This window comes from Cajanus cajan, chromosome 6 (genome assembly GCF_000230855.2).
Source record: "Cajanus cajan strain Asha chromosome 6, NIPB_CcT2T_4, whole genome shotgun sequence".
Taxonomy (NCBI): Eukaryota; Viridiplantae; Streptophyta; class Magnoliopsida; order Fabales; family Fabaceae; genus Cajanus; species Cajanus cajan.
This window is the reverse complement of record NC_138522.1, coordinates 48,450,024-48,515,345: the sequence shown is the minus strand read 5'-3', so window position 1 is coordinate 48,515,345 and position 65,322 is coordinate 48,450,024. Positions and strand designations below refer to the sequence as shown.

The 65,322-nt window shown below is 28.3% G+C and overlaps 3 protein-coding genes across 38 annotated transcripts in view; all 3 read right to left on the bottom strand.

The window, feature by feature from the left end:
• Positions 1-5,245: 5,245 nt before the first annotated feature.
• Positions 5,246-15,914, bottom strand: LOC109788680 (uncharacterized). Its single transcript, XM_083077443.1, has 15 exons — positions 15,843-15,914; positions 15,600-15,663; positions 15,437-15,482; positions 14,766-14,825; positions 14,586-14,666; positions 14,453-14,503; positions 11,490-11,559; positions 11,160-11,313; positions 9,350-9,445; positions 8,668-8,819; positions 8,495-8,570; positions 7,175-7,243; positions 6,101-6,254; positions 5,901-6,011; positions 5,246-5,559 (listed from the first exon to the last, which is right to left on the bottom strand). Coding segments are annotated over exons 1-8 (420 nt in total). The 5' UTR covers positions 15,845-15,914; the 3' UTR covers positions 5,246-5,559; positions 5,901-6,011; positions 6,101-6,254; positions 7,175-7,243; positions 8,495-8,570; positions 8,668-8,819; positions 9,350-9,445; positions 11,160-11,267.
• An 8,763-nt stretch (positions 15,915-24,677) lies between these two features.
• On the bottom strand, positions 24,678-46,529 carry LOC109788678 (uncharacterized). Of its 3 annotated transcripts, XM_083077444.1 has the most exons (17): positions 46,379-46,529; positions 46,193-46,243; positions 45,996-46,077; positions 45,844-45,890; positions 45,038-45,234; positions 44,834-44,933; positions 44,229-44,338; positions 43,607-43,776; positions 42,689-42,884; positions 42,403-42,583; positions 40,338-41,210; positions 40,109-40,202; positions 39,720-39,745; positions 39,556-39,611; positions 36,985-37,053; positions 35,936-36,050; positions 24,678-35,855 (listed from the first exon to the last, which is right to left on the bottom strand). In XM_083077444.1, exons 6-9 carry the CDS (start codon positions 44,905-44,907, stop codon positions 42,846-42,848), a joined length of 393 nt encoding a protein of 130 aa, XP_082933570.1. In that variant the 5' UTR covers positions 44,908-44,933; positions 45,038-45,234; positions 45,844-45,890; positions 45,996-46,077; positions 46,193-46,243; positions 46,379-46,529; the 3' UTR covers positions 24,678-35,855; positions 35,936-36,050; positions 36,985-37,053; positions 39,556-39,611; positions 39,720-39,745; positions 40,109-40,202; positions 40,338-41,210; positions 42,403-42,583; positions 42,689-42,845. The 3 variants fall into 3 exon arrangements, with proteins under 3 accessions (XP_082933570.1, XP_082933572.1, XP_082933571.1); XM_083077445.1 differs by lacking the exons at positions 24,678-35,855; positions 35,936-36,050; positions 36,985-37,053 and adding an exon at positions 37,086-39,427; XM_083077446.1 differs by lacking the exons at positions 24,678-35,855; positions 35,936-36,050; positions 36,985-37,053; positions 39,720-39,745 and adding an exon at positions 37,085-39,427.
• A 6,253-nt stretch (positions 46,530-52,782) lies between these two features.
• LOC109788676 (Tetratricopeptide repeat (TPR)-like superfamily protein) overlaps positions 52,783-65,322 on the bottom strand; it is a 25,764-nt gene continuing 13,224 nt past the window's right edge. For 5 of the 34 annotated variants that reach the window (XM_083077421.1, XM_083077415.1, XM_083077418.1 and 2 more), the window contains 8 exons: positions 62,191-64,517; positions 59,810-59,926; positions 59,638-59,706; positions 57,098-57,191; positions 55,112-55,305; positions 54,253-54,387; positions 53,671-54,147; positions 52,783-53,236 (listed from right to left, as the gene is read on the bottom strand). The gene's annotated coding sequence lies outside the window, so the exon portion shown is untranslated. The other 29 variants (XM_083077420.1, XM_083077436.1, XM_083077438.1 and 26 more) reach the window with 29 other exon arrangements.

Here is a 65,322-nt window from a genome sequence, read left to right as displayed (position 1 = left end):
TGCTATCTCTGAATTTTGATATATGTTGCACATGCAGCAAAATGTAATACCTTGATTCCATTTTATCCATGATAGAGACAAATTAATTGAAGGTGTTGAATAAACACAATGGCTGTATTAAAAAGAAATTATCCAATAGAAATAAATTTTCACATAAATAGTTTTTGGAAAAGGGTGACTTACATTTTAGAGTTCATCAAAGGTTGGATGTAACTGTTTCATCATAAACACAACCTTCTATGTAATGTCATCCCTCGGTCAAATATAATATTCTTTTTCTCAATTCCTGGTTTCTTTCTTCATCATTATAATGGCTTAAGTGGAAATAGTCATTTAAACTACCTATGCAATTATTCCTCTAATAAGGTTATTGCTCAATTAGATGCCTCAACTAATTCAAGCATATAGGCCAAAACAGTATAATTATCTTCAAACAAAAATATGATTCAGGAAATGGAGTGAATAACTTACAAGTTCATAAGGAGGTGTCTTCAAGCCATAAAATGCAGCAATTTTTGAGGACCTAGGTGAACCATCAAACCTCTTTTTCTGCTTAAAATACAATGAGGGAAACATGTCAGCACAAATAAGAAAAGAAATTGTCTTAGGGAAGAAATCTCCTGTGAGAAATCAGGATTCAGCAATGATACAAAATCAATTCTAATCTATAAAAAGGTTAAAAAAAATTTAATTATTTTTTTAAAGATCCATGGCTAATAGTGAAATTTATTTAGCTTGCTCAAATGCTTTAGAAACAAATTAAAAGCAGTTCTGAGGGTTTCACTACTGAAAACTTTTTAGTAAAGAAGCTCAAGGTTGTCAATATCGAGAGTTTACGCGATTTCATGAAAACTCCGTAAACTCGTAAAAGATTACTCAATATACAAAATTATAAAATAATTAAAAATTACATAATAATTAAATATTTTAACTCTATATTAAAGAGTAAAATAACAAATTATATTAATAATAAAATAATTTATTAAATATAGCAGAATTACACATAGCAAGATTACACTATTCTAATTTGTTTTTATATATATATAAATATTAAATAATTTATAATACAAATAATTAATAATATACATATAAAAATAGAAACATAACTTAATTTATACATTAAATATTTTTAATAATAAAAATTTATAATAGTTAAACAAAATAAAAAATTAAGAAAACAAAATATTTAAGGTCTTAGGGTTTACTTAAGAAAAATTTTGTATTACTTAAAATATTATCTAAATTATAATAATAATTAATAATTAATAATAAAGAGAAGTTACTTTCTAAAAAAATATAATGAAGTAAAAACCCCCTTAACCAAATCAAAACAAAAAATAAAACTTGGCCCATTTGGCCCATATTCCAACCCTAATTACACAAAATAAAACTTGGCCCATTTGGCCCATATTCCAATCCTAATTATTTTTCCTGCAACCCTTCCTCAAGTCGTCGCCGTTACCTTCCCTCTTAGAAGAAGATAGATCTGTAGATGCTGGAGAAGACAGAGCCACTGTCAAAGAGGACAGATCGACGGAGATCCGCCGGAGAAGACAAATCGGCGAAGATCTGCCGGAAAAAGCAGAGAAGATTTGTCGCCCACCCGTGATCGCGCTGCCACGCTCAGCCGCTTTTGCGTCCGCTCCACAACAGAGCTGTTGTGCTCTGACGCGCTGCAATTGCAGCCGTGACAACTACTATTAATTACTATGTTTCAGCCCTAACCCAAAATGAACGTTTTGTGGAGAACAAAAAAAAAATGTGATCTCTTAAACTCGGGACCGATCTCACGATATTACACGAGATTACACGAGATCACCGAGATTACTTCGAGATTACTCAAAAACGAGTTTACTCCCGAGTTATACAGGTAAGCTGTCCTAATCTCGTAAACTCGTCTCGTACGAGTTTACGAGTTATCACTAGAGATTTGACAACCATGGAGAAGCTTACAAAAACTCTTCTAAGCTTGTATCCAAACATCCTCAAATAAAGATAGAGAGAAAGAAAGAAAAACTTGTCAATTTATTTTAGTGTTTTAAAACTTCCTTAAATAACAATTCCAAGCTATTATGGATTTTAGTTTAAAGTTACTTTATATTATGCTTAAAGTATATTCCTATCTAAATTCAAATAAACTTTAGATGTATTAACCAATTCTCAATCAAAACATTACTAAAATATGATAAAGGTTTCTTATTATTCTAAGGACTCTTTCTAAAAACCATTTGTCTTTCCTATACAATTGCAACTTTATGAATAACTTTAAATTAATACTCATCTCATGTAACCAATTCTTAAAGAAAACCATTTTTTGCATAAAAATATTTTATCACCTCACCCTCTTAATAATGCTTTTGGTGCTATGTTTTCTAGACTCAATACTTATCCTGAACCACAAAAGGAAGTCGCGGTATGCAACCAAAAGACATAAACAAGAATTAGATTGACTAAGAAAATTTGGAGTCTAGCTCTTTACAATAAATGTAAAATCCTAAAAAGAAAACTGTAGAACAAAAAACATGCACATAGATACAGCAGGTATGCAGAACCCTCATCCAAACCTCTCCTTAAACCTCAATTGTCACTCTTTCCCTCCTCTCGCTCCATCACTTTATCTTTCCTCTTCCTTGCATATTGGTGTTATACAAGAACTCTATTCTTTTTTTCACTCCAAGTATACCAGCTAGCCTGGTTTTTATTCACAAATTTCTCTCAACATATTCTACCCCTTATTACTCCTTTGGCTTTCATACACTTGCAGCCTAGTAAGCCCACTCCTCTTCCAAGCATAATATATGTTTATATATATATATGTGTGTATATGTATATATGTAACAATGATTGACCACTGTGAAATAGGATACCACTCAAAAGTCAAAAAATATTTCAGCCACAACCTTAAACCTTATACCTTCAACCATACATCCATCATCATTGACTTAGCTTGTCAAATACATGCTTCAACAAATATACATTTCTTGCAATCATTTTTGGATTTCTATTTGTAGCCACAGGCTATTTCAACTCATACTATATATTTTTATGATCATTCTTTTCACATCACAAGTTTCACAAATGCCGAAACAATATAATTATAATAGAAGTTTTAAGCATAAATAGACTGCAAGATTTAAATTAACTCAGGGCTGGATTAGCCTCACCCTTCATGCGTTCCATCTCATCTCCCTTCACAGCTCTATCAATTATTGTTTGGTTCAAATTTTTGGCGGACCAAATTCCTATCCTTTAAAAAGCAAGAAAAAACTAGTAGATGGCTATTAATATCTAAGAAATAATATTGATAAAAAAAAATTAAGAAGGAAATCTGGTGGTAACTCACTCCCAAAAAGCCAACTCAAGGGAAGATGATTGACAAATTGCGATAAGGAGTAGTCTAGCCATATTCCTGGCCAATGTAGGGCATTTTAACAAACACATCTTCCACCTAGAACTACACATCTAGTATACGCTATTTGTAGGAGTGAACATTTTCAAGTGATCCAATACTAGCTTGAGGGAAGAGGATTGTCCAAGTCTTCAAAGGAATGTTCTAGACATATTCTTAGCTTGAGTGGGACATCTTAATTCAGAGAGAATAGGCAGAGAAATCCCAGTAAGTAGATGCATGTGCAATTCTCCATTGAAATACAAAACAAGATTTCAAACAAAACTCATATATTTGATTTCAGGTCGATAAATTGATTTTGAGTTGAAGGAACTTTAGGTAGCTTTTGTTTTCGATAAAAATATTATACTAAATTTTCCTACTAACTTCCTTTTAAATAAAAGGTCAAAAAAATAAATCACATTCCTTTAAATTTAATTTTGAATAAAATCAATTTTGCAAAGACTTGCTATTACATTTTACCAAGAGATAAGCTGCATTCAAGCACTCAATTTGTTTTACCTTTTACTAAAGAACAAACTCTTTTTATCAAGCCCTAACTCTTGAAGAAGCATATCAACACAAGGTATTTGAACAATCAGCCAAGCCTGGTAGTTTTAAGAATTTTGTACAATACAAACCTAATTTTATACAATAGAAATTTGTCTCAACTCAAGATAGAACTTCAAGCTCTCCAACAAAAAATCTATAGAATGGAAAGAAAGGAAAATTGAAAACAGACTTGAGGAAAACATTTCTAAACAGAGTTAAGACACTATATGGCATAGCAAACAACTTCAAAACAGAAAATGAGTGAAAATTGACAACAAACTTGAGGAAAACATTTCTAAACAGAGTTAAGACACACTATATGGCATAGCAAACAACTGCAAAACAGAAAATGAGTTTACTTTTACCGTCATTTGTTTTTATAGAGGCACATATTAATTGTTTTTCTTGTGACCCTTTCTTGCAACCAGTTAACTGATTTCCTTTACATTTTTCTTTGCTTCAATTTATAGCTACCTAACTAGTTAACTACTTAAAAAAATTTCCTTTTAAGGCCTAAATAATGACGGTTAGATCACTTGATTACTTGGGTGACTATCCCCTATGAAATAATGTTCTACATCTAACCTTCAGGCTTAGTTTTGGACCAAGCCTGGATATATTAGCCCTCCTTTCATTGTGGTTGATCTTTCATGCTTGTGGGCTCCCTATTTCTCTCTCACAACTATGTTCCTTAAAAGGCATAAACATAATTTTTCCACTCTTCCAAAAAATTGCAAACAAGGCTTTCATTTTTGCATCACCCTCTCAAGTTGTCTGCTAAAGAACTATTTAGCTAATACTTTAACCATGGAAAAAATAATATTATAAATTTTATAAAGCGCCTAATCATCTGTGTGACAAAACAACTTCCTTAGACAAAAGAATGTATGATAGAATTCTCAAACTCAAACAATAAAATATTTTTTTTAAAATAAAATATTTTTCGAGTCCTGGAAACAGCCTCTCCGCTTGCGGGGGTAAGGCTGCGTACATCTACCCTCCCCAGACCCCACTAGGTGGGAGCCTCGTGCACTGGGCCGCCCTAATGAAACTAATAAAAAACTTGGAACTTATTCTTCAGCAAGAGAAGTTAAAAAAGGTGCTCTGAAGGCTAAAGCTGTAGAACTGAAAAGAAATTGAAAAACCTTGCCTCAAAACTCAAGAAGCCCTGCCTTTTTGTCACACACGAAACCGGAATTAACAACACAACCAAAACATGCCAATAGCCAAACATCAAATCACAAATTCACAATCACTTGCGGTACTAAACCAAATCAAAAAAAAAAAAAAAAGTGTAGTTATTACCGTGCTTCCTCATTGATCCTTGGCATCAACTTCGGCATCTTTCTGGAGCAAAAACTCAAGGACCTTAGTGAATCCCTCACACACGGAAACATGAAGAGCAGTGCGATAATCAATACCCCTGAAATTGACACTAACCCTAGACTCCAACACCTCGCGAATACCTTCCATCGCCTTCGAACGCCGAATACATCAACCTCACGCTCTGGTCAACGACATCTCCCTCATTCTGAAGCTCCGCTTCCTCGTTGCGGCGTTTCGGTGCCAATGACGACTGCTTCCGCAATGTAAACCTCCCAGGGTTTTTCAACTCCATGCTGAGAACAAGAGAGAGATGCGTGATTTCAGAGATCGATTGGGTAGCCAATAAACCACAATTCTCTATTGCTTCAACAACACACTAAACCGTTAACACAGCGCCTCAGTCTTCTTGTTTTCAAAACTCCAACCGATCAAAAATTTCGAAATCGCGTTTCGCATAAACACAAAAAGAAAAATAGCACAACCAAAACAGATACAAGTAACAAACAAGAAAAATGAAATTAAGAAAAAAAATGGTTCATGAAAAGGCCTGTGTCCAAACTAGAGAGTAAAGAAAATAAAGTTCCAAAATTGTGAAAAAGAAAGTAAAAGAGAAAAACGAAAAGATTACGCCTACCAGAAACTATGGGATTGGAAAAGGATCAACAAGAAAGAAGCTCCATCGAGGCACGATATCTTAGGTTAGGGTTTCGGATCGAAGTGCAGTTTCGTGCTCCATTGAAATCACCTGTAGAAGGAGCAAGTTCTTCAATGTTGACATCAAGGTGAACATTCATCCTTCCTAATATCAAAGTGAAAGCAGTAAATGTTTTGTACCAAAAATATGTCAGCAGATAAATTTTGAAGACTCTAAACCGGTAGAATCTGAGCCCTTCGTCAATTGGGTGCAGAAACTTAATTTACGATCCAATGGCCCAGAAAGCATAAGGGCAGGGTTAAGAATATCTGCACAGCTTGTTGCTGTTATAACCTGCAATTGACAAGAATAAATGAAAATGACTCTTTAAAAACATAGTCTAAATGAACAAAATCATGTAAGTTTGGTGGCAACCGTTAAATCTAGTTTATTGATATTGGGGATACTAACATCTAAAAGAAATGTGTTAAAATAAAATGTCATAAAAAAAGAGTAAAATTATGGGGCCAACCCTAAACATGAGATTTGAGAATATAAATTATTATGCTTTAGTACCACAAACAACATAATTCTTTGAAGCTTATTTATATCACATCAATCAAGAAAAAACATAGACAATAACAAATAAAGACAAGCCTTAATTCTGTCATCACTACTGAAATCATCAAGCTAATTGAGCAATTTCAACATTGTTCATTCTAATCAGTAAAATAATTTGTTTGGATTTTCAAAATCATGTTTAAAATTGGTTTTTAAACCAGTTTATGATTAGAAATCCAGTTGGTTCAAAGCTAGTTTAAAATCATAAATCAGTTTTTTAAACTAATTTTAACAAAATAAATAATATTAAAATTTATCTTAAATGCAGATTTGTTTATTATTTTTCAATCTGTTTAAAATTCTTGTGAAACCAATTGGGCTTTAAAATCAATTTTAAAATCAATCTAGTTTTAATATATATTTCAAATCATAAACTTATAGAAAACTATAATCAATTTTAAGACTAAATTTTAATTATAATTGCTTTAAAAAACCAGTTTGAAAAGATAACCAACTTTAAAACAGATTTAAAATGTAGACACTTTATCCCTGTCTTTATCCTGTTAACATTAAATGTAAGTATGTTGAAATGGTTATACACATAGATAATAAATTCAGGATATATAATATAAAATCATTATCATTATATAAAAATATAATATATATATCAGAAATGACAGAAATTGGAATAAAAACATTTATATGAACAAAACCTTAGGAAGTCTTGAAAGAGGCATAAGGGCGGGGTAAAGAATATCTGCACAGTTTGTTACTGCTATAACCTGCAATTGACAAGAATAAATGAGTATGACTATTGAATAAAATAGTCTAAATGAACAAAATCCAGTAAGTTTGGTGCCAACTGTTAAATCTAGTATATTGATATTCGAGATGTTAACATGATATAAAAGAAATGTGTTAAAATAAAATGTCATAAAAATAAAAAAGTAAAATTACGGGACCAGCCCCTAAACATGAGACTTACCACAGACAGTGAAATTTTTTGAAACTTATTTATATCACATCAATCAAGAAAAAACATATAGAAAATAACAAATAAAAACAAGCCTTACTTCTGTCATTACTACTGAAACCATCAAGCTAATTGAGCAATTCCAACATTGTTCATTCTAATCGGGAAAATAATTTGTTTGGATGTTCAAAATCAGGTTTAAAATTGGTTTTCAAACTAGTTTATGATTAGAAATCTGGTTGGGTTTCAAAGCTAGGTTAAAATCATAATTCAGTTTTTTAAATTAATTTTAACAAAATAAATGATATTCAAATTTATCTTAAATGCAGACTTGTTTATTATTTTTAAATCTGTTTAAAATTAATTGATGGTAAAAATTCTTGTGAAACCAATTTGGCTTAAAAATCAATTTTAAAATCAGTCTAGTTTTAATATATATTTCAAATCATAAACTAGTTGAAAACTATAATAAATTCTAAAACCAATTTGAAATGATAATCAACTTTAAACGGATTTAAATTATTGACACTTGATCCTCTCTTTTTCCCTTGTTAACATCAAACGTAAGTATGCTGATGCGGTTATACCCACATATAACAAATTCACGAAACATATTATAAAATCATTTTCATTATATATAAATATAAGATATATATATATATATAAGAAATCAAAGAAATTGGAATAAAAACATTTATATGAACAAAACCTTAGGAAATAAACAAAAAGATTGAAAATAGAATGTACCAAATACATCACAGGCTAGAAATAATGTATTTTATAAATATGGTTAAAAACAAGCAACCAAAAAAAAAAAGAATAAAATACACATTCAAGAATTTCAACAAGAATGGTATTCTTGAGTTTCGATGGGTAAAAAATTACAACTTTTTCGAAAATGAAGAGCTTTTCAATTTAAATCAAGAAAGGATGCAACATTGAATTGTTCAAGAATGTTGAAGAACTTTGATTATTTTAGACCAAATCTGATAACCTAGAGCCGGAAAATAACGGAAAGCGACAAGTAGTTAGTCATACATATGTGTAGAAAGTAATTCACCTCAAGGTCAAAGATCATCCCCAGAAATTAGCACTCCAGTCATTTTGTAGAAAAAATAGTACAGATCAAATTAAACCTACAGAAAAACAAAAATGTCATCCGTACTCATATAATTAAGTAACTTTTAATCATGAACTTTGCAAATTAAATTTAATTTCAAATTACTCACATACCATGTGACAGAAAACAATTCTTGAATTCACCAAAGAAAAAACAACACACTTCTTGTCGAGATGCAAGATTACACACTAGCCTAGCCAGCAACCCCAAGTGCCAACACCTGGAATACAACGGAAAGGGGCTGGGGAAAGCTTGAACCCAATTCCTACAGTGATGAATATAAGTGCAATTAAAATGACTGTGGAGTTATTCATTTGTGTATTGATCATCATTGAAATTTACATACAGCGGATTAGAATCCACTGTCATTATTCTTGTTCTTGCATGCATTCAAAATCATGACCATTCAAGTTTGCATATGGCAGATTTGTATCCTCTGTCATCATTATTGTTCTTGCATGCAATCAAAATCAATAAAAAAAGAAAATACTGGTTTTGAAAACAAGAAAACGCAAGTTCAAGAAAGAACCAAACACAGAAAGAGGAATCAAAAACAGCAATAAGGACAGCAAAGGATCCAGTCTCTCATAGCACTCCAAACAGAAGAAAACAAAAACAGAGACAATCAGAAAACATAGAAACAAGAATAGTTCACTTCAAAATCAAAGAAGGAAAAGCAATCACAAGGTAAAGAAGAGAAAAGCAATATCAAAGAAGGAAAAGTAATCACAAGGTAAAGAAGAGAAAAGAGAGAGATGGAAGAGGTACAATCCATTTATGAAAGGTTCTACTTACTCTTTTCTGTGTTCTCTGGCTTCTTTGCATCGTCAGACTCTTATTTCTCTGTGGCCATTTGAACTTCGAAGGGAGAAGAACCCAAACGAATGATGACTGAAACAGAGTCACACAATGGTTATAAACTGAGAGAGAGCGGGGGGCTAGAGACAGCGAGTGAGAAATAAATATTATGTCAGAACAATTTCTCGCATTTATTAGTAAGTTAACAATTTCAAATATTTTGTTAAAAAAATTGGTAACAAAAATTATAATTTAATGAAACAATCCCTTTAAATTTTAAATATTAAATTCTTTTTATTGTTCTAATTTTGTTTATTTTAATATAAATAATAATATTTATTTTATGTAATTCAAATTTATAAATAATAAATATTTTTCTATAAAAAGTATATTTTAAATTTATTATAAATAATTTATATTGTTATATAAAACTCTTTTAATCATTGAATTTTTTTTAAATATCTATTAAATTAAATTTAACAAATAACAATTGATAAATAAAAAAATAAGTGATTAAAGAAACCCTTAAAAAACATTTTCATTAAAAAAAGACTTCCTCATCTCGTTTAATATAATTATCTAATTTATATATAAATAATTTTTAAAATCCTTAATATATAATTATTTTTTACAGAAAATATAATATAAAAATTATCTTATTCTACTTTTTTTTTTCTTTCCATTTCTTTTCATACACCCCTTTAGTGGTCTCATTTTAAAAAATAAAAACAAAAAAGGATTTGATTTCAAAAATTAAATTAATATAAAGTTATTGAGTTTTTCTAAAGTTAAAATTAAGCCATCCACTTAATTTTCATAAATTTACCAATAAAAATTACAATAATAATTTTAAAGTTCAAACTCCATATCTTACATATATAATTTAATCCCTCACCATTAACTAGACTCTAGTAATTTAGGAGCTCTCTTATTTTATTATTCTTTATGCTATAAGTTGATTCGAGAACCATTTATTTAAAGTTTTAAAAAAATGATTATAAAATTATTTATTTCTTAAAAGATTGAAAGTTGCATATTTTTAAAATAATCAACTTAGACAAACATATAGAAAAATATTTGTTTTATTAATAAAAATTAAATAAAATAAATGGATCATTAATATATATATAGAGAAAAAAATTATTTTGGGCCAGTTTATGATACATATTAAAAGAATATAATAAACTTTATATTGTAGGCTTATAATAATTTCGAAAAACAGAAAGAAAAAAAAAGGCATGATCTTTTCTATAAGTTTTTCATTTTAAAAATTAATTTATTCCGGTGAATGATTATATTGGATTAAACATGTCAATTTAATTCAAATTCAGAATTTAAAATTTAAATCTATATGTAACCAAACAAGTTTAAACGACCCACCCACAAACTAGCTCAACCAAAATATCTACATGCTATACTCTATTACAAATAAAAGAAGAAAAAAGGAATAGCACAGTAAAATTAAAAAAAATTAACTAATTCTTTGTCTCACACTAGGTTAATTACACACATGAATACATTTCTAAGAATTATCAAATAATCTTTTCATAGATCTTACAGATAAAAAATAATTAGAGACATGTAATTTTCCATTATGTGATTTGAAGATAGATATTTTTATTTAGTGATGTAGTTTTATTTGCTATATCCTCTAATATTTAAATTAAAAAAATTTATTTAAATAAAGATATTTATAATAATAATTATTTAATAATAATATGAAAAGAATAAAAGTTTAAAGTTATAAAGGAAAGAAAAATAAAAATTTTATTGCAATCAAAAAGCTTAAAATTAAAGGAAAGGTTACCTTGTAGATATCATCGGTATCTACAATGGTGTAACGGTTTTTATCTTCCCACTCAGTTCTCTTCAAAGACCTTAATGGGAACTCTCTAACATTGCTCGACCACAAACATCAAGGGTGTTCCACCTCCCATAATGCATATCTGGGACCATTAAGGCTTTGGGATACATTTGTACAAATTAAAAAGGTATCAACTATTTTATGATAAAACACCTATCCATGAGACTAGTTAGAGATTAAAATGAATATAACAAATGCAAATAAAAAGAAAAAAAAAAAGGGGCATTATATAAGCATCAAAAAGCACTTGCTGTCTCAAGCTGTCGCTTCTACCTGCTCATTAGATCAACAGCATCTTCTTTTAGATAGTCTTTGTGGTGGACCATTAATGCACTAGTGACAGCTGCATGAAAGGGGGTTCATAAGAAAAGCTACAAAATGAAGGCTAACATGCATTAATAAATGACTCAAACATAATAACTCACTACCAGTAAAAAGAGCCACGTTGCCACAAGATAATCCCTTAAATACGCTAATGCAATAATCAAAATAGGTAACTCAGTACAAGCTATTCTATTTTAAAATATCTTTTAACTCAATAGATGCTGAAACATACTATTTGTGAATTAAGGAGGTAAACGCACAAAATCTTTAACTACTAAGAGGGTGCCCAGAACGTGTCGCATGTGAAGGATGGAAAGTAATTCTCCCATCACTCTCATATCTTAATACTCACTCTCATATCTTAATACATTTTACTTGATCAAAATTTCTTCTTTTCCTTTCTCTATTTTCGGAAAGCTTATATATTTAACATTCTCCATTCTTTGTCCTAAGATCTTTGATTATTTATTTATTATAAAAGAAGAAAATCATTCAAAAGCAAAAAAAAAAAAAATATATATATATATATATATTCTCCTACCAAAACGACATAAGCCCCAAAAAAATCAAGTAAAGTTTGTCAATCTATGTGTATACCTCAAATAAATGCCTAAAAAATGGCCATCAGCACAAAAAAGAAAAATAACTAAGATGAGTACACTTTGTCCCATATAACACAACAATAAATTAACCTTAAAATTATTTGATCCTTTATTTAAATCACGGTTATCTGACTACCCAGTTCCAACATACAAGGCAAACACAACTTCAAAAGGGGGTAACTTAACCTCCCCCTATCCAGCATAACCCCAAAACAAAGAAAAAAGCAGAGAAAAGACAACACAGAGAAAACAGTAAAGCATACTACTACGTAGTTCTTTTAGAGTTAAAAGTATATATAATCAAGATTAGATAACCTTTTCCCAGCTACGCTTATTCCCGAAAATTTCAATGAAACACTCCAAAATAGAAATTCTGATTAGTTATTTACAAAATAACACCAATTAATACCAAACGAAAGAAATTGAAAAGAAGTACAAGATTGAGTTTGACTTGTAGAGAAAGAAGAAAAGGAAAAGAAGAGTGATGAAAATGAATCAAAGAAAAATTTATCAACACTATAAACACTTGAATTTCTTCTTATATGACCCTATTTACATGACTTTTTTATTTTATTGTAAATTATAAAAATAAAAAACTAATAAATTGAAAAGTATCATTATCATTTGAATACTTTCTTTGTTTAGTTTTCTGAAAAGTATAAGTATTAATAAAATACATTATGGTATAAAATACTAGTTTGATACTTCTATAACACAAACATTAAAATAATATAAAAATAACGATATTTACATAAATGTTTACAGTTGAGTCAATTAGATATTTTCTTCTGTATTATTACAGTTAAATTATATGAAAATTTGTTATTCAATTACTCTATAAATTTGAATAAAAAATAAATTGTATATTCAATTTAATATACAAATTATTAAAATTATATTGATTAAAATTATCTTAATATAAATACATATTTTTAATAAGAATTTCTTGAGAAACATTTGTATTTCGAAAAGAAAATTATGTTAGATATTGCCTAAAATAATTATGGAGAGATTTGTTAATTTAAATTTGCTAAATATTGAAAAAAATAGAGGAAGGTTTTTTATGTGATTGTGATAAGAATTCATTTCAGTCATTGAAATAAATTAAATGGTCTAAAATAAAATATTACAAATAAATTTATCTGATACCTTCATCACCATATCATTTTTGTTACTAAGGGAGTTTTCCAAGCAAATAGGTTGGTGTAACAGTAGTGCAAAACACATAACCTTTCTAAGAGAGTTTTCCAAGCACATCGGTTGAGGAAATGAAAATCTATGAAACAGTTTTTTGTCGTTTTCTGTTTTCCTTCCACATATAGTAAGGAAGACTCTTATCCTCCAAACTCATTAAAAATCATAATGAATTTCTTCGTTTGCAAAATTAAATAAATAAATTACAAGAAAAAATTAGTAGTAGAGCTCGAAATAGTACATAGTATAGACTACAATAAAATTAGGTTCAAATCAAATAAATTACTGAACGACAATTTGTTACACATCAGGACAAAAAACAATTTAGACAATTGAGACTTTGAAGTTAGATGCCTCGTAACATATTAAACTAAGATGTTTGATGATAGATATATCTATGTTTCAATAAACAATTGATATACTTATACTCGAATGTTGGATTGAAAATAAAGCACTTGATACTCTTGTTCACATAAGTTTTGCCTTAAACACACATGGTGCACTTGACATATTTATCAAACATGGTCTTTTAGAAAGGATTGTTATGCCTGAACGCTTTAATTTAAAGGCCTACTTTTACAATGCCACCTTTAATCAATCCAAAAGCCATATTAAAATAGTCTAACGAGTAGCATTAGTAGTGGTAATACATATTATATAATGAATTATTTAATTAAATAAACCAACCCAACCAGCCTAAATGGCCTTTTAAGATAACAAGGATTTTAAAAAAGTCAGCCAAATTTTTTAAAATGGCAAGGTAATCAAGCATTAAAGGAGTCAAGCAATGGGTCCTTACAAACCGACTAGCCTGTTCCACCTGCACTCTAATGTACCCTTACCAAAATATAATCAAGCAAAATCATATAGAGAGAGAAGTCTTTCCAATTTCTTTTTTCAAGAATTCATTTATTACGAAAAAAGAAGAAGTTATTATCAAGGGATTTACATTTACTTAAACAGTCAAGTTATCCCAAATTGACAAGCTAGAATTATTGATTTGTCAACAAGGATAACATCTGATATTACTAATAATAATAAGAACAAAAGTCACCTACAATACCTCTCCAGCTCGTGGATCTGTAGACAGAATTCAAAGAAATCACAAAAAATTACCTAAATTGCAAACACGTGAGCATATGTAGTACGTTTTCACGCTTGCTAGACCTAATCACACAAGTGAAGTGATTGCTAGGTGGAAAAATTCAATAGTTCTATTCACATTATAAAAGATGTGCAGCAGGAATACCTGGAAGAATAGCTTGATCAACGCGCACTTGATTGCTTAGCATCTCAATCATCCTCTTATCAGAGGGAACTTTACGCCTCACTATTTAATTAACAACCAGAACAGAGTTAACTTTCAGCTTTCCAGCTTTAAATAATCAACTAAACCAGTTTGTTTTAAGGCACTGCATAATCAACTGACCAGAAACTTCCACAATATTCCCAGGAACAAGGTCAGTTGCAGGAAGTATGGAAAAAAAACCTGCAAAAAATAGACTTTGCCTAATTCAAAATTTGTACTAGAACTTCAAGATGACAGTCTTTACAATTCAACAAATATCCCCATTGTATCATCAGAATGGACAGAAGAAAGTAATCGCACAAAATCTTTAATTACTAAGAGGGTGCCCAGAATGTGCCACATGTGAAGGACGGAAAGTAATTCTCCAGTCACTCTTTCATATCTTAATGCATTTTATTTTATCAAAATTTGTTGTTTTCCTTTTTCTATTTTCAAAAAACATATATTTAACATTCTCCATTCTTTGTCCTAAGATCTTTGATTATTTATTTATTATAAAAGAAGAAAATCGTTCAAATGCAAAAAAAAAAAAAAATATTCTCCAACCAAAAAAACATAAGCCCCGAAAAAATCAAGTAAAGTTTGTCAATCTATTTGTATATCTTAAATAAATGCCTCAAAAACAGCCATAAGCACAACAAAAAAAATAACTAAGAAAAGCACTTTGTCCGATTTAAGACAACAATATTAAAGAGAAAAACCCTCACCAGTAACAAAGGCAAAATAGAATCAGAAAGAAATGAAACAAGAAATTGAAAAGTAGAGAAGCAAAAGCAATACATAATTTCTACCTTCCATACCAGTGCGAAGAACCCTAATATTCATATCCAACGGTTGCTGCACCACAAGAAAAGAACAAGAATCAAAGACAAACAAGAATTATAAAAAAAATAAAACAACAAATTCAAAAACAGAGAAGCAGATGCAGAGCATAACATCACCTTCAATTTCTACCTTCCATCGCCACAAGGTCATTAGAGCGAGGAACTCAAATATCCATATCGACCGTTTGCCGCACCTAGCAAAAAATGAACAAGATTGAAAGAAGAGTGTTGAACAGAAAAATCCTACTGAGTAACGAAGACAACAACAATTAGCAAAAAATGAAACTACATCTTTAAACCAAAACGAATGACAACTAAAACAGAGTCACACACAATAGTTATAAATTGTGAGAGAGAGAGAGGGGCTAGAGACATGAAAGAGGAATAAAATCGAGCGGTGGAATCGACAGTGAATTCATTTAGTGGAGGAGAGAAACCTATAAATAGACCTAGACCTGTTTTGTCAAACAATTTCTCGTATTTATTAGTAAGTTAACATTATTAAATATTTTTTTAAAAAAACTGGTAAAAAAAATTGCAACTTAACGAAACAATCCCTTTAAGTTTTAAATATTAAGATTGTTTTTATTGTTATAAATTTATTCTAATATGAATTGTTTGATAAAAAATTATTAAAAAATGCTTTATTTATTTGAATTTTAATTCTCAAACTTTCTTAAAATTAATTATTGTTCAATAACATGAAAAAATAAGATATTTTTATGATGCTACTTATAATTTAATTTTTTTTAAATAAAATATAAATTTAATTTGATTTTGAATTTCTTATTTTATTATTGAATTTTTTATCCTCTAAACTTTAGAAATAAAATTTTGTTATTACAAATTTAAAAAATTTCACTTTATTTTATTAGGGTGATTTTGTTATGTCTCAATTTAATATTCTAATTTCGATTCATAATTTAATACAATATATAGTCTTTTATAATAATTTGCTTTTAAAAATTAAATCTTAAAAAAACAATTAAAAGAGATAAAAAGTTACTCTTACTTCTTGTACATTATCACTAAACAAAAATAAATAGATAAATAAATAAAAACATGTTTTAAGTAAAAAAATAGTATAAAATTAAATTTAAGATTATTTTTAATTTATAAATAGAAGAATACTTACTTTATTTTACATGAACAAAATACAATACATAACAATATGAGGAAAAAAACCAAAAATAAAAGAATGTGAAGATATTACAAATGCAAATATACATATGATATTATGTAACATAATTGATATATATATATATAATATAATATAATAATAATAATAAATTGTGACTAAATAGATGACTTGAGAAGATTAAAATCTTTGATAAATTAAATATAAGTTATATATTAAGTTTCATGCATTATTAGTGTTCTTTTGTATTTATTTTATATATCCATTTGAAGATTATAATATATTAATATAAAAACAATTCATATTTACAAAGTGGATATATTTATTCTATTTAAACTATTAATTTTGGTATTTTAAAAATACTTTTATATATATTTAAAACAATGTTGCACAAAAATTTTTCAAATGAGAAAAAAGTCAAACTTATTTTAATTGTCCAACATAAAATCATATTAATTTAGTAATAGTAAATAACAATTAAAATAAAGATATAAAGTAAAATTTTAAATAATATACATAAAATAATGTTGCACAAATTTTTTTTAAATGAGACAAAAGACAAGAAGTTACTTTAAATGTCCAACATAAAATCATATTAATTTTGCAATATATAAGTATTAATTACGTAACTAAAGAGTAATTTTAAAAATATATAAAAGGATAAATTTAATTTTATCAACTAAATTCACTACTTTGTTTTTAATCTTTAATGAATTAGATAATGATAACCTATATATACCTTCTAAGATACAATTTAGTAATACACATTTATTCCAAACAAATTTATGTGTTTATTTATAATCTAGATTAGACAAATACTAAGGAGCGAAATTTTAAAAAATATTAATTTATTTACAAACATAGTAACATTTTAAGAAAATAAAAAGCATAAAAAAACGTGTTAAAATATAATGATTAATGTGTTAAAAATATTAATAATATATGATATGATTAAATATGTTTTTAATATGTAAATAATTAAAGAAAATTATTTTTAATTTGTAAATAATTAAAAAAACTATTATATTATTTATCAGAAGAAGAATGTTTTCAATTACAATTAAATTATTTATATATAATTCTAAATATGTTTAATTTAACAAAAGTCATAAATCCTCTTACATCTTAAAGTTTTTCATTTTCAATAAATTTCAATATATAATAAAGAGTACTAGAAAGAAATTGTCAAAACACTCACCTTATGAAAAAATGTAAAAGTTTTATTTCAAAAATATAATAAAAATATCCTTTAAGATTGTCCCACTCAAGAGGAGGAAATCATTGCCTAGATTTCTTAATTAGAAAGAGTCCGAACTCAATTCATATTGTTTGTTCTTTCGTTATTTTTAGATTAATACATTAATTATAAATTTTTAAAGAGCATAAACTCTAATTGATTAGAAAAAAGTCAATATTAATTAAGAGAAAACTATTATACACATAGACTCTAATTGATTAGAAGATATATAAGTATTAATTAAGTAACTAAAGAGTAATTTTAAAAAATATATATAGGGATAAATTTATTTTTATCAACTAAATTCACTACTTTGTTTTTAATGTTGATGAATTAGATAATCTAGATTTAGTAATAGACATTTATTCCAAACAAATTTATATGTTTATTTATAATCTAGATTAGATAAATACTAAAGAGTGAATTTTGACATTAATGTAGCAAGATTTTCAGCTCAGATTCTCATATACATTTATATTGTGCAAATAATAAGCATTAAAAATAAGTATCACATGTGCTTGATAAAATAAACAACAAAAAAAAGCATACCACTGGAGTTGTCTAATCAGGCTCATTCATAATGCATACATCAAACCTCACATTGATAACAAGACTACAAACAAGTATCCATGACAACTTTGATCATTTTAGACCAAATCTTGGAGTCTACAACCATAAGATAATGAAAAAGAAAAAAAGGAGAATAGTTTTTTCATCCTATAATAGGAATCATGTATTTGCGACATTAGAGTCCTAGAAAATCATTTAATGTTCTTAATATACATACATAATTGACAATGCGGAACACCCACATATAATGCACTTATACACAGATAATAGATATCAAAATCAATGACAAACATTAAACATGAACACACATGATAGACATAGCCACACATAGTGAGTGAGAGATACAAAAACAAACACACATAGAAACACAAAAACAAACACATCCAAAAATAGAACAAATAAAGACAAACACAAAGACATGCCATGCTCGTAGAGACACATATCACACACAGAGACACATAAAGCAGCCATACAAACATAAATACAAGGAAAGAACAATTTAAGTAAATAATCCATATTTTTCCAATCAAACATGTTTTCATTTAGATCCATGGACAATGGAGAATAGATCATAGAGGACAACTTAAAATAAATAACATGCACATACATTATATTCCAGCAACATGGGGAGTAATATTTAATGATATGACATACAAAAAGACATTATACCATGTTGACATAGATATATGTGCTTTTAGTTTGATAACTAAATTACCAAAGGAGAATACGTATAGTTGGTTAGCAAAATGGATGTTCCTCTAAAGGCTTCCAAAGCATAGACCAATGTGGACATTTTCCTTGTTCCAGGCATCCACAACATAGACCACTTATAACTGCATTATATTTTGCCACAAGTAAATGAAAATTAATAACAAAGTAGTGTCACAAAAAAATCATTTTTTTTTATAGCAACTGGCATGATAAATTTAGAAAAGAAATTCAAGAAATTGCAACTTCAAGAAATCAAAGAGATTCTTGAAGTTAAGGACGCTAAACAATAGTTGTTGCCACCATCCATCTTTAATTAGAACCTACCACAATGAACAAATGGAAAAACAAGGGTAACAGAGCATTAACATTGAATTAAAGAATGTGAGAAACTTAAAGGTTGTTTTGACGGTGCAAGTTAAAAACCTTAAAAATGAGTTTGTTAAAAAACACTTATAACTGCCACTCATGCAATTCCTCCCTAACTTCCTTCAACCCCTTTAATGCGCTTAGGCCAAAACTCAGTTTTCTAACACAATGAGTTAGTAAGGCTATACAACAATCCATAGATATCATGCAAGTAGGGATTTCACAAGCCCTCTTCTAACTTCCAATACATTGGAATATAACCTTCTGGACTAGTTCTTTGGGTATTCAACTCCCACACGCTACAGGTTCTTGAGCTCTTTAATTTTAATTGGTCTACATCAATATAGAATCCAAAAAGTAAATGAATCCATGTAGGTTAACTTAATAGAGTTGAATATTCTAATGCAAGGTTATATGATATGTGTTCTAAATTTTATAAACTTACACACCATATGCAGGATTTCAAAGAAAGGAGAAAGTGAAAAACTCTGCAGTTGGGTCAAATCAAAGATAGAATTATTGTTCTGAGTCACCCTTTCCTTGTGAGTAACCATTAGTATAAGCCAAGTATGAAGAGATTTATGAAAGACTAGACTTAGCATCAACTTTCGTATCAAAAGAATACTAGGTATACAAGTAGTCTTGCGTACCTTCATATAAGTATATTGGAGGCCTGCTTAGTATCACTAGCTGCACACAAGTATATACAATAAGGAAATATAATCATGCAATTATATAAGATACTTAATAATTAGATAAGAATTTTATTAAGTATCCATGTACTCATAATTCATGTATATATTTGATCCAATATGTATATTAATTCTCTGTGTAAGGTACAAATACTCTGCCCAATCAGATCACTCCTTTAATAATGCTAATTATAATTGATACTATACATGCACAAAAAATTGTATTTAAGGGACACATAAGAAACAAACATACCCATATGCCTTTTGACAATAAGAAAGTGAATCTAGATAACTTAGCTGAAGCTTCTTGAGATTGTCTTTACATGCCTAAAAAATGTGTCCATGATTGAAATTCCAAAGCTGAAATCAAATTCAAGTGCAAAAAGTAAGGCAAAAAAAACTATCTTAAAATTAGTGCAAAAGTGAAACTATCCCAAGAATAAATTCACTTATGCATCTTGAATTAGACACAATCAAAGACTGTTCGTAAGATAGCACTGAACCAAAAGAAAATTAGGAAAATCCTTAACAAATCGCAATACACGAAGTCTTGCCATCTTCACTGCGACAATTTCACAAGTATCATACTGCTTCACTGCAAAAAAAATAAAAATAAAAAATTAATGATAATTTTTTATTGATGCCAACAATCTCAAAGGTCATGTTTAAGATTATTTATACATAAGGAGTTAATTTTCATAAACCATATGTGATTGGTTAACAATATTTACTTAAATCTAATATTGATATTTTAATTTATTGTTTTCAGAATAAGGGATAAACAAATTGCACTTGAGAAAAGGGCAGCTGTATGGTTGGCAAGGGCAGCAAATGGCCAGGGGCTGTACATCTCTCCTGCAATGCAACATGTGAGAGAATGAGTAAGCATCATAAAATAACTAAGTTTAATTTCAGTAGTTTAAAAACCTAATAAGGAGTTAGAGTCGATCAAAATAACTCAGTTATTCATGCATAGTAATCATAAAAATAAATTCCCAAATTTAACTTGAATCAGAGTGAACATTCATTCTTCCTTGAATAGATCTAGAATATTAAAGTGAGAGCAGTCAGTAATTGTTTTGTTACTTTGTACCATATGAGTTATCCACATTTTGAACGACATCCATATCATTTTCTAGGAACTTAGCTGACAATTCTCTTCGCATTAAAAAATCATCTCTGTAAGTGTAATCATCCACATCATCAGGAGAAACATGTGTATCAGCTACTTCAAGCATCAAGGCTGTCAGAAACATAATCTGAATCATTTGAGATGCAAGTCTTTTCATTTCCATCAATATTTTGCTTTCTACCATATACTTTAATCAATTCACAAAGTTCGACTATCCTTTACCTGTATGAAGCCACGGTTAACAAGATTGTATATTCATAGATGAATGTACAAGTTATAATCAACAAATTCACCATGAAGGGTAAATTAGATCGAAAAAATGATGTAAGAACAACATTCGTTTCTTTCGACATGTGTAATGATTTTAAAATGTCTTCTTGAACTCTTTTTGCAGCTGTAGGTGTCTAAGCCATCAGATGGATATGGATATCAAATTTCAGGGATTTTAGCTTACTAGCACTGAAATTTTCTCTCAACACAGACAGTTGGCTGAAACATAAAAAAAAAAATTAAAACAGGTCATACTTATGACATTCACAATAGACTAAAAACATTAAATAAATTGTGAAGTGTGCACAAAACAAAGAACAAATGAAATCTGCATGATAACCAATCAAAATAACCAATAACTGATCTAAATTTCACCAATATGCAAACCACAAGTTACATTTACAATCATTTAAGATGTTCTAAATAAACTCATCAATCCAGTTCACCTCAGCCAACCACAAACAATAAGGGACAAAAAACAGACCTGTAGTCTGGACGGAAATCATGACCCCATTCAGAAACACAATGTACCTCGTCAATTGCAAATAAAGCAATACTGCAACCTTCTGCAGTGGTCGAATCAATCTACAGAACATTGCATTGTAGTTTCAAAACATTAAAAGAGTCAAAAAGCCAACTTCTAAGACACGCGATGGACTTCAACATCAACTTAAATATGAAATAAATTAAGTCAGGCAGATCAAGGATCCAAACCATACCTCATCACAGTGGGCACACCAAAACTATACTATACAAGCTCTCATTGCTTTACGTTCAACAATATCATCAAGTTGCCCCGAGCCAAGAAAGCACGCACTGATTGCATGTTTTGTTAGTTTTAAACACTGGTCATGCATGAGGCTTATCAAGGGGCAAAATCACAACCACCACTTTCCCAGACAACAATGCAGGAATCTGAAAGCATAGAGACTTCCTTGTGCCAAAAGTAAAATTATAAACAAATCCACATAAGCTACTCTACATGGTAAGTACGGGTCTCGTAGTATAACTACTCTGGCAGTACTTTAAGTGTAGCAAGTTAAGAAGTAAATATGAAATAAATTTCTTTATAAACTAACATTAACTTATGCATAAGCTATATTGTAGAAGTTCTTCTTTATTACCTTTTTCAAGATCTCCTTTTCTTTCATGCATGAGTTAGTTTTAGTTTATGGGAAAGTTTATTTTCATTTTTATTTCCTATTTTTCTCTTTTAAAAGTGTTTCAAGAAAAAGTTACCCAAACATATCCTAAGGCAAAATTATTGAATACTTAAAGAACAAAACCAGATCCTGTTGCAGCAAGGACAAGATAGTCTTTATGAGCAACCCAAGAATAAAGCCGTCAACAGTAACCATTGGCTGCACTGCATTAGCCTTCTAAGTGCCAACAAGGAGAACAACATACAAGGAGCTGTGGCAATAAAATGATGGTGTTGTTGCAATTATTTTACAACATGAACATAATTATTACCCAAAATAAACATATTTCTCCGAGGCAGCAACGCCATTGTTAACCTGTGAAGAATCAAAAGGTGAATCAAGATAAAAAGAATAATTCTTGAAAGAAAAAAGAACCTTTGTGGAGGAAGATGAAGTCTTCTTACTGTAAGAGCAAAAAAGATTCTTTATTATGTCTTGGCAACATTATTATTACATGATGTTGGTTCCATATAGTATGCATCAGGTCCTACCTTGGTAATAGCAACATAGGAACAATATAGGCAATAATCACTACGAATGGAAATAGTGCAGAGACAAATGAACTTGTTAATAGCAACATAGGAAATATATAGGCAACAATCACTACAAATGGAAAAAGTGCAGAGACAAATGAACTGCTTAGATGCATATACATTCTATCATAAATTTTGAATAAAGAAGGTTCAAAAGTTATATTTCTTGAAAATTAAAAATATTAATGAGAAAAAAAATACAAAGAATAATTGAAAATGGAATTGAGTGAAAGAGAGTGAAATATTAAGGAATGAGTTAGATTTATTATTTTCAACAAATTTCAAATAATCTCAATTTTTAGGTCTAAAATATTTTTGTTCTAAGACTCTATATTCTTAGTTGAAATTTAATAAAAACCACATTTCTTAGTGGCTCCCGCATCTGACAAAGATATATTATCTTCAATAAGCATCTAAATAAGATTTTTATTATTTTCAACAAATTTCAAACAATATCCAATACATAGTGTCTAACATTCAATTATTAGCTGAAATTTATTAAAAATTACAAATCTCGATGAATCCTACATCTCACTAAGATTTACTATTTTCAATAAATTTAATGAAATTTGTCTTAACACTATTAAAAACTGAATTCGATAACTCACATCTCACTAAGATTTATTATTTTCAATAAATTTCAAGCAATCTCAAATATTTTTTATCTAAGACTACTAATAGCTAATTTATTGAAAATTACAAATCTTAATGACTCCCGCAACTCACTAAGATTTATTATTTTCAATAAATTTCAATATTTTTTTTATCTCAAAACTACTATTAACTGCAATTTATTGAAAATTATAAATTTCAGTGACTCCCGCATCTCACTAAGATTTATTATTTTCAATAAGACTCAAGCAATATCAAATATTTTGTCTAACCCTATTCACACTTGAAATTCATTTTAAATTATAAATTTAGGTGACTCCCACAACTCACTAAGATTTATTATTTTCAATAAACTGCAATATTTTTTTTATCTTAACACTATTAATACTTGCAATTTATTGAAAATTATACATCTCGGTAACTCTAGTATCTCACTAAGATTTATTATTTTTAATAAGATTCAAGAAATTTCTAATATTTTGTTTAACACTATTCACACTTGAAATTCATTCTCCAATATTTTTTGTCTAAGACTAATAATAGCTGATATTTATTGAAAATAACAAATATTAATGACTCCCACAACTCACTAAGATTTTATTATTTTTAATAAACTCCTAGATTTTTATTATATTAACACTATTATTAGCTACAATTTATTGAAAATTATAAATTTCGATGACTCCCGCATTTTACTAAGATTTATAATTTTTAATGAGTTTCAAGCAATATCAAATATTTTGGCTAACACTATTCATAGCTGAAATTCATTAAAAATTACAAATCTCGGCGACTCTCGCATTTCACTAAGATTTATTATTTTCAACAAACTCCAATATTTTTTTATCTTATCCCTATTAAAAGCTGAAATTTATTAAAAATTATAAATCTCGGTGACTCATCCTTTCTCACTAAGATTTATTATTTTCAAAAAGATTCAAGCAATATCAAATATTTTGTCTATAGCAATTCACACTTGAAACTCATTGAGAATTATAAATCTCGATGACTCCCGCATTTCACTAAGATTTATTATTTTCAAAAAATTTCAATTTTTTTCGTCTAAGACTATCCATAGCTGAAATTTATTGAAAATAACAAATCTTAATGACTTCCTCAACTCACTAAGATTTATTATTTTCAATAAACTGCAATATTTTTTCATCTTAACACTATTAATAGCCGCAATTTGTTGAAAATTATAAATCTCGGTGACTCCTACATTTCACTAAGATTTATAATTTTCAATAAGTTTCAAGCAATATCAAATATTTTGTCTAACATTATTCAGACTTGAAATTCATTGAAAATTATAAATCTCGGTGACTCACGCATCTCACGAAGATTCATTACATTCAATAAATTTCAAGCATTCTCCAATATTTTTTGTCTAAGACTAATAATAGCTAATATTTATTGGAAAAAACAAATATCAATGACTCCCACAACTCGGTAAGATTTATTATTTTTAATATCCTATATATTTTTTTTATCTTAACACTATTATTAGCTACAATTTATTGAAAATTATAAATCTCGGTGATTCCCACATCTCACTAAGATTTATTATCTTCAATAAATTTCAAGCATTCTCTAGTATTTTTTGCCTAAGACTAATAATAGCTAATATTTATTGAAAATAACATATATCGATAACTCCCACAACTCACTAAGATTTATTACTTTTAATAAACTCCTATAATTTTTTTTATCTTAACACTATTATTAGCTACCATTTATTGAAAATTATAAATCTCGGTGACTCCCGCATTTCACTAAGATTTATAACTTTCAATAAGTTTCAAGAAATATCAAATACTTTGTCTAACACTATTCATAGTTGAAATTCATTAAAAATTACAAATCTCGGTGACTCCCGCATTTCACTAAGATTTATTATTTTCAACAAACTCTAATATTTTTATCTTATCCCTATTAAAAGCTGAAACTTATTGAAAATTATAAATCTCGGTGACTCCCGCTTCTCACTAAGATTTATTATTTTCAATAAGTTTCAAGCAATATCAAATATTTTGTCTAACACTATTCAGACTTGAAATTCATTGAAAATTATAAATCTCAGTGACTCCCGCATCTAAGATTTATTATCTTCAATAAATTTCAAGCATTCTCCAATATTTTTTGTCTAAGACTAATAATAGCTGATATTTATTGAAAATAACATATATCGATGACTCTGACAACTCACTAAAATTTTATTTTTAATAAACTCCTATATTTTTTTTTATCTTAACACTATTATTGGCTACAATTTATTGAAAATTATAAATCTCGGTGACTCCCGCATTTCACTAAGATTTATAATTTTCAATAAATTTCAAGAAATATCAAATATTTTGTCTAAAACACTATTCATAGCTGAAATTCATTAAAAATTACAAATCTCGGTGACTCCCGCATTTCACTAAGATTTATTATTTTCAACAAACTCCAATATTTTTATCTTATCCCTATTAAAAGCTGAAATTTATTGAAAATTATAAATCTTGGTGACTCCCGCTTCTCACTAAGATTTATTATTTTCAATAGATTCAAGCAGTTTCAAATATTTTGTCTATAGCAATTCACACTTGAAACTCATTGAGAATTATAAATCTCGGTGACTCCCAAATCTCACTAAGATTTATTATTTTCAAAAAATTTCAATTTTTTGTCTAAGACTATCCATAGCTGAAATTTATTGAAAATAACAAATCTTAATGACTCCCTCAACTCACTAAGATTTATTATTTTCAATAAACTCAAATATTTTTTCATCTTAACACTATTAATAGTTGCAATTTGTTGAAAATTATAAATCTCGGTAACTCCCGCATTTCACTAAGATTTATAATTTTCAATAAGTTTCAAGCAATATCAAATATTTTGTCTACCACTATTCAAACTTGAAATTCATTGAAACAAACTTGAAATTCATTGAAAATTATAAATCTCGGTGACTCCCGCATCTCACTAAGATTTATTATCTTCAATAAATTTCAAGCATTCTCCAATATTTTTTGTCTATGACTAATAATATCAGCTATTTATTGAAAATAACATTTATCGATAACTCCCACAACTCACTAAGATTTATTATTTTTAATAAACTCCTATAATTTTTTTATCTTAACACTATTATTGGCTACAATTTATTGAAAATTATAAATCTCGGTGACTCCCGCATTTCACTAAGATTTATAATTTTCAATAAGTTTCAAGCAATATCAAATATTTTGTCTACCACTATTCAAACTTGAAATTCATTGAAAACTATAAATCTCGGTGACTCCCGCATCTCACTAAGATTTATTATCTTCAATAAATTTCAAGCATTCTCCAATATTTTTGTCTATGACTAATAATAGCTGATATTTATTGAAAATAACATTTATCGATGACTCTGACAACTCACTAAAATTTTATTTTTAATAAACTCCTATATTTTTTTTTATCTTAACACTATTATTGGCTACAATTTATTGAAAATTATAAATCTCGGTGACTCCCGCATTTCACTAAGATTTATAATTTTCAATAAGTTTCAAGAAATATCAAATATTTTGTCTAAAACACTATTCATAGCTGAAATTCATTAAAAATTACAAATCTCGGTGACTCCCGCATTTCACTAAGATTTATTATTTTCAACAAACTCCAATATTTTTATCTTATCCCTATTAAAAGCTGAAATTTATTGAAAATTATAAATCTCGGTGACTCCCGCTTCTCACTAAGATTTATTATTTTCAATAGATTCAAGCAGTTTCAAATATTTTGTCTATAGCAATTCACACTTGAAACTCATTGAGAATTATAAATCTCGGTGACTCCCAAATCTCACTAAGATTTATTATTTTCAAAAAATTTCAATTTTTTGTCTAAGACTATCCATAGCTGAAATTTATTGAAAATAACAAATCTTAATGACTCCCTCAACTCACTAAGATTTATTATTTTCAATAAACTCAAATATTTTTTCATCTTAACACTATTAATAGTTGCAATTTGTTGAAAATTATAAATCTCGGTAACTCCCGCATTTCACTAAGATTTATAATTTTCAATAAGTTTCAAGCAATATCAAATATTTTGTCTACCACTATTCAAACTTGAAATTCATTGAAAACTATAAATCTCGGTGACTCCCGCATCTCACTAAGATTTATTATCTTCAATAAATTTCAAGCATTCTCCAATATTTTTGTCTATGACTAATAATAGCTGATATTTATTGAAAATAACATTTATCGATGACTCTGACAACTCACTAAAATTTTATTTTTAATAAACTCCTATATTTTTTTTTATCTTAACACTATTATTGGCTACAATTTATTGAAAATTATAAATCTCGGTGACTCCCGCATTTCACTAAGATTTATAATTTTCAATAAGTTTCAAGAAATATCAAATATTTTGTCTAAAACACTATTCATAGCTGAAATTCATTAAAAATTACAAATCTCGGTGACTCCCGCATTTCACTAAGATTTATTATTTTCAACAAACTCCAATATTTTTATCTTATCCCTATTAAAAGCTGAAATTTATTGAAAATTATAAATCTCGGTGACTCCCGCTTCTCACTAAGATTTATTATTTTCAATAGATTCAAGCAGTTTCAAATATTTTGTCTATAGCAATTCACACTTGAAACTCATTGAGAATTATAAATCTCGGTGACTCCCAAATCTCACTAAGATTTATTATTTTCAAAAAATTTCAATTTTTTGTCTAAGACTATCCATAGCTGAAATTTATTGAAAATAACAAATCTTAATGACTCCCTCAACTCACTAAGATTTATTATTTTCAATAAACTCAAATATTTTTTCATCTTAACACTATTAATAGTTGCAATTTGTTGAAAATTATAAATCTCGGTAACTCCCGCATTTCACTAAGATTTATAATTTTCAATAAGTTTCAAGCAATATCAAATATTTTGTCTACCACTATTCAAACTTGAAATTCATTGAAAACTATAAATCTCGGTGACTCCCGCATCTCACTAAGATTTATTATCTTCAATAAATTTCAAGCATTCTCCAATATTTTTGTCTATGACTAATAATAGCTGATATTTATTGAAAATAACATTTATCGATGACTCTGACAACTCACTAAAATTTTATTTTTAATAAACTCCTATATTTTTTTTTATCTTAACACTATTATTGGCTACAATTTATTGAAAATTATAAATCTCGGTGACTCCCGCATTTCACTAAGATTTATAATTTTCAATAAGTTTCAAGAAATATCAAATATTTTGTCTAAAACACTATTCATAGCTGAAATTCATTAAAAATTCAAAATCTCGGTGACTCCCGCATTTCACTAAGATTTATTATTTTCAACAAACTCCAATATTTTTATCTTATCCCTATTAAAAGCTGAAATTTATTGAAAATTATAAATCTCGGTGACTCCCGCTTTTCACTAAGATTTATTATTTTCAATAGATTCAAGCAGTTTCAAATATTTTGTCTATAGCAATTCACACTTGAAACTCATTGAGAATTATAAATCTCGGTGACTCCCAAATCTCACTAAGATTTATTATTTTCAAAAAATTTCAATTTTTTGTCTAAGACTATCCATAGCTGAAATTTATTGAAAATAACAAATCTTAATGACTCCCTCAACTCACTAAGATTTATTATTTTCAATAAACTCAAATATTTTTTCATCTTAACACTATTAATAGTTGCAATTTGTTGAAAATTATAAATCTCGGTAACTCCCGCATTTCACTAAGATTTATAATTTTCAATAAGTTTCAAGCAATATCAAATATTTTGTCTACCACTATTCAAACTTGAAATTCATTGAAAACTATAAATCTCGGTGACTCCCGCATCTCACTAAGATTTATTATCTTCAATAAATTTCAAGCATTCTCCAATATTTTTGTCTATGACTAATAATAGCTGATATTTATTGAAAATAACATTTATCGATGACTCTGACAACTCACTAAAATTTTATTTTTAATAAACTCCTATATTTTTTTTTATCTTAACACTATTATTGGCTACAATTTATTGAAAATTATAAATCTCGGTGACTCCCGCATTTCACTAAGATTTATAATTTTCAATAAGTTTCAAGAAATATCAAATATTTTGTCTAAAACACTATTCATAGCTGAAATTCATTAAAAATTCAAAATCTCGGTGACTCCCGCATTTCACTAAGATTTATTATTTTCAACAAACTCCAATATTTTTATCTTATCCCTATTAAAAGCTGAAATTTATTGAAAATTATAAATCTCGGTGACTCCCGCTTCTCACTAAGATTTATTATTTTCAATAGATTCAAGCAGTTTCAAATATTTTGTCTATAGCAATTCACACTTGAAACTCATTGAGAATTATAAATCTCGGTGACTCCCAAATCTCACTAAGATTTATTATTTTCAAAAAATTTCAATTTTTTGTCTAAGACTATCCATAGCTGAAATTTATTGAAAATAACAAATCTTAATGACTCCCTCAACTCACTAAGATTTATTATTTTCAATAAACTCAAATATTTTTTCATCTTAACACTATTAATAGTTGCAATTTGTTGAAAATTATAAATCTCGGTAACTCCCGCATTTCACTAAGATTTATAATTTTCAATAAGTTTCAAGCAATATCAAATATTTTGTCTACCACTATTCAAACTTGAAATTCATTGAAAACTATAAATCTCGGTGACTCCCGCATCTCACTAAGATTTATTATCTTCAATAAATTTCAAGCATTCTCCAATATTTTTGTCTATGACTAATAATAGCTGATATTTATTGAAAATAACATTTATCGATGACTCTGACAACTCACTAAAATTTTATTTTTAATAAACTCCTATATTTTTTTTTATCTTAACACTATTATTGGCTACAATTTATTGAAAATTATAAATCTCGGTGACTCCCGCATTTCACTAAGATTTATAATTTTCAATAAGTTTCAAGAAATATCAAATATTTTGTCTAAAACACTATTCATAGCTGAAATTCATTAAAAATTACAAATCTCGGTGACTCCCGCATTTCACTAAGATTTATTATTTTCAACAAACTCCAATATTTTTATCTTATCCCTATTAAAAGCTGAAATTTATTGAAAATTATAAATCTCGGTGACTCCCGCTTCTCACTAAGATTTATTATTTTCAATAGATTCAAGCAGTTTCAAATATTTTGTCTATAGCAATTCACACTTGAAACTCATTGAGAATTATAAATCTCGGTGACTCCCAAATCTCACTAAGATTTATTATTTTCAAAAAATTTCAATTTTTTGTCTAAGACTATCCATAGCTGAAATTTATTGAAAATAACAAATCTTAATGACTCCCTCAACTCACTAAGATTTATTATTTTCAATAAACTCAAATATTTTTTCATCTTAACACTATTAATAGTTGCAATTTGTTGAAAATTATAAATCTCGGTAACTCCCGCATTTCACTAAGATTTATAATTTTCAATAAGTTTCAAGCAATATCAAATATTTTGTCTACCACTATTCAAACTTGAAATTCATTGAAAACTATAAATCTCGGTGACTCCCGCATCTCACTAAGATTTATTATCTTCAATAAATTTCAAGCATTCTCCAATATTTTTGTCTGACTAATAATAGCTGATATTTATTGAAAATAACATTTATCGATGACTCTGACAACTCACTAAAATTTTATTTTTAATAAACTCCTATATTTTTTTTTATCTTAACACTATTATTGGCTACAATTTATTGAAAATTATAAATCTCGGTGACTCCCGCATTTCACTAAGATTTATAATTTTCAATAAGTTTCAAGAAATATCAAATATTTTGTCTAAAACACTATTCATAGCTGAAATTCATTAAAAATTCAAAATCTCGGTGACTCCCGCATTTCACTAAGATTTATTATTTTCAACAAACTCCAATATTTTTATCTTATCCCTATTAAAAGCTGAAATTTATTGAAAATTATAAATCTCGGTGACTCCCGCTTCTCACTAAGATTTATTATTTTCAATAGATTCAAGCAGTTTCAAATATTTTGTCTATAGCAATTCACACTTGAAACTCATTGAGAATTATAAATCTCGGTGACTCCCAAATCTCACTAAGATTTATTATTTTCAAAAAATTTCAATTTTTTGTCTAAGACTATCCATAGCTGAAATTTTTTGAAAATAACAAATCTTAATGACTCCCTCAACTCACTAAGATTTATTATTTTCAATAAACTCAAATATTTTTTCATCTTAACACTATTAATAGTTGCAATTTGTTGAAAATTATAAATCTCGGTAACTCCCGCATTTCACTAAGATTTATAATTTTCAATAAGTTTCAAGCAATATCAAATATTTTGTCTACCACTATTCAAACTTGAAATTCATTGAAAACTATAAATCTCGGTGACTCCCGCATCTCACTAAGATTTATTATCTTCAATAAATTTCAAGCATTCTCCAATATTTTTGTCTATGACTAATAATAGCTGATATTTATTGAAAATAACATTTATCGATGACTCTGACAACTCACTAAAATTTTATTTTTAATAAACTCCTATATTTTTTTTTATCTTAACACTATTATTGGCTACAATTTATTGAAAATTATAAATCTCGGTGACTCCCGCATTTCACTAAGATTTATAATTTTCAATAAGTTTCAAGAAATATCAAATATTTTGTCTAAAACACTATTCATAGCTGAAATTCATTAAAAATTCAAAATCTCGGTGACTCCCGCATTTCACTAAGATTTATTATTTTCAACAAACTCCAATATTTTTATCTTATCCCTATTAAAAGCTGAAATTTATTGAAAATTATAAATCTCGGTGACTCCCGCTTCTCACTAAGATTTATTATTTTCAATAGATTCAAGCAGTTTCAAATATTTTGTCTATAGCAATTCACACTTGAAACTCATTGAGAATTATAAATCTCGGTGACTCCCAAATCTCACTAAGATTTATTATTTTCAAAAAATTTCAATTTTTTGTCTAAGACTATCCATAGCTGAAATTTATTGAAAATAACAAATCTTAATGACTCCCTCAACTCACTAAGATTTATTATTTTCAATAAACTCAAATATTTTTTCATCTTAACACTATTAATAGTTGCAATTTGTTGAAAATTATAAATCTCGGTAACTCCCGCATTTCACTAAGATTTATAATTTTCAATAAGTTTCAAGCAATATCAAATATTTTGTCTACCACTATTCAAACTTGAAATTCATTGAAAACTATAAATCTCGGTGACTCCCGCATCTCACTAAGATTTATTATCTTCAATAAATTTCAAGCATTCTCCAATATTTTTGTCTATGACTAATAATAGCTGATATTTATTGAAAATAACATTTATCGATGACTCTGACAACTCACTAAAATTTTATTTTTAATAAACTCCTATATTTTTTTTTATCTTAACACTATTATTGGCTACAATTTATTGAAAATTATAAATCTCGGTGACTCCCGCATTTCACTAAGATTTATAATTTTCAATAAGTTTCAAGAAATATCAAATATTTTGTCTAAAACACTATTCATAGCTGAAATTCATTAAAAATTACAAATCTCGGTGACTCCCGCATTTCACTAAGATTTATTATTTTCAACAAACTCCAATATTTTTATCTTATCCCTATTAAAAGCTGAAATTTATTGAAAATTATAAATCTCGGTGACTCCCGCTTCTCACTAAGATTTATTATTTTCAATAGATTCAAGCAGTTTCAAATATTTTGTCTATAGCAATTCACACTTGAAACTCATTGAGAATTATAAATCTCGGTGACTCCCAAATCTCACTAAGATTTATTATTTTCAAAAAATTTCAATTTTTTGTCTAAGACTATCCATAGCTGAAATTTATTGAAAATAACAAATCTTAATGACTCCCTCAACTCACTAAGATTTATTATTTTCAATAAACTCAAATATTTTTTCATCTTAACACTATTAATAGTTGCAATTTGTTGAAAATTATAAATCTCGGTAACTCCCGCATTTCACTAAGATTTATAATTTTCAATAAGTTTCAAGCAATATCAAATATTTTGTCTACCACTATTCAAACTTGAAATTCATTGAAAACTATAAATCTCGGTGACTCCCGCATCTCACTAAGATTTATTATCTTCAATAAATTTCAAGCATTCTCCAATATTTTTGTCTATGACTAATAATAGCTGATATTTATTGAAAATAACATTTATCGATGACTCTGACAACTCACTAAAATTTTATTTTTAATAAACTCCTATATTTTTTTTTATCTTAACACTATTATTGGCTACAATTTATTGAAAATTATAAATCTCGGTGACTCCCGCATTTCACTAAGATTTATAATTTTCAATAAGTTTCAAGAAATATCAAATATTTTGTCTAAAACACTATTCATAGCTGAAATTCATTAAAAATTACAAATCTCGGTGACTCCCGCATTTCACTAAGATTTATTATTTTCAACAAACTCCAATATTTTTATCTTATCCCTATTAAAAGCTGAAATTTATTGAAAATTATAAATCTCGGTGACTCCCGCTTCTCACTAAGATTTATTATTTTCAATAGATTCAAGCAGTTTCAAATATTTTGTCTATAGCAATTCACACTTGAAACTCATTGAGAATTATAAATCTCGGTGACTCCCAAATCTCACTAAGATTTATTATTTTCAAAAAATTTCAATTTTTTGTCTAAGACTATCCATAGCTGAAATTTATTGAAAATAACAAATCTTAATGACTCCCTCAACTCACTAAGATTTATTATTTTCAATAAACTCAAATATTTTTTCATCTTAACACTATTAATAGTTGCAATTTGTTGAAAATTATAAATCTCGGTAACTCCCGCATTTCACTAAGATTTATAATTTTCAATAAGTTTCAAGCAATATCAAATATTTTGTCTACCACTATTCAAACTTGAAATTCATTGAAAATTATAAATCTCGGTGACTCCCGCATCTCACTAAGATTTATTATCTTCAATAAATTTCAAGCATTCTCCAATATTTTTTGTCTATGACTAATAATATCAGCTATTTATTGAAAATAACATTTATCGATAACTCCCACAACTCACTAAGATTTATTATTTTTAATAAACTCCTATAATTTTTTTATCTTAACACTATTATTGGCTACAATTTATTGAAAATTATAAATCTCGGTGACTCCCACTTCAGTAACATTTATTATTTTCAATAAATTTCAAGCAATATCAAATATTTTGTCTAACACTATTCATAGCTGAAATTCATTGACTATTACAAATCTCGGGAACTCTGGCATCACACTAAGATTGGCTATTTTCATAAATTTTCAAGCAATCTACAACATTTTTGGTTATCATTTTTGGTTAACACTAATATTTTCACAAAGATTCAAGCAATATCAAATATTTTTTTCTAACACTATTCATAGCTGGAATTCGTTGACAAATTACAAATTTTGATGACTCCCACATCTCATTAAAATTTATTATTTTCATAAATTTATTAAAATTTCGTTGTGTCAAACATTTTTTATTATTTTCATAAATTTATTGAAAATCACAAGTCTCAATGTCTCCTTTATCTTATTAAGATTTATTGTGTTCAATGTATTTCAAACAATGTTTTGTATCTAACACTATTTATTAACCCATTAATGCCCCATATATTTCTAGTGGTGCTCATTTTATTTTACAAAAATTGATTTTTAAGTTATTTATGTTGTTGTATATCGGAAGAAAACAAACCTCAGTTGCATCACAACGCGCAAAGCCAACATGCCAGGCTCAACACAGACATACAGCCTGCAGTTGTGCTCCATTGAAATCACCTGTAGAAGGAGCAAGTTCTTCAATGTTGACATCAGGGTGAACATTCACCCGTCCTTTAATAGATCTAGAATATCAAAGTGAAAGCTGTTAGTAAATGTTTTGTACCAAAAATATGTCAGCAGATAAATTTTGAAGACTCTAAACCTGTAGAATCTGAGCCCTTCGTCAATTGGGTGCAGAAACTTAATTTACGACCCAATGGCCCAGAATGCATAAGGGCAGGGTTGAGAATATCTGCACAACTTGTTGCTGTTATAACCTGCAATTGACAAGAATAAATGAAAATGACTCTTGAAAAATATAGTCTAAATGAACAAAATCATGTAAGTTTGGTGGCAACTGTTAAATCTAGTTTATTGATATTGGAGATGCTAACATGTAAAAGAAATGTGTTAAAATAAAACGTTATAAAAAAAGAGTAAAATTATGGGACCAGCCCTAAACATGAGATTTGAGAATATAAATTATTATGCTTTAGTACCACAGACAACATAATTCTTTGAAGCTTATTTATATCACATCAATCAAGAAAATACATAGACAATAACAAATAAAGACAAGCCTTAATTTTGTCATCACTACTGAAACCATCAAGCTAATTGAGCAATTTCAACATTGTTCATTCTAATCAGTAAAATAATTTGTTTGGATTTTCAAAATCAGGCTTAAAATTGGTTTTTAAACCAGTTTATGATTAGAAATCTAGCTGGTTCAAAGCTAGTTTAAAATCATAAATCAGTTTTTTAAACTAATTTTAACAAGATAAATAACATTAAAATTTATCTTAAATGCAGATTTGTTTATTATTTTTAAATCTGTTTAAAATTCTTGTGAAACCAATTTGGCTTTAAAATCAATTTTAAAATCAATCTAGTTTTAATATATATTTCAAATCATAAACTTATAGAAAACTATAATCAATTTTAAGACTAAATTTTAATTATAATTGTTTTAAAAAACCAGTTTGAAAAGATAACCAACTTTAAAATGGATTTAAAATGTAGACACTTTATCCCTGTTTTTATCCTGTTAACATTAAATGTAAGTATGTTGAAATGGTTATACACATAGATAATAAATTCAGGATATATAATATAAAATCATTATCACTATATAAAAATATAATATATATATATATATATATATATCAGAAATGACAGAAATTGGAATAAAAACATTTATATGAACAAAACCTTAGGAAGTCTTGAAAGAGGCATAAGGGCGGGGTAAAGAATATCTGCTCAGTTTGTTACTGCTATAACCTGCAATTGACAAGAATAAATGAGTATGACTATTGAATAAAATAGTCTAAATGAACAAAATCCAGTAAGTTTGGTGTCAACCGTTAAATCTAGTATATTGATATTCGAAATGTTAACATGATGTAAAAGAAATGTGTTAAAATAAAACACCATAAAAATAAAAAAGTAAAATTACGGGACCAGCCCCTAAACATGAGACTTACCAGACTGAAATTTTTTGAAACTTATTTATATCACATCAATCAAGAAAAAACATATAGAAAATAACAAATAACAAATAAAGACAAGCCTTAATTCTGTCATCACTACTGAAACCATCAAGCTAATTGAGCAATTCCAACATTGTTCATTCTAATCGGGAAAATAATTTGTTTGGATGTTCAAAATCAGGTTTAAAATTGGTTTTCAAACCAGTTTATGATTAGAAATCTGGTTGGGTTTCAAAGCTAGGTTAAAATCATAAATCAGTTTTTTAAATTAATTTTAACAAAATAAATGATATTCAAATTTATCTTAAATGCAGACTTGTTTATTATTTTTAAATCTGTTTAAAATTAATTGATGGTATAAATTCTTGTGAAACCAATTTGGCTTAAAAATCAATTTTAAAATCAGTCTAGTTTTAATATATATTTCAAATCATAAACTAGTTGAAAACTATAATAAATTCTAAAACCAATTTGAAATGATAATCAACTTTAAACGGATTTAAATTATTGAAACTTTATCCCCTCTTTTTCTTTTTCCCTTGTTAACATCAAACGTAAGTATGCTTATGTGGTTATACCCACATATAACAAATTCACGAAACTTAATATAAAATCATTTTCATTATATATAAATATAAAATATATATATATATAAGAAATCAAAGAAATTGGAATAAAAACTTTTATATGAACAAAACCTTAGGAAATAAACAAAAAGATTGAAAATAGAATGTACCAAATACATCACAGGCTAGAAATAATGTATTTTATAAATATGGTTAAAAACAACCAACAAAAAAAAAGAGAATAAAATACACATTCAAGAATTTCAACAAGAATGGTATTCTTGAGTTTCGATGGGTAAAAATAAAACGTCATAAAAATAAAATAAAAAAAGTAAAATTATGGGGCCAGCCCTAAACATGAGATTTGAGAATATAAGTTATTATGCTTTGGTACCAAAAACAACAAAATTCTTTGAAGCTTATTTAATATTTATATCACATCAATCAAGAAAAAACATATAGACAATTACAAATAAAGCAGGAAAATAATTTGTTTGAATTTTCAAAATCAGGTTTAAAATTGGTTTTAAAACCAGTTTATGATTAGAAATTCAGTTAGTTCAAAGCTAGTTTAAAATCATAAATCAGTTTTTTAAACTAATTTTAACAAAATAAATAATACTAAAATTTATCTAAAATGCAGACTTTTTGTTATTTTTAAATCTGTTTAAAACTCTTGTGAAACCAATTTGGCTTTAAAATCAATTTACGGTTCAAAATCAATTTTAAAATCAATCTAGTTTTAATATATATTTCAAATCATAAACTTATTGAAAACTATAATCAATTTTAAGACTAAATTTTAATTATAATTGTTTTAAAAACCAGTTTGAAACGATAACCAACTTTAAAACGGATTTAAAATGTAGACACTTTATCCCTCTTTTTATCCTGTTAACATCAAATGTAAGTATGTTGCAATGGTTATACACACAGATAATAAATTCACCATATAGAATATAAAATCATTATCATTATATATAAATATTATATATATATAAGAAATGACAGAAATTGGAATAAAAACATTAACAAAACCTTAGGATGTCGTGTCCGATGTTGATATAGTGACAAATGGATTATCAGATTCTTGCATCTCATTGAAATAAAGGGGAGGGGAGGGGGAAACACACATAAGATAAAAGCCTCATTACACACAAATTCTCTAAAAAAAACAACTTCAACAATGAAAATAACAAAAAATAAACAAAAAGATTCAAAAAAGGATGTACCAAATATGTCAAAGGCTAGAAATAATGTATTTTATAAATATGGTTAAAAACAACAAACCAAAAAAAAAATACAAAGAATTTCAACAAGTATGGTATTCTTGGGTTTCCAGGGGAAAAAAATTACAACTTTAGAAAATGAATAGCTTTTCAATTTAAATCAAGAAGGGATGCAACATTGAATTGTTCAAGAATGTTGAAGAACTTTGATTATTTTAGACCAAATCTAGGACCCTAAAGCCGGAAAATATCGGGGCAAGCAGTTATTCATACATGTGTAGAAAGTAATTCACCTCAAGGTGAGAGAACATTCCCCAGAAATGAGCACTCCGGTCAATTTATAGAAAAAGTAATACAGATAAAATTAAACCTAAAATAAAATGTCAACAATACTCATATAATTAAGTAACTTTTAGTACTAGGATAAACTCTGCAAATTAAATTTAGAATAAAGCAGTAGTCAAAAAAATCTTGAAAGTTTAATTTCAAATTACTTACCACGGACAGAAAACGATCACACACCAGCCTAGCCCAACACCCCCAAGTCCCAACACCTGAAATACAACGGGATCATTGATATTTGCATACAGCGGATTAGTTTTCTCTGTCTTCATTCTTGTTCTTGCATTAAATCAAAATCATGACCATTGAAATTTGCATACTTGTATCCTTTGTCATCATTCTTGTTCTTGCATGCAATCAAAATCAAATAAATAAAAAATCAGCAATCTTGAAAACAACAAAATGCAAGTTCAAGAAAGAACCAAGACCCAGACAGAGGAATCAAAAACAGCAATAAGGACAGCCAGGATTCAATCTCATCGCACTCCAAAGAGAAGAGAAAAAAACATAAAAACAAGAATCACAAAAAATAGAAACAAGAATAGAGTTCAATTCAAAATCAGAGAAGGAAAAGCAATTACAAGGTAAAGAAAAGAAAAGCAAGAGATGGAAGAGGTATTGTGTGTGGCGAAACAAAGTTCAAATAACAAAGAGGAAAATGAGAATCAGAGAAGCAAAATCAATCAATGTATGAAAGGTTCTACTTTACTTGTGCATCTTCTTCGGCTTGTTTGTGTTGTTTTGCTGTCGTTTCTTTGCGCGGCCATTTCAACTTCGAAGAGAAAAGAAGCAGCCGAAAGGCGCTACAAAAATCAACTCACTAATAAGAACATTTAAAGTATAGAGAGACAATAATTTGTTTGTGACGTGTTAATCCCTTATATATTAAATAAAAGAGACCACCAAAGAATAAGAGGTATACAAATAGTCTTGCTTACCTTCATATAAGTATATTGGAGGCCTGCTTAGTATCACAAGCTGTACACAAGTGTATACAATAAGGTAATATAATCATGCAATTATATAAGATACTTAATAATTAGATAAGATTTTTAATAAGTATAAATGTACTCATAATTCATGTATATATTTGATCTCGTGTATATTAATTCTCTGTGTAAGGTAAAAATACTCTGCCCAATCAGATCACTCCTTTAATAATGCTAATTATAATTGTTCCTATACATGCACAAAAAATTGTATTTAAGGGACACATAAGAAACAAACATACCAATATGCCTTTTTGACAATAAGAAAGTGAATCTAGATAACTTAGCTGAAACTTCTTGAGATTGTCTTTACATGCCTCAAAAATGTGTCCATGATTGAAATTCCAAAGCTGAAATCAAATTCAAGTGCAAAAAGTAAGGCAAATAAAACTATCTTAAAATTAGTGCAAAAGTGAAACTATCCCAAAATCTTAAAATTCACCGATCTCCTGAGACCCTCCACCTACATATAACAACAAACAAACAAAAAAATTGCAAGAATTGCAAAATGCATACTTCTCTCCCGCAACATGTGAGACAATGAGTAAGCATCAAAAAATAGCACAGTTTAATTTTTGTAGTTTAAAAACTTAATAAGTAGTTGAAGTCAATCAAAATAACAGTTATTCATGCATAATACGTGTAAAAATAAATTCGCTTATGCATCGTGAATCAGACTCGATCAAAGACTGTTTGAAAACTAGCACTGAACCAAAAGAAATTAGGAAAATCCTTAACAAATTGCAATACACGAAGTCTTGCCATCTTCACGAAGTCTTGCCATCTTCACCGCGACTATTTCACAAGTATCATACTGCTTCACTGCAACAAAAATAAAAATAAAAAATGAATGATAATTTTTTATTGATGGCAACAATCTCAAAGGTCATGTTTCAGATTATTTATACATAAGGAGTTAATTTTCATAAACCATATGTGATTGGTTAACATTATTTACTTAAATCTAATATTGATGTTTTAATTTATTGTTTTCAGAGTGAACTTTCATCCTTCCTTGAATAGATCTAGAATATCAAAGTGAGAGAAGTCAATAAATGTTTTGTACAAAAAATATGTCAGCAGATAAATTTTGAAGACTCTAATCAGGAAAATAATTTGTTTGGATTTTCAAAATCAGGTTTAAAATTAGTTTATTGATATTGGAGATACTAACATGTAAAAGAAATGTGTTAAAATAAAATGTCATAAAAAAATAAAATAAAATAAGTAAAATTATGGGACCAGCCCTAAACATGAGATTTGAGAATATAAATTATTATGCTTTGGTACCACAAACAACAAAATTCTTTGAAGCTTATTATATCACATCAATCAAGAAAAAACATGTAGACAATAACAAATAAAGCAGGAAAATAATTTGTTTGGATTTTCAAAATCAGGATAAAAATTGGTTTTAAAACCAGTTTATGATTAGAAATCCAGTTGGTTCAAAGCTAGTTTAAAATCATAAAACAGTTTTTTAAACTAATTTTAGCAAAATAAATAATATTATAATTTATCTAACATGCAGACTTGTTTTTTATTTTTAAATATGTTTAAAACTCTTATGAAACTAATTTGGCTTTAAAATCAATCTAGTTTTAATATATATTTCAAAATTCAAATCATAAACTAGTTGAAAACTATAATCAACTTTAAAACTAAATATTAATTATAATAGTTTTAAAAACCAGTTAGAAACGACAATCAACTTTAAAACATATTTAAAGTATCGTCACTTTCTCCCTCTTTTTATCTTGTTAACATCAAATGTAAGTATGCTGCAATGGTTATATACGCAGATAATAAATTCACAAAACATAATATAAAATCATTATCATTATATATAATTATAAAATATATATATTATATATACATATATATAAACATAAGAAATGACAGAAATTGGAATAAAGAAATTCAACCACCAAAACATGTAAAAAAAATTGTGATTTAAAGAAATTCATAACCAAAATATATTTTGATAATTTTAGAGGGGCTAAACATATTTTACCATTATCCAAGTGACATCTAAGAAAGCTGCAAGACAAGTAATGGTCAGCAAGGTCACTAGAATAAGACCTTTGCCCAAGCATTTCTTTTTTATAGATTTGCATGCTGCTGAACAATCCTCCTATGTCATTGGCTCCAGACCTTGGCTTCAGTCATCCCCTAGCAAATCCTTGGCCTCAGACCTAGAACAGAAGAGGGTTAAGAGGAAAAAAGACTTTCAACCACCAAAACATGCAAAAGAATTGTGATTTAAAGAAACTCATAACCAAAATATGTTGAATACATACCTCCAAACCCATCTTACAATATAATGAATATTGTTCATGAGAAAACAATGTGTTAATGCAGGGTCTTTATACTGCTCTGATTTTCCATCTAAATTGGTTTGCAAAGCTTGCATTATTCGCAGTTACATATGCTAGCTGTGAAGAATCATCACCACTTTCAAAATCCAGAAAAAGTTGCTTCAAGGTGGATTGATAGCTGAAAAGTTTAAAGAATTTTGATCAGGTTAAATATGTGATCAGATCTATGATAAAGATCCTGAAAAAAATTACCCACACACATTAGAGAAGAGTACAGCATTATCCTACTTACAAAGGGAATGAAAACTGAACTTTAAGAAACAGTTTCTCTTAAATATAAATAAATAAAATAGAAGAATGTGATTGCACAATTCCCTCATAGACATCATCATTTTATAATAAGGAAAATAAAATTCAAGTTCAAAAAGTTGGAAATATTTGATTAGCTCAAGACAGATCTAATCACTCGTTATTTTCTAGTTCTACCCTATATCCTAAGACTGCTACCACAATGGCACAACATTTGGTATTTCAGATTCATCAAAAAAAATTAATTCTTTCCTTTAGATTCTGAACAAATTCTATCAATAAGATATCCTTTCAATAAAACTACAAAAGAAACACCTAGAAACTAAGTGACCAAACATGTAACATGGCATGTCAATCTCTCAGCATATCTAACAAAGAAATGCACTAAAATGTCCATGAGCAGAATAAATCATAACTGTAAAATAAATTTTAAAAATCTTAACATGTAAGGAATGATAATAAATAATGACCAACAAATTTGTCATCTCATCAATGAACACGGAAAAAAATGTTAGAAGATATGGCTACGAAATTGGGATCAGACAACACTCAATTTACTCAAACACCAAACTTACTAAAAAAAAACCTCACATAGTTAATCACAGAGCGTGTCAAAGGATGGACAGTTCCATCTATAACTGCAGTCTTTCTAGCATCTTTCTGGATTGCCACTTCAAATTCTTCAAAGGTCTCCTGGGTTCTTTGTGCAAGATGTTTTGTCAAACTAGTTGCAGCTTCTTTTATTCCAGAGCAAGCTTTGCCTTTAAGAAGAGTTCCAATCTCCAAAATTTAAGGAAATTGTTTATTGCAAGATTATAACACTACTGCAAAATGCCTTGTTCTTGTTTTATGAACGAAACAAAACAACTACCCAAACCTAATATGTATAGGATAGTCAACTATATAACATCTAGAGTGGTGACTACAAATAAATTAGAAATGCAAGTGAAAAGTCACTGACATGTATAGGCACTAAAACTTTTATGTGATAAATTAGAAAAGTCATGACCACTAAACATAAAATAAAACTTTACAACTTGACCTCTAAGATTTACGAAACCAATACACAAAAGAGATAGCATCAAGATTCCTGATTTTGCATTTCAGAAGCCATACCTCTGAATGAAGCTCTTGCATTATTTCATACACAATACATATAGACGTGTCAAAACAAGTAAAGACATTACTCATAAAGAAGCAACTGAAAGGCTACCTGTCCTTAATGAAGCACCACTACTGCTTCCAGTTCCACCATCACTGCCACCAGTACCACTCCCACCACCTGATGAGCTAAGGCCCTGAATAGATAAGCAACGGAAGAATCTGCCGAGAAAAGAATCAGAATTAAAAAAATACACAACTTTAACAAATATTAATGTTAAGAAGAAATAGAGCATTCCCATGAAACCAAACATCAGGAAATATTAAAACAATCTACTAGAACACCTTAATTATAAAATATAAAAAAAAAGGTAAAATATGTTTTTGTTCCTGTTCCTTCGAAAACATTTCTAGTTCGGTTTTAGTACTTCTAAAATTTTGTCCTATTTTAGTCCCACAAATTTGGAAATGCAGTTTTTTTATCTTAAAAGTAGCTTAAATAGCATCTTAAAACAATTTTTAAGCACTACCTAAGTACTTGGAGGACTAAAAGTGATGAATTTTTAAATTTGGGGACTGGAATAGAACAAAAAAAAATCAAGACTAAAAGCAAATTTCGATAATTTTAGAGGGACTAAATATATGTTATCATTATCCAAGTGACATATAAGAAAGTTGCAAGACATGTAATAATCAGTAAAGTCACTAGAACAAGACTTTTTCCCAAGTATTTCTTTTGTATTGATTTGAATGTTGCTGAACAATCCTCCGATGTCATTGTACCCAGTCATACCTTAGCAAATCATTGTCTTCAGACCTAGAATAGAAGAGAGTTCAGACGAAAAAAGACTTTAAACCACCAAAACATGCAATAAAATTGGGATTTAAAGAAATTTATAATCAAAAATGTTGAAAACATACCTCCAAACTAATCTGACAATATAATGAACATTGTTCATGAGAAAAAGATATGTCAATGCAAGGTCTTTATACTGCTTTGATCTTCCTTCTAAATTTGTTTTCAAGCTTCCATTATGTGCACTGTTACAGATCCTAGCAATGAAGAATCATCACCACTTTCAAATTCCTCAAAGAGTTGCTTCAAGGTGGATTGGAAGCTGCAAAGTTTAAAGAATTCTGATCAGGTCAAATATGTGAAAAGTACACAAGCTTGAGCATTATCCTTCTTACAAAGGGAATGAAAACTGAACTTAAAGAAATTGTTTCACTTAAATATAAAAATATTAAATAGAAGCATGGTACTGTACAATTCCCTCATAGACATCATCATTTTATAATAAGGGAGATAAAACTCAAGTTCAAATAGTTGGAAATCTTTGATTAGCTCACTCAAGACAGATCTAATCACTCATTATTTTCTAGTTCTATAAAACAGTGAAAATACATATATATGTACCACATGTCTTATTAAAAATAAGGAGAAAAGGCCTTTAGTTGTCATCTTGTAATTCAATTTTTTTTTAACTACAAGAGCACGAAGAGAGAGTTAAAACTATTCAAAAACAAATGTCAGTGTCACTTAATTATTTTTTAGGAATTAAAAACAAATCAATATCCTTCATCACAAACACAGTCACAAATCACAATTCACGTTTGTAAAAATCCAAAAAAAAAAAAAAAATCAGCTAAAATAAGGACATTTCATCAATCCACCACTCCACGCACACTCACCAATAACATCACCATTACATGATTTTAATTTTTACCTTCCATCGGCACATGGTCACCGGAGTGAGGAACAAAGAGAAAAACCCTAACAAGCAACAAAGACAATCAAGAATTAAAAAGAAATGAAACAAGAAATTGATTTGAAAAGTAAAGAAGCACAAACAGTTCGTAACATCACTTTACTTTCTACCTTCCATCTACACAACGTCACCAGATTGAGAAACTGTAATATCCATATCCACCGGTCTTTGCACCGCACAAAAAGAAAAACCCTTTCCAGCAACAAAGACAAAAAAAAAAGAATCAGAAACAAATGAAACGAGAATCAGAAACAAATGAAACAAGAATCAGAGAAGATGCGGTGCATAACATCACTTTAATTTCTACCTTTCAAAGAAGGTCACCAGCGAGGTACGGTAAAATTCATGTCCACCGTTTCTGCACCACACAAAAAGAACAAGAATCAAAGAAAAACTCTGACAAGTAACAAAGACAAAGAAGAACAACAAACAAGAACAAGAAAAGAATATGCAGAAACAGAAGAAAAGAGAAAGAAGAGTCTAGACATCTAACCAAAGATGAGGCATTAGTGTGTGCAAGTGCTATGGAAGAAAGACTCTTCGAAAAGAGAATCTTGACACTGGAAACGAATGAAGCGTAAGAGAAGAGAGTGACTCTCGAGAGTGGAAATGAGAGAGGAGAGTTGCATATAGAGTGAGACGAGAGAATGACACAACATTTATATAAAGAGAGGTGACGGTCACGACGCATTTATATATAAATAAATAAATAACACATGACGTGCACAATATATAATCTTTTAAATAAAACACTTAATAAGTTTTTTTAAAAAATATTAAAATATTTATTTATTTATATTTTAATTCTCAATATTTTATGATGTTCTTAATATTTTAATTTTTAAAAATAAAATACAAACTTTAATAGAATTATAATTTTTTTTATCCTTTAAATATATATGACATTATCAATTTAAAATTTTTCACTTTGTTTTGTTAAATTGTTTATGTTATGTTTCTATTCAATATTCTGATTTTTTATATATAATTTAGCAAAATATATAATCGTCTATATTATCATATTTTTTATTAAATAAATAAATAAATCTTCACAAAATTAATTAAAAAGGACAAATAATTATTTTTTTATTTTTATTTTATTACTAAAAAATAAAAATAAAAAATGTTATAAATATGTTCATAAAAATCGTATAAAATTTAATTTAATTTTTTATATTTGTAAATAGAAGAATGTCTATTTTTATTACATAAATAAAAGACTAATGATAACCAACACAAAATTGGAAGAAAACGAAAATAGAAAAATATAAAGATATTATTCACGAGAATACATATATATATATATATGTGATTGAATTTAATTAAATAAAAAACTTAAAGAAGTTAAAATCATTGTATTAAATATGACTTATATATCAATGATGTAAATATCAATTATATTTAATACTATGTTAAGGAAAATCATTAAGCTAAATAATTAGTAATTGTATCATATATGTAATATTACATCTTAGAATGTGGACAAAATCACAAATGCAGAGTTACTAGGTCGTCGATTTTTAATTTTTTGTTATTTACATTTTAAATAAGTAGCATCAATTGCTTATTTTTATATGTTTAGCAAAAAAAAATTGAGAGAAAGTATTGTAGCAACATCTTTGTCTTTAATTTTTAAAAATGATTTAAATATAATAAATATATTAATTTGTTATATAAATTTACAATAATTTACATATTAAAGAATACTAAATATTATATTTTGGAATATAAACCTATAACCATTTGCATATAAAATTTCTTATTTACATATAAAATTTAACAAATATAAAATCATGTATATTTTTAAAATATATAAAAATATAAATATTTTTTCTTATTTACAATATAAAATATTTATCTAAAAGAAATTTTAAAATATTTTTCACCTATAATTTTGTTACATGAAATTTTGGGGTGCAAAAGGAAAAGATTGTTACATGAAACAAAAGTTTGTATCATTTCGGTAAAGAGGTATCAATGATCAAATAAAATTCACACTCAAAGGTTCTTAAACAAGATGAGAGTTTTTCTTATTTTAAGGTTTGTTTTTGTGACAACAAGATTATGAAAATCCAAAGGTAAACACTAGAGATACACATAGTTAGAAATTAGGGTGAGTAAAGTGTAAACCTTTTTCAGAGTTCATTATGAACTTCCATCTGGTTCAATAACTATTTAATGTTTTCCTAACAACTTTTTTAGACTTTTTATTTAAATATTACAAAAAAAAATTATCAAAATATTATATCTTAAAATATTTTTACCAAAGTGTTGTTTTTACTATTTATATTGAGAATTTGACCTTTTATTACCCAATTTCTCACGTAAGTTTTTTTTTTCATCTATGCATGGCCAAATTGGTTAACCGGTAACCAATTTCTCAATTGTAGTTATTTTTTTGAATTTCTTTTTTATAATATTATTATTTTATAATATATATTTTTCTATTTAATTTAGTAGCATGAAAAATTAGTTAATATATAAATAATTTTTATTTTTTTTTATTTTAATAGTATATTTGTTTCTTTTATAAATACAATACTTTTAATAACGATTAATAAATTTTGTAATACGTGTATTTCATTATTTTTTAGAAGAAAGTAAAAATGTTATTTTAATAAACATTTTTAATACATTATAGTCAATAAAAACAAGTTTTCAAATAACATGAAATTATTAAAATTGACTTTAAATCAAAATAACATAAAGGATAAAATGAAAAGTTTAACAACAAAAATATAAATTAGTATTATTAGTTGGAAGTTTCCACACGATAAAAATATTTTTCTTAGCATGACTAGGATTCATATACATGGAATATCTTTTTAGTTGATCAGGTTCTCTCATATTCATTTTTTTTTTTTGTATATATGCAAGGATTTTGGACAACTTTTATTTATTTATTTATTTCCATATATGAATTGGGAGAGACTTGTGGTTCATTACATTATGACCAATATTATTCATTGCACATTGAAAATGTATTTCATGTGCAAACAATGTATGTAAAATGTGTAATAATGGTGAACACACTTACTAGTAACAATGACAGCTGAGCAAGACATGTGTTTTTCACAATATCACCACATTTCATCTAGATTGACTGTGAATTATCAAACTGATTGTTCCACTTTTGGGTTAAGCATCTCCTGCACTAGGAAAAGACATATCACATCTGTCAAACTCAAACACATGGTGAGAGTTTGCTTTTGTTTGTGTCAGTTAAGACCTTGTTTGATATTTATGAGTATACTTATTAGATCTTAATTAAGTTACAACTTTTCTCTGTCTTTGATTGAATTAGTTGTCACACATTTGATAAGCAATGTTCTAATTGGTAAATTTTTTATTTTCTATGTAATAAGTCAATTGTCTCTCCTAGATTTGTGGTCACATGTCAAGATCTTTAACCTCTATCTCATGTGAGAGTCCATTTATCTTGTAGGATTTGATCAACTCATTTAATAACATTCACTCTTTAGTCCAGGCCTTGGATTATTGTAGTATTAATTGAATGTAGCTCAGTCATGCCATATGTTAGGGAATTTAAACCACAAAAATCATTAAATTGACAAATAGTTGATGAAACTAATTATTTTGATTACTTTTATAACTTAGATTACCAACTTATTTTCTTTTGTCCACATTTTTTAATTGCATCATGAAATTTGGTGCGATATATCAAATATAGAACACAAACACAATTTTTTGATGTCCACTCATTATCAGGTATTAAATACACACTTAATTGAATACGTAAAAATCTAAGATTAAGCAACGACCATTTTAGTACTAATGGACACATGCATCATTAATTATTATTATTTATGAATTTGATTTTAAAGTATCTATGAAAGTTAATTATCTATGTTTTTTTTATATTTTAAATTATGTGTGGTGTGTGCTATGAATTTCATTTCAAAGTGCAAGAGAAAATTAATCTATATTTTTTATTTACAATGTAATTGATCTTTTAAAATCTTGTTTTCAATGTGTGTGTACTCTTTCATTTGTATTGCATAATGAATTTATATATCTTTAAATTATTTATAATTTCTTCTTATAAAATTTTAAAGTTATAAAATAAAATATATTATTTATATATTAACTGGTTTTTCAAGCTAATTAATTAAATAGAAAATATATATTATAAAAGTAATAATATTAAAAAAATTAAAGTTGAAAAATTGGTTACTAATTATAGCTAATTCCCTTTGTTTAGTTATAGAGACACGACTCTGCTCTCCTCTATAAGATAGAAGTGGCAGGACAATCAACTTTGAATAAGAATTGTCGGGAAACCATGCAAAAATATATAGGTCTTTTTAATAGTTTGGAACGCCCGTTCCAGTTTGAAAACGGCCCGTTCTGGGCTACTAAATCACCTTTATTGGACTTTGAGTCTTTATATAATTTGTGAAAATCAAGGTGTTACAAAATAAATAATACAAAATATAAGCAAACAAAGTAGATATTGTAAATCTAAGAGTGATTCTGTTATGTTTTTATTCAATGTTCTCATTTTTAAAAATTGCATAAGTTTTGAGAATCTATCGATTCATGCAGTAGACAATAGAGTTCTAAAATATTTGTCATAAAATGTACAATAGAGTTCTATCAATTTTTATAGTCAAAAATTGATGCAAAAAGAAAATTTATATACAAAACTCTCCTAACAACACACATGTACAAAAATACAAGCATAAAAAATGTAACATCACTGCTTGCAGTTTACTGTAAAAAACAATGTACACCTTCATTTTATCTTCTAACTTTTCACAACAATCATTTTACATTCATTATCTGCCTAACCCATGTGGGATGTTAACTCACAAACCTCAACCTAACTGGACACCTCAAGGCTGATGTCTACAAGATTGGAAATTTATGAATGTGATTAATAGCATAAGAACTAAATATACATAAACATGCAATGCCCAAATACAAAATGTAGTTTGTAATAAACCATGGGATATTATTCCAACACTTGAATAGAACAAACTCTGCTTATATCCAATCAGAATTTAGATGTCTGAACTATAATCTGATCTTATAACATGTACAGAAAATCAATTAAAAACAAAACTATAGAGCTATTCTAAGAGCAGCTAAAAAAAACACTAAAGTCTCTACAAATTATAATTAGTTGGCTAAATGTAGACATACATCACAACATTCTCACTCAAAAAATCTGCAGGTCCACATGCAAAGAATGAAAGAATCCTGAAACTCTAACTAGCTATTTCACCAATTAAACAGCTCAACATTCAATCTAATGAAAAAATATTGAAAAAATAATTACCCACTTTACCAATCCAACAAGTCTACACAAAGTAGAGAAATAATCTTAAAAGTTTAAAATCAAATTACTCACTTGCCTGATCAATCGAGTCCACCAACATGACAAGACAATTCTGAGCTAATTAACAACAAGCAAGATCACAACCCACCCAACCCTAGTCCCGACACTTAAAACACAACATGCAAGAATACGAAGAGAGTTAAAAGAGCTATCCATAATATATCATGACACTACTTCCTTATTCTTTAGCAATTAAAAATAAATAAATACCTCTCATCAGACGATCGCAAACCACAATTCACATTTGTAAGAATTAAAAAAAGAAATATCAACTAACTTTTCAACCTGTTATGAGCATGCTATATTAAACATCCAGAGGAAAACTGTTACTCATGTTAACATTGCACATGTAGTGAAAAATATGATATTTATACCCAAAATAAAAATATTAATTCAATTTATAAATAAATGCTTATAAATGCTCGGATACAATTTATTAATGCTTATTAACTATTACTAGTGGAAAAAAAACAAAACACCTCGAAGCACTTTTAGTATAGACAACAAAAAAAGGGTAATCTCTTCAATAGTGCCTATTGAAAAAGTAAAAATAAATAAATAAATAAGACACTACATGCTGCCATTATAAAAGAAAATTAAAAAATTCATTCACATAATTTGTATAGTTATTAAAAATTATGTATAATTATTAAGGATAAAATGAAAAAGATAAAAGAGAATACCAATTAAAAAATTCCTTTAATTAATAGTATTATAGATATAAATATAGATTGATAAACATTAAGACCGGGCAAAACTTTGGCTAGTTTCGTCAACGACTCATTTTGGAACAAGTATTCCTATTGCAAGACAATTTGACGAGTTTACACTCTTATATGGCTGCGGCTTCCAGAAATGTAAATTAAAAAATCCTAAATGAAATTTGATGCCAGAATATTACACCAATTCCAGAAATGCCATTGCCCTCAAGACTGCTAAAAATTCAGTCATATAATCACAAACTTGTATCCGTGGCAGAAATACATTTCCCTTCAAGACTAAATCAATTCTCTTGACTTTAACCCACATTCAACATCAATCCAACACTAGCATAGCTGCAACCTTTGTACATTGAAAAATGCAAAACTTCTGTAATTGAGTTTCCAAACACACCCTAAACACTACGGCAGCAAATCAAGCAAACTATACAAAATCATTCACCATCTTATCACAAAAAAAAAAAAAAAATAACTCCTTTTCAGCTACCAAATACAACCGGGTGAATTAGAACAAGTGAGAGTGAGAAAAGAAACCAATCCAAAATAAAGGCATTAACCAATAACTGCCAAATACCATCATGCTAAATTTAAAATAGACCTATCTTAAGTTATCAGCAATTATTTTACCGCTTGTTTCACTCGTGTTTTTTCCTTCAAAATATTCACCCAACATTCGGTCTAAATCTTCTGGTGTGTATTTGATGTATTTCTGAGGATTCTTTTCCCAGTCTCCACTAGAGGCCAGCGACACAGTAGGTTCCCAATTATGCACTTATTGCAAGGTACTAATAAATCATACAAAAACCACAAGGCATCAAAAGCAAACATAAGTAAATGTATTTTTGTTTCAATGGGGAAAAAGACATCATTTCATATTCATGGATACAATTATTCCCCTACATATTAAATAGGAATGACATAAATTAAAATGAGAACCCACCCAAAACGATTGACAAACGATCTATAGGCTACCAACAAGACTTCAGCAACTACAAGCCTGAGAGACTCTTGCAGATCGATGTCAGGAACTGTCCACTGAGATTATCTCTAATGGAGTTCCTCAAACATAACATTCAATTTCTTAAACCTAATAACATAATACATGTAGACATGTCAAAACAAGTAAAGACATTACTCATAAAGAAGCATCTGAAAGGCTACCAGTCCTAAATGAAGCACCACTACTGCTTCAAGTTCCACCATCGCCGCAACCAGTATCACTCCTGCCACCTGATGGGCAAAGGCCCTAAATAGATAAGCACTGATCAATCTGCTGAGAAAAGAATCAAAATTAAAAAAAATAGACGAATTTAACAAATATTAATGTTAAGAAGAAATAGAGCATTCGCATGAAACCAAACATCAGGAAAAAAACAAATCAATCTACTAGAACACCTTCATTGTCAAAAACAAAAGGGTAAAATAAGTTTTTGTTCCTATTCCTTCCAAAATTTTTCTAGTTCAGTTTTAGTCCTTCTAAAATTATCTTATTTTAGTCCCTGAAATTTTGGAATGCAGAGTTTTTTTATCTTCAAAGTAGTTTAAATAGCTACTTAAAACCATTGTTGAGTTGAGCATTACCAATGTACTTGGAGGACTAAAATGATGCATTTTTAAATTTGGGGGACTGAAATAGGACGAAAAAATAATTAAAGAGACTAAAAGCGAATTTTGATCATTTTAGAGGGGCTAAACATATTTTACCATTATCCATGTGACATCTAAGAAAGCTGCAAGACATGTAATGGTCAGCAAGGTCACTAGAAGAAGACCTTTGCCCAAACATTTCTTTTTTATTGATTTGCATGCTGCTGAACAACCCTCCTATGTCATTGGCTTCAGGCCTTGGCTTCAGTCATCCCCTAGCAAATCCTTGGCCTCAGACCAAGAACAGAAGAGGCTTAAGAAGAAAAAAAGACTTTCAAGCACCAAAACATGTAAAAAATTGTGATCTAAACAAATTAATAACCAAAATATATTTTGATAATTTTAGAGGGCCTACACAAATTTTACCATTATCCAAGTGACATCTAAGAAAGCTGCAAGACATGTAATGGTCAGCAAGGTCACTAGAACAAGACCTTTGCCCAAGCATTTCTTTTTTATTGATTTGCATGCTGTTGAACAATCCTCCTATGTCGTTGGCTTCAGTCATCCCCCAGCAAATCCTTGGCCTCAGACCTAGAACAGAAGAGGGTTAAGAGGAAAAAAGACTTTCAACCACCAAAACATGCAAAAAAATTGAGATTCAAAGAAATTCATAACCAAAATATGTCGAATACATACCTCCAAACCCATCTTACAATATAATGAATATTGGTTTGCAAAGCTTGCATTATTCACACAGTTACATATGCTAGCTGTGAAAAATCATCACCACTCTCAAATTCCAGAAAAAGCTGCATCAAAGTGGATTGATAGCTGCAAAGTTTAAAGAATTTTGACCAGGTCAAATATGTGAAGATCAGATCTACGATAAAGATCCTGAAAAAAATTACCCACACGCATATTAGAGAAGAGTACAGCATTATCCTTCTTACAAAGGGAATGAAAACTGAACTTTAAGAAACAGTTTCTCTTATATATAAATAAATAAAATAGAAGAATGGGATTGCACAATTCCCTCATAGACATCATCATTTTATAATAAGGAAAATAAAACTCAAGTTCAAATAGTTGGAAATATTTGATAGGCTCAAGACAGATCTAATCACTCATTATTTTCTAGTTCTACCCTATATCCTAAGGCTGCTACCACAATGGCACAACATTTGGTATTTCAGGTTCATCAATAAAAAATAATTCTTTCCTTTAGATTCTGAACTAATTCTATCAATAAGATATCCTTTCAATAAACCTACAAAAGAAACACCTAGAAACTAAGTGACCAAACATGTAACATGGCATGTCAATCTCTCAGCATATCTAACAAAGAAATGCACTAAAATGTCCATGAGCAGAATAAATCAGAACTGTAAAATAAATTTTAAAAATCTTAACATGTAAGGAATGATAATAAATAATGACCAACAAATTTGTCATCTCATCAATGAACACTGCAAAAAAATGTTAAAAGATATGGCTACAAAATTGGGATCAGACAACACTCAATTTACTCAAACACTGAACTTACTCAAAAAAATACCTCACATAGTTAATCACAGAGCGTGTCAAAGGATGGACAGTTCCATCTGTTACTGCAGTCTTTATAGCATCTTTCTCGATTTCCACTTCAAATTCTTCAAAGGTCTCCTGAGCTCTTTGTGCAAGATGTTTTGTCAAACTAGTTGCAGTTTCTTTTATTCCAGAGCAAGCTTTACCTTTAAGAAGAGTTTCAATCTGAAAAATGTAAGGACATTATTTATTGCAAGATTATAATACTACTGCAAAATGCCTTGTTCTTGTTTTATGAACGAAAAAAAAAACAACTACCAAAACCTAATATGTATCATGATAGTCAACTATATAACATTTAGTGTGGTGACTAGTGTAAAGTGTAAACCTCCATCAATTAGAAGTTGAAAGTAAACACTGGCAGATGACACTAACACAGGCCCATTCTAATGACAGAATTATAATGCCTTAATTGAAGTAAACACTGTGGCACCTATTAGAGGGTTTTTTTTTTATATTTACTAAACAGTTTTTCTCTTGAATGGTATAAATAATTTAAAAGTGGCAATAGTATGGTTCCAAACTTTTACTTAATACTTTTAAAGAAAAAATGTCCGTATACATGAAATATCAAGAGTGTAGTACCCTTTCATGGTAGTCACAACTCACAATTTATCAAAGTCAACCATAATAATAATGTTAAAACATAAGCCAGAGTACAAGACCAAAGAATTGGAGTTCAGTGATTGAGACAAATTTCAGGATTTTATGATAGAGCATTCTTTCTTAAAAGAATAATAATTAAATTAAAGGCCTTTTACTAATAGTAGTCTCATCATAGACAACTGAAAAGGAAACTACAAATAAACTTGTAATGCAAGTGAAAAGTCACTGACATGTATAGGCACTAAAACTTTTATGTGATAAATTAGAAAAGTCAACTGAACATAAAACAAAATTTTACAAATTGACCACTTAAGATTTTGGAAACCAATACACAAAAGAGATAGCATCAAGATTCGTGATTTTGCATTTCAAAGGGAGGGAGAGAGATACAAACACAGAGATAAAGACACATGCAAACTTGTATCCAAAAACAGGCAGATAAAGCACACATACACAAATAAAGGCAAACACGGAGACCAAGATAAATCACACAAAGACAAGGCATAGGCACAGATAGACACCGGCACAAACACATCACATGTAAAGAGACACACAGACAAACATAAACAGCAAGCATACACATAAACAAAGAGATGAAGACATAGCATACACACAAACACAAATACAAGGCATAGATATGCACACACATAAAGACACAAACACACAAAGACATACAAGCAGGCACACACATAAACATACAAAGACAAAGACAAACACACAAAACACTCATAGAGATAGAGCATAGACATAAACAAAAGAGATAGGGCACAAACTCACATACTTTAAAGATAATCAAAAAGAAAAAAGTGTGAAAGAATACAAAAGATATCAAGTTCTAGAGTCACAAACAACATGCGCACATACACTTCAAAAATAATCAATGGCAAAAAGGTGTAAAAGAAATAACGAATGGGTTACAATTTGTTTGTACAACTAATGATGGGCTACTATCACAAAGACCAAAACCCAAAGCTTAGCTTATGAAAATCATGATCCGGCAGGAAAAAAAAATCAGTTGGTCTGAAATTGAGCTTCTGCTGCAAGGAATATCAAAGTTACCAACAATTTTAAATATGTTTCAACTCGTAAACCAGTTGTAAACTATAATCAATTTTAAAACTAAATTTTAATTATAATAGTTTCAAAAACAAGTTTGAAACGATAATCAAGTTAAAACTGATTTAAATTATAGACATTTTATCCCTCTTTTTACCTTGTTAACATCAAATATAAGTATGCTGTTATGGTTATGGTTATACCCACAGATAATAAATTCACAGAACATAATATAAAATAATTATCATTATATATAAGAAGTGAAAGAAATTGGAATAATAAATATGAACAAAACCTTAGGCAATCTTGTCCGATGGCGTCTTGCAATGCCACTGCTTCTTCCTCTGGCATCTCTTCGACATGACAAAAAGATTTTCGGTTTGTTGCATCTGATTGAAATAAAGGGGAAAAACACAAAAAAAAACCAACTTCTCTAAAAAAAACTACTTCAACAATGAAAATAAAAAATAAATAAAGAAAAAAATATTTGAAATATGATTTTACCATATTTTCCCAATTACACCAAAAGCTAGGAAGAGTGTATTTATAAATGTGGTTAAAAAGCAACTCAACAAAGAAAAAATAAAATAGACATTCAAGAATTTCAACAAGAATGGCTTTTCTTGAGTTTTGAGGAAAAAAAGAAATTGCAACTTTAAAAACATCAAATAGCTCTTCAATTTCAATCAAGAAGGGGTGCAGAATTAATTTGTTCAACAATGTTTTCTTGACTTTCCTTTGCAGCCTTGGCAGAGGAAGAAGACAATGACCACAAGGGTCGTAGAGACAGAAGCGTTTACCTAGTATAGGGGAGATTATACTAGTACTTTTGCCTGTCCTTCGGCTTCTTTAGTTGCTTCGCTCTTGAACTATGAAGAGAGAAGAAGCAGAGGACAGAGGACGCAACACAAACAAGAGAACTCGGAAACAGATATTAAGGGGGGTGTATTGGTTTAGGATTTCATAGGATTTTAAAAGACTTTTTTTGAGTAAAAAAGTCCATTGGTATTCAATCAGGATTTTATGTCACTTAAAAACAATCCAGTGGTATTCAATCTGGATTTTCAAGATTTTTTAAAGAGTCCATTAAAATCCACTGGTATTCGTTTGAGATTTTTTACAACTTAAAAATAATCCATTGGTATTCAAAAATATAAGGATTTTAAAGGATTGTTGTGTGAGAGGGATTTTGAAGGACTTTCTAGTGTTATCTATAAATACCAGAATCATAAAACAATCCCATCCAAACCCAACGGATTTTGAAGGATTGTTTGAAGTGATTTTTCAAGTGTTTCAATAATTTTCAAGTGAGTTTTTCATCTTTTTTTTTTCTATGCTCCTGTCTTCTCTATTTTTTCTCTACTAATAATATTATACTATTATTCATTGCTCATATATAATATTGCAGTACCGCTCTCATCCCATTCTCCTATTTTGTGAAACTCTGATATGTAAATGATAGTGTCATTGAGTTGCTCTATTTTTCTATTTGTTCTCTTTAATTGACTTGCTTTATTTTATTTTATGTAGTTGAATTTGTTCCTTTATATAACAAAAAAAAAATGCTTGAAATTTTAGTGGTAATTTTTTTATAACACACATCAAGGAAAGAAAAAGGTGAAAGATGAAATTGATATCATAATCTATATATATATATATATATATATATATATATATATATATATATATATATATAAGATGAATTTGTTAGGGTTTCTGTGAGTAGAATGAGATGAAAATGGATCTTAGTTGGGGGAAGAACCCTCTCAGCATAAAAACTATGAACTCTCTCATTCCTTTGAATTTGTTACTCTTATCCCTCCTTTTATGACTCAACAATTATTTTATTTTTTTTACTATGATTTTTTTTTATTTTTATATTGTGAAATTAAGATTTTTTTATATTTTTAAAAAAGAAAATTAACATAAGACATTGTAGTATCTAATTTTTTAGGGTTTAGAATTTATGCCTTTATTAGCTTATTTTTAAAAAAATAAAATATTTTTAAAATATTTGTTAGAATAATTTACATTTATAAATATCATTAAAAATTATCATATAATATATAACTAATATATATATATATATATATATATATATATTCTCTATATCTAAATATTTTCTCAGTATCGAATATACTAATTTTTTTTATATAAAAAATTATCTTTTGTTTCTATATTTTCTTTTTTACATTTTTGTTATAATGATTGAGATATTTGATCCATTTGGATAGCCAAGATATATTCGATCTTGTATAATTGGTGTGCTTCTAAAAATAATAATATAATTTTATTGATTTTGTCTCTTATCTATAATTATTTATATAACTGGTTTTCAACATATATTATTTTACATGGAAATAATAAAGAAAAAGGAAAAGAGAAAGAAAACTATGAAGCTTGGACCAAGGAGGATTCCGATGAATTGTTACAATTGATAGTGGATACTATAAAAAGATGATAGAATATTATGGAGAATTATTATTATTATTTATCTAGACATTATTGCTTTTTTAATTATTTTTATCTTTGACTCTTTTTAAATTTGAATGTATGAATTTTTTTTTAAATCTTATCAAATGTCAAAACTCCACAAAATCCCACAGAATCCATTAAAATCCTGATTTAAAAGTCTTGTAGAATCCATTAAAATCCTAATTTTAAATCTTGTAGAATCCTGCAAAATCTTAAAAGTCGTGAAAATCCTGCAAAGTCTTTTAAAATCCGCAGGATTTTTTTCCACTAAAAAAGTCCTTTAAAATCCTAATCCAATACACCCCCGTAAGTGTTTTAGACAAGTGAATCCATTATATCAAAAGAGACTGCCACCACAACCTTAAAATCATCCCCAGAAATGTGCACTCCGGTCATTTTGTAGAAAAAGTAGTATAGATTAAATTAAACCTACAGAAAAACAAAAATGTCATGGGTTCTCATATAATTAAGTAACTTTTAATACTAGCATAAACTTTGCAAAATTAAATTTAACTTCAAATTACTCACTTACCAAGTGACAGAAAACAATTCTTGAATTCACCAAAGAAAAAACAACACACTTCTTGTACCTCTTGTCGAGATGCAAGATCACACACCAGCCTAGCCCAGCAGCCCCAAGTCCCAACACCTGAAATACAACGGAAACATGACCATTGAAATTTGCATACAGCGGATTAGTATCCTCTATCATCATTCTTGTTCATGCATGCAATCAAAATAAATAAATAAAAAATTTTAAAAAAACATGAAAAAAACACCGGTTTGGAAAACAAGAAAACGCAAGTTCAAGAAAGAACCAAGACCCAGAAAGAGAAAGAGGAATCAAAAACAGCAATAAGGACAGCGAAGGATCCAGTCTCATCATAGCACTCCAAAAAAAGAAAAACACCGGTTTTGAAAACAAGAAAACGCAAGTTTAAGAAAGAACCTAGACCCAGAAAGAGGAATCAAAAACAGCAATAAGGACAGAGAAGGATCCAGTCTCATCATAGCACTCCAAAAAAAGAAAAACACCGGTTTTAAAAACAAGAAAACGCAAGTTCAAGAAAGAACCTAGACCCAGAAAGAGGAATCAAAAACAGCAATGAGGACAGCGAAGGATCCAGTCTCTCATAGCACTCCAAACAGAAGAAAAAAAAAACAGAGAGAATCAAAAACCATAGAAACAAGAATCGAGTTAACTTCAAAATCAAAGAAGGAAAAGCAATCACAAGGTAAAGAAGAGAAAAGCAAGATCAAAGAAGGAAAAGTAATCACAAGGTAAAGAAAGAGAAAAGAAGGACATGGAAGAGGTACTACAGAACGCTTAAAATCCTAGTGAGTAACGAAGACAAACAACAACTGAAAAGTGATCGAACATGATTGACAGTGAAAAACCCAAACGAATGATGAGTGAAACAGAGTCGCACTATATTATAAATTGAGAGCAAGAGAGAGGAGAGGGGGGGGGGGGGGGGGGGGGGCTAGAGACAGCGAGTGAGGAATAAACTCGCGGCAGTGGAACGGATTGTGAGTTCGTTTCAGTGGAAGAGAGAAAAGGTCTAAATAGACTTGTTTTGTCGAACAGTTTTTTCGCATTTATTAGTAATAAGTTAACACTATTAAATATTTTGCTAAAAAAATTGGTAACAAAAATTACAACTTAACGAAATAATCCTTTAAGTTTTAAATATTAAATTGTTATAAAATTTTGTTTATTTTAATATAGATATGATATTTATTTTATGTAATTCAAATTTATAAATAATAAATATTTTTCTATAAAAATTATATTTTATATTTATTATAAATAATTTATATTGTTATATAAAACTCTATTAATCATTGAATTTTTTTTAAAATATATATTAAAATTAAATTTAACAAATAAAAATTGATTAAAAAAAGTGATTAAAGAGACTCTTAAAAAACGTTTTCAATAAAAAAAGACTTACTAAACTCGTTTAATATAATTATCTAATTTATATATAAAAAGTTTTTAAAATCTTTAATATATAATTATTTTTTACTGAAAATATAGTCTAAAAATTACCTTATTCTATTTTTTTTTCTTTTCATTTCTTTTCATACATCCCTTTAGTGGTCTCATTTTAAATAAAATAATAAAAGATTTGATTTCAAGAATTAAATTAATATAAAGTTATAATTGTTAAATGAATAATCAATAATTAACATTTTAATATATTTTCTGCTAAAAGATAAAGTAGATCTGTGAAGTATAATTGTATAAAATAAATTAAAATTTTCTAACGTTAGAATTAATCCATGTACTTAGTTTTCATACAAGCTTTCCAATATTTTTTTACCAATAAAAATTACAATAATAATCTTATAGTTCAAACCAGTGTTTTAAAAACCGAACCGGTCATTGAACCAGTGAAGGTACTAAGTCAATAGGTCAGAGATTAGACCGGTCGGTCACTTATTAAACTGCATGCCCAGGATTCTATTAAAAAAATTAAAAAAATATTTATGTTATATATATTTCATACCTATAAATTTATTTAAAAAAATCACTTAAAGAAACTCCAAAAAAAAATTACAAACACATTTTAAAATTTAATTAAAAAATATTAATAGTATTTTTTTTTTGTTCGTCCCTGGAGTATCCATTGGAGGCACCTCAAAGAGTGGGATAGCTGACCCCAAGATTTAACGCGGCTGCATACACAAGGCAGGATTCGAACCCCTGACCTTGCTTAAGCGTGGATCAACCCCTACCGCTGAACCACACGCTTGGGATTAAAAAATATATATATAAAAAAAAAAATATATATATATATATATATATATAAAAATAAAATAAAAAATATTAATAGTATAAGTATTTTACAAATTATTTCGTTGATTTTCATAATATGATGTGCATTGTTTTGTATAAACTCAATGAACCTGAATCAAATAACTCAATTAATGAATCTTATAACTTGATGCGACGGTGTAGTGGTGTGACGGAGTGGCGGTGCAGCGATGTGATGATGCGGTGCGGTGGTGCGGCTGTGCAACGGTGCAGCAATGTGATGGTGCGACGATGGTACGGTGCGGTGGTGCGATAGCGGAATGGCATACGGTGTCCTAGCAAGCTAGCAACGCAAGTTACACAACAATGAACAACCCAACAAGTCTCTGGCTCTCTACAACTGCAACTAGTGAAAATGGGGTTGGGTTTGTGACTTTGTGTCTCAAAATCAAAATCTGAAAAGGAACTTAGGGTCTGGGAAACAATAAGTGTAAGCGCAGTGTGCAGCAGGGACATTTTAAAATCGAAGGTTTTATTCTAAAATTTTCAAATTAAGAAAACGACGTCGTTTAATTTTTATTTTTTCAAAAAAAGTGATGACCCGGTTTGGGTCATGAAACCCGCGAGTGGATGGTTCAACCGAGATTTTAACCGGGTCACACTGAGTCATACCAAGTTTGTTGCACATCTGGTCTAATCAATGGTTCGGACAGTCAAACTACCAGTTTCCGGTTCTATCGGTTCGAACTATTCGAACCGGTCGTTCGAACCGTTCGAACCGGCCGTTCGAACCGTTCGAACCGGCCGTTCGAACCGAGTTTTAAAACACTGGTTCAAACTCCAAATTATACATATATAATTTCGATCCCTTACCATTAAACTGATTTTAGCAATTTAGAAGTTCTCTTATTTAATTATTCTTTGTACTATAAGGTGATACGATAACAATTTATTTAAACTATTAAAAAAAATATAAAATAATTATTTATTTCTTCAAAGATAGAAAATTGCATATTTTAAAGTACTCAATTTAGAAAAACATATAGAAAAATATTTGTTATTAAAAATTAAATAAAAAAATGAACAATTAATATATATATATAAAAAAGAAAAATAATATTTTGGACCAGTTTAAGATACATATTTAAAGAATATCATAAACTCTATATTGTCGTCTTATAATAATTTTGAAAATAGAAACATAATGCATGATCTTTTTTATAAGTTTTTCTTTTAAAAAAATAATTTATTCAAAGATCATATTGGATTAAACATGTCAATTTAATTCAAGTTCAAGATTTAAAATTTAAATCTATATGTAACCAAACAAGTTTACCCGACCCACAAACTAGCTCATTCAAAATATCTACAAGCTATACTCTATTACAAAGAAGAAAAAAGAAATAACAAAATAATATAAAAAAACATAAACTAATTTTTTGTCACACAAGGTTAAACTTTTTGGCAAAGGATTATCTCTCACTTTAATTACACACATGAATACATTTCTAAGAATTATCAAAATAATCTTTTCATAGATCTTATAGATAAAAAAAAATAGAAACATGTAATTTTTCATTATGTGATTTAAAAATATATATTTTTACTTAGTGATGTAGTTTGTTTTGATATATCCTCTAATATTTAAATTTAAAAAATTATTTAAATAAAGATATTTTTAATAGAAATTCTATTGCAATCGAAAAACTTAAAATTAAAATAAATATTACTTTGTAAATATCATCCGTATATGTAATAGTGTTATGGTTTTTATCTTCTCACTCACAGTTCTCTTCAAAGACCTCAATGGTAAGCTCTCTAACATTGCTCGATCACAAACATCAAGAGTGTTCCACCTCCCATAATGTTGTCTGGGACCACCAAGGCTTTGGATACATTTGTCCAAATTAATACGGTATCAACTATTTTATATAAAACATCTGTCCATAAGACTAGTTAGAGATTAAAATGAGCATAACAAATACAAATAAAAAGAAGAAAGGGGGCATTATATAAACATAAAAAAAAAAGCCTTCTTTGCATCTTAAGCTTTCGCTTCTGCCTGCTCATTAGATCAACTGCATCTTCTATTAGATACAGTCTTTGAGGTAGACCATTAATGCACAAGTGACAGCTGCATGAAAGGGAGTTCCTAAGGAAAGCTACAAAATGAAGGCTGACATGCATTAATAAATGACTCAAACATATTAACTCACTTCCAGTAAAAACAGCCACGTTGTCACAAGATAATCCATTAAATACAATATGAAGCAAATATATTAATGCAATAATCAAGGTAAGTAACTCAATACAAGCTATTCTATTTTAGAATATCATTTCACTTAATAGATGCTGAAACATAATAAAACAGCAAGTCATTGAGACACAACTTCACATACTAGAGACATCTCCAATGACTGAAATCCCCTCCAATGTATTCAACATCTTTGTTCGACAGCATGAAATATTCATTACATATCTGAAAATATACATTAAGATTATGTACTAAATAAAACAAAAAATAGACAGGCGTATTTATAAAAGCAAATATGAAACAATTAGACAATATGATATATGCTTGTTTCATTTGGCTCTTCACTTTTCCGACTAGGCAAACGTGACGGCTTGCTTGCTAGGTTTGCATACAGAATTGGTTGTTGGGCAAATGTAAATAGTGCTATAAAAAAAAAAAGCAACATACTACTTGTGTGAATCAAGGAGGTAATATAAGTTTAAAATCTAACAAAAAGCAAGTATTAATAAATAAAGAGTTAATCATTTATACATTGTCAGTGTAAAGTTTTTTTACACTGGTAACCAATCATATCTTTTAATAGTGTCATGTCAGTTGCTTATTTAATAAAATAATAATAAAATAAGCAACTTAAAAAGATATGATTGGTTGTCAGTGTAAAAAACTTTACACTAGCAGATGATTAACTCATAAATAAAATAGAAAATAGACAAATGTATTTATAAAAGCAAATCTGAAACAATCAGACATGATATATGCTTCTTTCATCTGGCTCTTGACTTTTCCGACTAAGCAAAAGTAACACGAACAATAAGCAACATACTACTTGTGTGAATCAAGGGAGTAATATAAGTTTAAAATCTAACCAAAAAGCTGAGAGAAGAACAAAGGAAAAGTGCATCACAAAGTAAAAATTATATTCTAGTATAGTTAAACTTATTGCAATCTGCTGATTTCCCATCTTGACCGGCCCGTCCAGCTCCTTGATAGTAGGCTTCCAATTATTTAAGATTTCTTCAACTCTATAATT

Excerpts from the sequence above, each read along its gene's own strand:
- LOC109788678 (XM_083077444.1), bottom strand. The coding sequence starts at position 44,907 with ATGACTGGGTACAATGACATCGGAGGATTGTTCAGCAACATTCAAATC. Across the intron at positions 44,339-44,833 it reads AAAGAAATACTTGGGAAAAA|ATTCTTCCGTTGCTTATCTA; the intron begins GTCTTGTTCTAG and ends TTTTCTCGGCAG. Across the intron at positions 43,777-44,228 it reads TGGTGCTTCATTAAGGACAG|GCAAAGCTTGCTCTGGAATA; the intron begins GTAGCCTTTCAG and ends CTCTTCTTAAAG.
- LOC109788680 (XM_083077443.1), bottom strand. Across the intron at positions 14,667-14,765 it reads GAATATTGTGGAAGTTTCTG|TGAGGCGTAAAGTTCCCTCT; the intron begins GTCAGTTGATTA and ends TTAATTAAATAG. Across the intron at positions 11,560-14,452 it reads CTCACGTGTTTGCAATTTAG|CTGTCACTAGTGCATTAATG; the intron begins GTAATTTTTTGT and ends CCTTTCATGCAG.